Source organism: Oryza sativa, chromosome 2 (assembly GCF_034140825.1).
Source record: "Oryza sativa Japonica Group chromosome 2, ASM3414082v1".
NCBI classification, from domain to species: domain Eukaryota; kingdom Viridiplantae; phylum Streptophyta; class Magnoliopsida; order Poales; family Poaceae; genus Oryza; species Oryza sativa.
In genome coordinates this window covers 9,499,355-9,560,302 of record NC_089036.1, presented here as the reverse complement: position 1 = coordinate 9,560,302, position 60,948 = coordinate 9,499,355, and the positions used below count along the sequence as shown (strand labels likewise).

At 41.0% G+C, this 60,948-nt stretch overlaps 9 protein-coding genes across 11 annotated transcripts in view; 3 read left to right on the top strand and 6 right to left on the bottom strand.

The window, feature by feature from the left end:
* Positions 1-991: 991 nt before the first annotated feature.
* Positions 992-9,475, bottom strand: LOC9269607 (uncharacterized). Of its 3 annotated transcripts, none has more exons than XM_015770036.3 (12): positions 9,220-9,475; positions 8,929-9,141; positions 8,629-8,713; positions 7,736-7,811; positions 7,034-7,210; positions 6,568-6,673; positions 5,718-5,827; positions 5,527-5,616; positions 5,352-5,432; positions 2,907-3,716; positions 1,813-1,979; positions 992-1,709 (listed from the first exon to the last, which is right to left on the bottom strand). In XM_015770036.3, the coding sequence occupies exons 1-11, from the start codon at positions 9,431-9,433 to the stop codon at positions 1,887-1,889; spliced, it is 2,055 nt and encodes a 684-aa protein (XP_015625522.1). In that variant the 5' UTR covers positions 9,434-9,475; the 3' UTR covers positions 992-1,709; positions 1,813-1,886. The 3 variants fall into 3 exon arrangements, with proteins under 3 accessions (XP_015625522.1, XP_015625523.1, XP_015625524.1); XM_015770037.3 differs by having other exon boundaries at positions 1,827-1,979; XM_015770038.3 differs by lacking the exons at positions 5,352-5,432; positions 5,527-5,616.
* A 5,367-nt stretch (positions 9,476-14,842) lies between these two features.
* On the top strand, positions 14,843-18,768 carry LOC4328960 (uncharacterized). Its single transcript, XM_015771495.3, has 7 exons — positions 14,843-15,070; positions 16,058-16,168; positions 16,274-16,372; positions 16,463-16,573; positions 16,667-16,967; positions 17,261-17,400; positions 17,891-18,768. Exons 1-7 carry the CDS (start codon positions 14,927-14,929, stop codon positions 18,440-18,442), a joined length of 1,458 nt encoding a protein of 485 aa, XP_015626981.1. The 5' UTR covers positions 14,843-14,926; the 3' UTR covers positions 18,443-18,768.
* Positions 18,769-19,035: 267 nt separating this feature from the next.
* LOC4328959 (pentatricopeptide repeat-containing protein At3g16010) lies at positions 19,036-23,057 on the bottom strand. Its single transcript, XM_015771494.3, has 3 exons — positions 22,891-23,057; positions 20,258-22,279; positions 19,036-19,811 (listed from the first exon to the last, which is right to left on the bottom strand). The coding sequence occupies exons 1-2, from the start codon at positions 22,970-22,972 to the stop codon at positions 20,463-20,465; spliced, it is 1,899 nt and encodes a 632-aa protein (XP_015626980.1). The 5' UTR covers positions 22,973-23,057; the 3' UTR covers positions 19,036-19,811; positions 20,258-20,462.
* A 150-nt stretch (positions 23,058-23,207) lies between these two features.
* Positions 23,208-27,214, top strand: LOC4328958 (U1 small nuclear ribonucleoprotein C-1). The gene is made up of 5 exons (XM_015767319.3): positions 23,208-23,331; positions 23,726-23,768; positions 24,494-24,535; positions 24,652-24,922; positions 26,532-27,214. Exons 1-5 carry the CDS (start codon positions 23,324-23,326, stop codon positions 26,852-26,854), a joined length of 687 nt encoding a protein of 228 aa, XP_015622805.1. The 5' UTR covers positions 23,208-23,323; the 3' UTR covers positions 26,855-27,214.
* Positions 27,215-27,774: 560 nt separating this feature from the next.
* LOC4328957 (N-(5'-phosphoribosyl)anthranilate isomerase 1, chloroplastic) lies at positions 27,775-30,647 on the bottom strand. Its single transcript, XM_015767760.3, has 5 exons — positions 30,207-30,647; positions 29,927-29,995; positions 28,927-29,282; positions 28,670-28,830; positions 27,775-28,312 (listed from the first exon to the last, which is right to left on the bottom strand). Exons 1-5 carry the CDS (start codon positions 30,223-30,225, stop codon positions 28,081-28,083), a joined length of 837 nt encoding a protein of 278 aa, XP_015623246.1. The 5' UTR covers positions 30,226-30,647; the 3' UTR covers positions 27,775-28,080.
* Positions 30,648-32,760: 2,113 nt separating this feature from the next.
* On the bottom strand, positions 32,761-35,364 carry LOC4328956 (reticulon-like protein B2). Its single transcript, XM_015767340.3, has 5 exons — positions 35,170-35,364; positions 33,750-33,930; positions 33,532-33,673; positions 33,366-33,435; positions 32,761-33,272 (listed from the first exon to the last, which is right to left on the bottom strand). The coding sequence occupies exons 1-5, from the start codon at positions 35,297-35,299 to the stop codon at positions 33,103-33,105; spliced, it is 693 nt and encodes a 230-aa protein (XP_015622826.1). The 5' UTR covers positions 35,300-35,364; the 3' UTR covers positions 32,761-33,102.
* Positions 35,365-37,214: 1,850 nt separating this feature from the next.
* LOC107276106 (late embryogenesis abundant protein At1g64065) lies at positions 37,215-38,240 on the bottom strand. The gene has a single exon (XM_015769615.3). It carries the CDS (start codon positions 37,985-37,987, stop codon positions 37,382-37,384), a length of 606 nt encoding a protein of 201 aa, XP_015625101.1. The 5' UTR covers positions 37,988-38,240; the 3' UTR covers positions 37,215-37,381.
* Positions 38,241-38,846: 606 nt separating this feature from the next.
* Positions 38,847-46,885, bottom strand: LOC4328955 (uncharacterized). The gene is made up of 6 exons (XM_015770912.3): positions 46,424-46,885; positions 43,609-43,938; positions 42,697-42,849; positions 40,741-41,033; positions 40,087-40,654; positions 38,847-39,689 (listed from the first exon to the last, which is right to left on the bottom strand). The coding sequence occupies exons 1-6, from the start codon at positions 46,584-46,586 to the stop codon at positions 39,181-39,183; spliced, it is 2,016 nt and encodes a 671-aa protein (XP_015626398.1). The 5' UTR covers positions 46,587-46,885; the 3' UTR covers positions 38,847-39,180.
* Positions 46,886-60,562: 13,677 nt separating this feature from the next.
* Positions 60,563-60,948, top strand: part of LOC9267140 (early light-induced protein 1, chloroplastic) — a 1,387-nt gene continuing 1,001 nt past the window's right edge. The window contains exon 1 of the mRNA XM_026023029.2: positions 60,563-60,948. This exon is cut by the window's right edge and continues 211 nt beyond it. The gene's annotated coding sequence lies outside the window, so the exon portion shown is untranslated.

Below are 60,948 nucleotides of genomic sequence, written 5' to 3'. Positions count from 1 at the left end.
AGCAGGAAAAGAAAACTTTGAGCTTGACTTTAAACCGACTTCATAAGATGATTTGAGAGGTGTAGAATAAGTGGAAGCCCTCGCTCACAAGTGAAATATCATTACTTTTAACGTTATTAACTGTTCTTTTCTAATTAAGATTTACATTTCACCTCGGTTTCTGCTAGTATGATTTTCAAACTACTAATGATGTGTTTCGTGTAAAAATTTTCTATATCAAGTTTGCTTTAAAATATTAAATATATATTTATTTCTTAAATTTGTAATAATTAAAACTTAATTAATCATATATTAATATCTTTCTCGTTTTACATGTGTCAACTTAATCTTCATAGTTTTACCGGAAGTAGCTTGTAGTAGCACGGTCCATATATAATTGACTGCAATTTCATGTCTTCAAATTTCATTTACTGCTACTGATCAGCTCCTGCCTCCTGCTACCTTTCAAGTAGAAGACTGTTTCAACCTCTACCAATTTTTTGCTACTACAGTAACTTTTTCATAGTGACTAGTAGTATATTTTTTTCTCGCACAATTTTAGTCTACAAACGAACGTTATTTCATGTTTTAGAGGAATTTTATTCGAATTGCCTGGTAAGAGGGAACCCTGAATTCTAAGCATGGGAAGATGAGAAATCATTTTTCTGGTTAACAGCCTAACAGGAGTTTCTACGTTGTCAACTTGGGATGTTTCAGCACATGGAGATTCCAGCAATGGACATACATGGACAGTAGTTATTAATGTGTTATGTGCTGCATCAAAACTGCATCTAATGATGGGGCACAATGTTCAGATGTTTAGCTGTTCTTGCTCACTACTCTGTTCATATGCTGTGATCAGCTGCAGCAGCAAGTCCCACATCAGCTACCAATCTGAATATGAACCAAACTCTGGAAGGCACAAGTGGTTCGGATTCTGACAGCGAATCGCTGTTGGATATGGAGGGTGGTATGTCCTGTCCGTGCGAACAAAGCACGAACCCATTGGATGTGAAGAGAATGAGAAGGCATACATACCAAGACATGAACAATCATTTACAGTGTTTTGTCTGTCACTGCTTGAACACTGTTATCGTATTCGTAAGTAGAGTTAAGCATTGCTTTTCTAGTAAGAATGTCTGACGAATAATTCACATGAAACGATTCTTGGCTTCAAATTACAGGCTGATGTCCAACCGGGAGTCTGCTAGGCGATGCATTCTTGGGGAGGTAAATCTCACTTGAGCCACCTCCAGCGCTCAGGTACTTGATATATTTATCTATCCTCCTATTTAAAATTCTTAACGATTAGGCACTTGAGCCACCTCCAGCGCTGACAAAATTGCTCTCACAGTGATCTAGTGGTACCTTCATTTCCACTTGCCTAGTGCCAAAAGTTGCTATTGCCTCAGCGACACCTGGTTGGCACTGCAAAGCGAAGCTACGAGATTTCAGCCATGATCACCCTGATGTCCAACGACAGGTGTTGAGATGGAAACCAGTGCAGAATCGGGCCTGTTCTGGCATATAACTGTTGTAGTGATTTATCCCTGCAAACTGGCAAATCCGCAAATGTCGTGTAAAAATCCCGTTCTTGTCAAGCTTGTCAAATCATCATATGTATGAACCAGGGATCACGAAACATCAGTTAACTGCACAACGACGTTGGCAAGCTAAGGCTGTTTCGCATTTGGCAATGATTGGACGGTTTGTTGCAAGCGATTCAGCACCTGAAATAGTTATACGGGACAAACATGATACTAGTATATATCATTAGCAGCTCGCATATAATGATTGACTGAGGGAGAAGATTGATCAGATGTTTTGTATTACCAGCGGCTGCTTACATCTCAACAGCAGTTATACACTTGATGTTTCATGTTTTGTCATCAATAGATATCAACCACTTACAAATATGAAGTGTATCCTCCACCAAGTGGTACTCTTGGACTGAATACTGCTTCAATTAATAGGCTTGGGCAACATCGGAAGCCAATACTCTTAACAAGAAGGGAAAAAAGAGAGAATATTAGCACAATAGGAGTAAAGCCTTTCTCTGAAGGAATAAATGCATTCACTGTCTACATGCCTTCAAATATCTGATAAACGATGCTAGGAGTATGTCAAACCAAAATATGCAAGTTCCAGAAAGACTACATATAATATCTCCCAGAACTTCATATCTGTAAATTTTCTTTGCCACCTGAATCATGAAGCCTTTGATCTTATAGAAAACTGTGCATTCAGTAACTACATGTAGTAATAGAATGACAGTATGGTTTTGGACAGAAAAGAAATCAACATGAAAATTCTCTGGTCAATTTTCAAGATAACCAGATGGTTTATAGACTTCTACCTAGGACTTCTACTCCATGTTATGAACAACTTCAGTTTGTCACTGTTCCAAGCCAAGTCACTGGCTGCACGATATTCCTATTTCCTAGTCACCTGCTGTTTCAGTTGGTACTGAACCCGTTAAAAATTGTGACAGACTGAAGCAATTGGCTAATCACTAGGAAGTCAGACCTCCTAATCAGTTGCCAGGTCCAAAAACAGGTTTTACTATTTTCAATATTTGAGAATTGAGAACTATGCCACGCATGGCCAGTACTGCTCTTGGAGTTTCGCATACTCACCATATTATAGTAAATCGATATCAAAGTGCCAACTTTGATATTCAGCTGTTTTCCATAGTTAGCTAACAAATAAAAGGCATGCATGCAAGGGCAGCTAGGTCATGTGTGCTTCATGCTGTGCTAACCTCATGCAATTAGAAGGTTTGGAGTAGTTCACCACTACCTAGCTTTCGGTAGCTCACGTTTGATTTAAAAAAACAATGCATCGGATTAATGAAGTACTTAAAAAAATAGAACATATTAAAATTACAAAATGAAAACAAAATAATGTCTTTTGAGTGGAATCCTTACCGGTATACTCAATACAGCACCTTGCGAGTTGGTCAACACTGGTAGCATTCGTCTTGCAGGTGCTGGAATAGATCTCAGGATTTGAAGAGATTTCATTGCTGACAATTGCAAATATCTAGAGTGCTGCACGAGTTTAGCATCCTCCAACTTGTCACAGAGAGCATTTGAATAATTCTTATTCTCTTCCAAAGAATGGATCTTACAAACTTCAGCAAGGAACAACCAATCGGTATCGAACATATGCCTAATAGCAAGACTTCCATCCTGATTTACCATACAATACTGGCAAGTATGCTTTTGACTGTCATGCAAGCACATTCCATTCACAACAACCTCCGAGGTTCTCCATGTAATCAAGAACCTGCCCATAAAGTGGCATGTTTCACCAGGCCAGAGATTTAGAACTTCTAAATAAGGAAAGCTTGTTTTCTCCAAGTACTGTTCTTGTCCATGCTCTTTTGTTGTAATGAATTTTTGGTGTTCATCTGTTTGCAAATAATTGAGCTTTTCTAATGTACAATCACCTATTAGCTTGAGATCCTTTGCCTTATTCAGCACATCAGTTGAAAATTTAGAGCTCGGAAAAGGTGTGTTTGGGCAGTTCTGTCGAAATTGATCAGAGTATATGCGTGCTTCAGTGACTATCTGGTTGATCTCGGATACTGGTGGTGGTTGCTTTACATAGGAACACTTATAGGACATATGAACAGAAGATGACTCCATCAGATCAACAGAACAACAGACAAGTACTTTTGTACCTTTGGACCTTGGAACTGCACAAAGGTAACAACCAGCTACACTCAGGGCAGCCTGCATGAGATTCAAGCAGAACTGAATGAACCATGAAGGATCTTATTTTGCTAAAGTACAGAATTACCCAATAGTACTTTTCCTATAGAGAGATCATGATGAGTATTAACATAGCATGTGCTGTAGAAGAACATGATGAGTATCTTATGCAAAAAAAGATATATTGTTGGAGGTCTTGGGTTATATCTTTTGCACAAGTGTACAGCAGCTTTTGAATGCGAACTTATGTAGTACCAAGAGATGCTATGGATAATCAATATTGAAATTGGAGAAAATACTGTCATAAGCTTAAAATGTTTGTGAATGAAAACTATTGTTGAAGTATTCGGAGATGAGTACTTGAGATCTCCAAATGATAATGGCATAGATAGATTACTTCCAATTGGAGAGTAGAGAGGTTTTCCAGGAATGCTAGGGAGCATTGATTGTATCAATGATTCATTTATTCTATCTCCCCCTATCCTCCAATTATTAATATGTGATACAATCAATGCACCAAAGCATTCCGAGAAAACCCCCTTGCTCTGCAATGGCAAGTAATCTAGCTGTGTCATTATTCTTTGGAGATCTCAGGTACCCATCTCCAAATACTTCAACAATATTTTCACAAACCTTCTTAATATATAACAGTATTTTCTATGGTTCTAATATAATAATAATAATAAAAAGATGAGAAAGAACTCGGCCCCAAAGGGAAAGACCTCCCTAATGTATTATACTCCCTCCATTCCCTTTTGATCAGCGCCTAACCAAATTTCAAATATTCCAAATTGATCAGCGTATAAACTAGGTACTAGCGTTTTCTCAGGTTGTAGTAAATGCCTCGCATGCTATGCATGTACATGCAGAGTCTTTTGAAGTCTCATGCGTTGAGATGCATGCAGAATAAATCCGTTGAGCTGCATGCTAATTAGGGAGAATTAGCTATAAATGATGTGCATGCAGAGTTGATTTGGTTTCTTGGTCTCGGTGCAGCAACGTTATACGCTGATCAACAGGGGCCGAGAAAGGTCACAATAGACGGTCCCCCCTACACAAGGAGTCGCCCCCTACAGATCAGGCCTTAACCCGTGATTTGAGGCCCCTAGGGCCCACCCTCCATAGGTCGATTCTTAACCCATGTTTTGGGGGAACCAATGAGTAATCTTTATTTGGTGCTAGACCAGGATTTGGTAATCCATAAGTTAGCACATGAAATGCTATCGTACAGTTCAGCAAATGAGATAACCCAACACGTACAAGAAAATCTTTTTCTGCACAAAATAATAGTAAACTCAGATTGCAATTGTGCCTATGTGCTACGTAAGAATTACTAGTTCGCTATCGTCATCATCAGATGGCTATGTCGATGAATCTAAGAGAGATCAATGACTTATTTCAAGCATAGAAAAATATATGTATGTATATGTAAGCATCTTTGATCTGGAAAGGAAGTATAAAATGTCCATATTAATTTTCAATTCAGACTTTGGACCAGACTTGGGTGAACTTTGAACAGGTCCTTAGGGCTTGTTTTCATTTCAAGTTGATTGGGCTTCCAATCAACAACAGTAATATTTACCAAAAAAATTACACACAAGAGAAATAAAAACTTAAGGATGTAAGCAGTACACATGCACATCAACTAGAAGGAACCTTGCAGGGGATGGTACGGATGTAGTCTATGAGCAATTGAGCAGATCTACCACGGAGTGGCCTATGCCTTTGTGAAACAAACTACAATGGAGAAAAAAATGAATCAATGTCCCGTGGCAATAAGGTGTCTAAGATCTTCAAACTTCAGAATATTTTTTTCTCCCAAAAGACGTACCTGTAATACATATGCTAAATATCGTGAAAGAAAAAGATCATCAACGTTATGTGGGTCAAGTTTTTCCAGGTCAATGACAGCATATCCATGCTGCAGAATGATAAATGAATTTTACGGGGGAAAAGAGTTAGTATATAAATTTTAGTAATGGCATGATATAGGAGACATCGAATTACAGAAAAAGGGTATACCTCCATTATTGTTAAAGACTTCTTTAAAACCATACTGCAGGCATTATCTATAAATGCTCGTGTCAACCGGCACGCATAGATCAGTTTGTGAAGCTCTGACTGAAAGGTACCTGTAGATAAGCAAAATTTGTCAGCTGAATGTGCATTCGTTCATCGCTCATCATAAGGTGATAGCGTTTGCAAATTTACAACTGCAGACAAGCTGGCCAGAGCTGATGTAGCTTCACACATACCAATTGGAGCTAGGACTTGCCACAAATAACTTCGGCCACGAATTGGCAACATGTGAAACAGTGAAAATGTTGTCATTTGCTACAAATTCTGTGACCTACTTCCACAAGTGAATTTAACTAAATACAATCTCTTGAGCTAGATACCCATGAATTCTGGGCCACTGATAGTCTGACACACTTTTTATTTACTATAAAATAAATAGACCTTGTGTACAGACCAACCTAGACAAGAAACATGAAAAATCACAATTTGGTGCACACAAGCAAACATTTATGCTGATTCCAGAAGATGGTGTATCTACAGTCAATAGTCAGTTATTATTCAACAGAATTACCCAATTGCGGATGGTCAATAGAACAAGTTGTTCCTGTGACCAAACATGGCATTTGATAATTAATAGTGATGGAAAATTCATTGAAATTTATAATGAGTAAAACGTACGCATGCTCAATCAAGCTTTATACATTTGTCAAATGTTTATGGACATCACCTTTCATCAATCATCATCTGTGAATGATCTATATTATGATATAAATGAGGTAAAGTTGAAGACAAAGGATTCAACATGATGATTCTAAAATCACTCAAAAGCAACAGCTTAAGTGCAATTGTGAACCTTCTATGGATAAACTTCTCAAAGATGCCCGGATTCGATTCCTAACGTACAGCAAACTATTATTAGTTGGATCTTCAACCCACAAATGATTACTTCCTTGACATATCTGTGGAGAACCAAGTATGACAGATCAATCAGTAACAGCTACACAAATATGATCATTTTTTTTAAAAAAAAATGACAGCTCAAAGCAAAGTCATCAAAGTCTCCTACAAGAAAAGGCTATGTTGCTTTTTCAGAGAAAGGCTAGTCAGCAGGAGAAATTAGGAATATTGGTGAGGAATTTCTAGAAACATACATAAGCTGAACTCATTAAATACAGCATGTTAAATGAATTTTGGGAAATCAAAATTCAAATTAAGTGTCTAATGATGAAATATTGACTATATTTGAAAGATAAAAGTAAGATAAGGCTCCTCAAGTAAAATGCAAGGCTGATTCTAAATATCATGAGATCATGATTTACCTTATACATGTCATCTTTTGAAAATTCAAGCATGGGACGGACAAGAATAACACCATAACGACTGAAGTTATCTCCATCATATTTTAGATTAGGCGCAAACAACTGAGATACAAAGGCTGTACCAGCAAGCCCCAAAACACCACTGTTGCGAGATAGTCTCAGAACAAAGAGTTCGGCCTGCATTTATAAGCCTAAATTCACTCAGAGAAAACATATAATCTGCATCTGCAGTAACTATAATGGCATAAAATCATAACATAGAATGGTAGAAAGATGTCAGTATACATTAGATTCAGTAATCTTTAATTCAATACCACATTGGATACTACGACAATTAGAAGGTAACCATGTCTAAATTCAAGGATCAGTGCAAGGTCCACTAAATCCGATATCAGATATTCATGTGACAATGTATGTTAGCCTAGAGAGTAAATGCACAAACAAAGATACAGTAATACATGAAGGCACAATAGTATCATATCTAATAATAGTTCCCTATATGCAAGTTGTCAAGTCCACAAAAACTTAAAATATAAGAGAAAAAAATTAGCACCGCTTATTTGACGATGATAACAGGTGTCATTTGGCTCAATGCTTTTACATAACAAGGATTTTATGTGTTAACTCACAATTCCATAAGTGGGGCAACACTCATTCAAAACCAAGGGAAAAAGGAAAAATACATCTCTCAATTTAACAGACCTGGTCATCAGAGTGGTGTGCGATAAGCAAGACTGCTATTCGTTGCTTTATACAAATGTCCAACAGTTTTTGGTACCTGAATTTATTAAAATGTGAAGTCTTGTTAAAATGCACTAAGGTATTTCTGTGTTTGTGAATAAATTGGTATGGAACTGGCAGAGCATATATCAGGTAGATATATACAGTCATGAAGAACATAGCATTCATTTTCACAATGCCATAGCATACTAAATTTCCATATATTTTAGTAGTCAGTGTGAACCATGTCACTCTTTACTTTTGAAGTGGCAAGTTTACAGCTTCTCAACACTGGAAATTGAAAAAAAAAATGCACATTGTGCAGGAGGTAATGTCCATGAAGAATCCTAAAGAACATTCCTGATACCCTCAGCGCCAATATATTGTGAGAATAATGCACTAATACCAACATGTAAGGTTCAGAGTTTTAACTAAACAAAACAAAATATTCATTATTTTTCTTCTTGAACATGCCGGAGAGCTATGTATCATTTCATATAAGAGAAGTGGCAAATAAAGCCATACAACACACGCCTACACAACCCACAGTTCAAAATACTAACATATGTGCCCTCTTAAGTATAACAAACAACTAAATCTAATGCCTTAAGTGCCGGTAAAGAGAAGGGAAAGCCCCTTAACTCCTAACACTTTGTGCAAGTAAATGGTCTACACAAATTTCATACAAAGTTGTTAGTAGGTGAGGTACATTTTTTTTCAGATATCCATACAGCATGCATGTAAGTTTTGGAAATCGATGAGACATAAAAAAAATTGGCCATATCAACCACAAATACTAAGTTTGCAGAAAATCAAATTGTTCAGATAGCATTATCCTTGACAAGTAGTGAACCATGGCAGAGGGAGACGCACACCTCATTTCACGGGCAGCTTCTTGAATATGCCCCAGCTTTGGTCGCCCATTCGGCCATTCACATGTAGCAATCTCACAAACAACACCTACAACAAAATTGTGGCACCTCAAAATGTCTATTTTGTGGATCAAGTCGCATTAAAAAAAACAGTTCAAAAGAAAAGGTCCCATTCAAATGCAACTCAAGGAGCAGACCTAACGGAAGCCAATCATCATTGCAATTTTCTATGTGCGCAGGTGCAGAGTAAATTTGTGTTAAAATAAAGAAATTATACAGTGTTAATCCATAAGTAAGATTTACCCATGCCGCGCACCCGATCACGGACTAGCTGCGCCTCGTCGGCGCTCTCAGGGCGCAGGCCATGGTCGACGACGACCCCCAGGAGCCCGTCCACGAATCCCGAGACGCCGCCCTCTCCCTCATCCTCCTGCTCCCTCCCCTCCCCGGCCTTCTTCCACGCCGCCGCGAGCACGCAGAGCGCCATGGAGTCCGGCCCGCCGGAGACCCCCACCGCTGCAAACCAGCCAACCAACCATACCTCAGAGCCACTCGTTCAGCAAGAAAACCAATAAAGCGACGCCGCATTCGTACCGACGCGGTGGTGCGGGTGGACGCCGGCGAGGGCCATGCGGCGGGCGAAGGCGCGGTGGTACGGGGCGAGGACTGAGGAGGCGGGGACGGGGCACGCGGATGACGAGGCCGAGGCGGCGGCGGCGGGGGAGGAGGAGGAGGAGCAGCGGCATAGGAGGAGGCGCCGGAGAGGGGCGGAGCGGACGGGGAGGAGGAGGAGGAGGAGCGGCATCATCGCCGGAGTCGCCGGAGAATCGAGGGGATTGGGATAACGGACGCGTAGGGTTTTAGACTTTAGGGCCTTTTTCTTAGAGCGAATGGGCCTGAGGTGGCATGCACCGATGCACGGGCCGACCCATGAAATGGGCCGATATTAGGCCCATTAATAGGAGGCGTAAGCCAACGGAGAGAGGAAAAATGGAGGCCCAACCGCCCAAGCATGGAGAAAATGGGGAAAACTATTGAAAACTCTCGGAGAGGATGTGCCCCTAGGCCCTTTAGGCCTTTACCATGCGAGGATGCGGTAAGTTACTTCGTATTGCCAGCTCGGATATTCACTTATGTGTCGACTAAATGCGCGCCTCTGTTGAGCCTCTTTCCCCCACACAGAGAGACACGTTCTTTGCCCTTTGTGAGTCCACTCACGGCTGAGAAAACACATCGCGCCTGCGCTGTGGAGGGCATGGCTCCGAGTCGTTTTCCCCTCACGCCACACCGAAGATGGAATCCCTAAAATCGCTCTCACGTGCCCACCGATTCATGCCATTAAATCAAGAGCACAACTTCGTATGATTCATATCCAAAGGACACCCAAATTTACAAAAACCTAGGATTGAGATCCATTACCTGAGTTGACTTGGTTGTTGGAGGAGTTCAAGAAGCCTCTGCTACAGGTGGAGCTGAAGCCAGCACCGCATCCGCCATCACATCCTGTTCCACAGTTAACGGGGTTGGAAGTGGACGAGCTAGAACATCAATGTCAGCCACATCCTAGACCCTAGGTTCGGTCCACATCTCAATTGACAAGTCTGATCTCTCAGTGCAAGGATTTGACGACTACCATCACCTTCTTGCCCCTCTTTTTCATGCCCTCACTCTTGTCGGCCTAGATGGGGTATATCCAATTAGAAGCAGCACCAGTTCGCTCCAGAGCTCCATCGCCGTGAACTCTTCGCGGCGGAATATGGTGGTCAGCGATGCGCCGTGGTGGATTGGGAGGCGTGTAGTGGACCTGGAGGCGACAGGTTGAGGGATGCGATGCGTCCAAGAGAGACTCGTCGAGATTAGTTGGGGGAATTAATTCCGTGGGCTACTTTCCTTGCTTTGGTCACCAGTATTGTGGGCTTTGTGGCTTCGATAGTACCTCACCCCAATTAAGGCCACACAAAAGAGGTAACATGCTTTGCATGGGCAAGAGACACGCATAGCGTAGCTTGCATTGTTACTGCGCCTTATGATTTGCACTTGCATATCATTTAAATAAGTTATGAAAAAATCAAAAAAATCAACGAGATAAGATTAATATGTGATTGATCACTTCGTAAATATGCAAGGTCAAATTTAACTTATACATATTACAACGGAATAAACATTTTTAACTATAAATATATGTTAACTAGTTAGTATAATTTAATTTGGTTTTAATCCCGTAGAAATTGAATTTTAACTTATGTAAATCCATCGTCTCATTTCCTTTAGAAAATATAATATTCGAGTGATATGAAAATATCCATCGTCTCTTTTTTTATTTTTTTTATTATTTAAATGACATGTAAATCTATACTAATAATTGAACAGTGTAAAATCACTCTCTCTGAACACGTAAGACGTAACACCGCTGGCATTCGATGCGATGCGGCGGCGGGGAGCTGGCACTGGCAGTGAGCGAGCGAGATGCGGAACAGCTGATGCGTCACGCACTCACGCGTGCGAGCCGACGCGGGCGCGGGGGAGCCGGCTTCCCACGTGCTGGCCGACAGACAGCCTGCTGCCTGCATCACTTGGGGACTGGGGTCCGTACGGGGGCGGGTCCAGATGAGTCAGGCTCTATTTATTTCCCTATTTATTTAAGCTTAGGATTATTATAATTTAGATTATTAGTAGTAAGCTGAAAATGTCCTATTTATTTAAGCTTGGGATTATTATAATTTAGATTATTAGTAGTAAGCTAAAAAATAACAGACAACTTATTGAAGTAGCTTATTGGCTTTTTTCAGATTATTGGGTAAAAATTACCCACCATGCCACCCCACTCCCATTGTAGACTTGCAAATCCAATAATCTAGGATCTAATAATCTAGAAAAGAAACAACTAACCGCTTATTCTACTATAGATTATAACAATCTAGCTTATAGCTTATAGTAATCTGACTCAATAATTTAGATTATAATAATCCTAAACTGAAAGAAACATTGCCTCAATGTAGCTATGCTAGCCCAAAATTAATCCAATCTTATGCGTAGATCTACGCTATCCTCAAGCTAAATTATGCTGGCTGTACAATTACATTATTGTGCTGGTCTTGTTTGGTACTAGTACTAGAGGTTTTGATATGTGATTTTGTCCTTGAAAAACTGATTACTTTTAAGGGCACGTTCAGATTTATGATATTTTAAACCATACCATTATTTGATAAAATTAACAAATGCATGATAATATTTAGTTTATTATCAAATATTTGTCATACTTAGAGAATTGACAATAATATATTTAACCTATCCTACCAAAACTTAGTAATGTTGCTAACTTGCTAAGATTTTGGCAATACCAAATTTTGGAAAGATTGAAAATGGCTATAAAATGAACAAGCCCTAAATCAGACTCGGAAGAATAACAAATTGCATTGTATTATTGCGTTTACAAAATACAAATAATTGGGAGAAGCTATAGATGTCTCGAGTACAGACACGCAAAACGAAATATTCATTAGCACATAATTAATTAAGTTTTAATTATTTCAAACTTCGAAAATAGATTTAATATTAACTTGTACGGAAGAATGTTTTCGCACGAAACACACCAATTGACAACTTAAAAAAACGAAATTTGTATCTTAATCAGACTCAAAATAGAAATACTATTAGTAACATACAGGTGTTTAGTTTCATGTAAGTTTTTCCTCACGCCTTCAATATTTAGCTTTTAGTTCAACTATACCAAATTTGGTAGTTAGATAAGTTATTTGAATAAGTTTTTACACTAACAATATTTTTATATGGCATAACTACAAAATGATCCTATGTTACCAACATAATATAATTTTCTTTTAGCATATCGACGTAAACGTGTGAGGTGCTCTGTAACAATGGTTCTTTTGCTAAGAAATCAAATGCTTGGCTTCTTCAAATCATAGATGCAAAGTAAGATCGATTAGTCCTCTTCTTGATGCAAGTATGTCACACAAATCATGTCGTCCATCTCTGGAATAAGAGTCTGTCAGCAAGCTAGGTTGATGGCCTCAAATATATTGTTATCAAATAAAACACATTGGATATAACCCATTTACAATAAACAAATTCTTAATTATATCGGATAAAAGTTAAAACTATATTTTTGTACAAGTAATTCTAAATTAGGACTACTAAAAAACTATTGTAAGTATTTAGGTGGAAAACTTTTAAATGTAGCTACACTATTAACTTCTATCAAAAGTCTTTTCGATAGCTTCCGAAGACTTCCATCCGGAAAACTTTCATATGAAAATTTTCATTCGAAAATCTTTGTTACGAAAACATTCATCCAAAAAACAAAAGGAATTTTTATAATTAATTTTCTTTTTTTTCTCCTTTTCCCTTTCCTTTTTGTTTGGTTTGTTGCCCTTTTGTGGCACATTTACTCGTCTCTTACTTAGTCCTTTTGTGTGCTCTTGATAAATGGTTGAATTTGATAAAATTGGAAGGACTGCACTATTAACTTCTATCAAAAGTCTTTTCGATAACTTCTGAAGACTTTCATCAGGAAAACTTTCATATGAAAATTTTCATTCGAAAATCTTTGTTACAAAAACATTCATCCAAAAAATATGTTGGGTAAGCAGATGCGCTAAAAAACAATTTTTATAATTAATTTTCTATGTTTTTCTCCTTTCCCCTTTCCTTTTTGTTTGGTTTGTTGCCCTTTTGTGGCACATTTACTCGTTCATGTAATGCTACATAGTCTTTTTGTGCACTCTTGATAAATGATTGAATTCGATAAAACTGGAAGGATGATACTATTTTAGTACATCAAATAAAAAAATTGGAGTGTTTAAGAATCACTTGATTATTTTTCCCCTTATGAACAAAGAAAAGTAAATTATGATTTAAATCATATGGATAAAATGAATATCAAGTCCTTTTGAAACAAATGATTAGCTCATGAAAGATACCTGAAAGCATACGGAACAATCTATTCCATAGGAATTTTGTGGAAATCAAAACGTGTTTTTTCATTTTTCCTATTTCTTCATATTCACTTTTTTTTTCAACGTGCCATTTAAAACATCATTTTCTTCATGTTCCATGATTTTCTGTATTTTCGTTATATTCTTGTGCTTTCAAGGTCCCGTTCTTTTCTCCAACAAGAGTTGGATGAAGATTAAGATTTTCGTGGCACGCTTTTCAAACTGCTAAATGGTGACTTTTGTGCAAAAACTTTCTATATGAAAGTTGCTCTAAAATATCATATTAATCTATTTTTCAAGTTTGCAATAGTTAAAAATAATCAATCATACGTTAATACAACATCGTTTTACGTAAAAAAACTTAATCTTCATCTTCATCGGGAGAAACGCCACCTAAAATGTTACTCCCTCCATCCCCTAATATAAGAGATTTTGATATTTTGCTTACACTATTTGACCATTCGTCTTATTTAAAATTTTTTGGAATTATTATCTATTTTTTTGACTTACTTTACTATCCAAAGTACTTTAAGCATAACTTTTCGTTTTTTATATTCGCATAAATTTTTTGAATAAGACAAGTGGTCAAACAGTGAAAGCAAAATGTCAAAATCCTTGATATTAGGGGGCGGAGGAAGTACAAAGGATCAACAATACTCTCTGCACTACGACCGTAGTCCTCGTCGTTTCCATGTAGAACTCTATTCATTCTTCCTCATACGGAACTTCTCCTATATCTGAAGGTTGTTTCCGTATAAGACATGGTATGTGGTGGGTCCTGCCAAGATTTAGTCAACTAATATTAGTTATGTGGTATCCATAATCCTGAAAGTAAATTTTTTTGACGTATATAGACACACATTTGAAGTATTAAACGTAGACTAATAACAAAACAAATTACAGATTCCATCTGTAAACTGCGAGACGAATCTATTAAACCTAATTAATCCATCATTAACAAATGTTTACTATAGCACCACATTACCAAATCATGGTGTAATTAGTGTCAATCATTGGTTTTTGCATGCGATAAGCAGGGAAAGAAAACGAGAAAAAATGTTCATTTTTTTTTCACAACGAACAAAGCCAGAAAACCCCGGGATAGATGCCAAAAATAAAGCTCCAAAGAAACAAACTAAAATTAAACCAAAACAAGAACAAATCCAGAAACAAAAAAAAAAATCCAATTTTTAAAGCGCACAGCACAGCAGGAGGGATTTGGTACCCGTCGGCTCGCCCCCCGTCGCCTCCCTTTCTTCCTCGTCTCCTCCTCCTTTTCACACGCGCAAGCTGCTCGAGCGAGCGCGCACACACTATCACAGGGAGGGGAGCAGGAGAGGGAGGAGATGCCGGTGCCGGGGAGCCAGAACGGGCGGCCGAGGCCGGCGAAGGCGGAGACCATCCACGGCCTCGCCCGCGCCGGCGACCTCGCCGGCGTCCAGAGGAAGCTGCAGGAGAATCCCGCCCTCATCAACGACCGGAACCCCGTCGTGCGTGCCCGCGCCTTGCTCCCCCCCCCCCTTTTGCTTCTTGTTCATTTAATTTAGTTTTTTTTAAAGAAATTCCGATCTTTTGCTTGCTTCTTGCGCGGTTTCGTTTGACACTCCTTGCAGTGTGGAGTGGACTGGAGTGAGCATTCGAGATTCGCAAGAGATGGGGTCTCTTTCGTTGTGAAGAAAAAATGTTGGTTTGATCGGATTTTGTGCTTGCTTCTTGGTTTCCATGAGCTTTGGTTCTTGGATTTTTATTGGTTCTTGGATTTTTATCCCCATGTTGGCGGTTTCCCCCATTTCGTTCCTTATTTAGGATGCTGAGGTGGTGCTTTCTTTGGGGGAATATTTTTTCTCCCCATCCTCCTGCTTGCTCTGATGTTTCTTTCTCGGTTTGTGATATGGATGCAAGTTTCTTTTCTCGCCAAGAGTTTTCAAAATTTCCTCTAGATTCGTTTAATTCCGACGTCGGTTCTTCTTTAGGTGGAATTTCAGACTATTGCAGCAATGGTTTTCAAACTGTCAATTTTTCTTTCGGTGGAATTTAGTTTTATGCAATTGTAGGTTTCTCTAATTCCTCTTTGAAATGGTTTGCGACTTCTCTCAGATTGGTCGCTTTCTTATACACTTTGTAACTCTGCATTTCGAGATGATTTAGACGTTTATGTTTGGTGAACTGATAAGATTTGGATATCTTGTAATGTTGCTGCCACTGCAATCTTGATTTGCGCACAATTTGCAAATAGATCAGTAAAAGGATATTGCGTATATCTCAGTTCACAACACACCAAATTCCTGCCAGAGATAACATGAAGGCTAGACCTGAATTGCACGATGATGAATTTGATTAGTTTCTAAACAACTGAGGCCTTAATTTTTTTTTGTTTTCTGACTAGAATTTTGTAGTGCATAATTGCTATGCATAATATTGTGAAGTACTGCATAATATTGTGTTCCTTACCTTCTCTTTGACAATGTACCATGCAGATGTCCCAAACACCGCTTCATGTCGCAGCTGGCTACAATAACACTGGCATAGTCAAATTCTTGCTTGATTTCCAAGGCACGGATAAAGTTGAGCTGGAAGCAAAGAACATGGTAATTGAAGTATCTGGCATTTGTTGCAGCCTTATTGGCACCTCTGCGACACTAATTGTATGCTCTGAGCTTAAGATATAAATTACTGCTTCTGTTGTTCTGCAGTATGGAGAGACACCCCTGCACATGGCTGTGAAAAACAGTTCTTGTGAATCAGCAAAATTGCTACTTGAACGTGGTGCACATATAGAAGCCAAAGCAAATGTAGGATCTGTCTATCTAGTATTACTTTTCTTTCTATCCCGTATTATTTGTGGGTATTCATATTTAATCTGTTTTAACTCATTGTTGCAGAATGGCATGGCACCATTGCATTTAGCTGTCTGGCATGCACTTCAATCTGGAGATTGTAGCACCGTAAGCGTGTTGCTAAGCTACAATGCGGATTGCTATGCAAAAGACGATGTATAGACACTTGATTCTTATTGTGGTAAATTGCTTTCTTTACAACAACTTTAGTGTACTGAATCTTGTTCTCATCACACATTGCCCCACCAGGAAGGCAAAATCCCTTCGAATCATATTCCTGGAGGAGCTGGTAATGAGAAGCTGCAGAAACTCCTCACTCGCCATATGGAAGAGCAAAGAAAACGGAAAGCCCTCATGTCATGCCGTGAAGGAAAAGCAATGGCGGAGTTTGAAGAAGCAATATCACAAATTGTAGGATTACAGGACCTCAAAATGCAATTGCGTAGATGGGCCAGGGGAATGCTTTTTGATGAGAAACGACGAGCTATGGGCTTAGGGATTGCTAGCAGAAGGGCTCCCCATATGGCATTTCTTGGCAATCCAGGAACAGGTACCACAATTATGTTCAGTTTGATAATCAAAAGCATGATTTATCATCATGGTATTACGGTCATAATTACTATTTTGTGCACCGATGAATTTTATTGGAACAGTACAATTAAGAAATATGTATGCTTGGTGAACTTCTTGCATGTGATTCTTGCTTTGATGCATGCTGAAAGCATTTCTCCCAAAGCTTGGGTAAACAAGTTTTAAAACAATAAACAAGGCCATACAAATCATTCAAGTGTTTGTAGTTTAGGTGCTAAAGCCAGCTATATAATATTGCAACCTCTAATGTAGGTAAAACAATGGTTGCTCGGATTCTTGGAAAGCTTCTTCATATGGTTGGGGTTCTCCCTACCGACAAAGTTACTGAAGTACAGCGAACTGATCTTGTTGGAGAATTTGTGGGGCACACTGGACCAAAAACTAGGCGAAAGGTAGCTATGTTCTCTGTTCAATTGAGTTCTGAATTTTGTTCCCGTGTGACTATACAAACTCTATCCTTAAAAATGGAAATCGGAGTATTAAAGCTCCAACTATTTATCTGTTATTACTAGTTATGCAAACTATTACTTATTTCTTACACTGGTCCTTAGTATTTGGATTCTTATGTTTTGCAAATACTTGCTTTTGTCAGAAGACTTGGTTTCTCAATTATCAATTTGAGATAAAGTGGAAAAGAAAAAAAATTGTTAAATCTGGAAATAAATACTCCCTCCATCCCAAAATATAGTAACTTTGTCCAGATTCGTAGTACTAGATTGTGTCTAATCCGGTCCTAGGTTGCTATATTTTGGGACGGAGGGAGTAGGTTTTAGGGACATTGGATAAATACATGGGTAGATTTGACTTTGGAGTTATTATGATTAAATTTGTCATTGCTCTACTTAATTAACTTATACATCATAATGTGTATACATTCTACAGATACAGGATGCTGAGGGTGGAATTCTGTTTGTGGATGAAGCTTACAGGTTGATACCGATGCAAAAATCTGATGATAAGGATTACGGTGTGGAGGCCTTGGAGGAGATAATGTCTGTAATGGACAATGGCAAGATAGTTGTGATATTTGCTGGATACTGTGAGCCAATGAAGCGCGTCATCGCCTCCAACGACGGCTTCTGTAGGAGGGTCACAAAGTTCTTTTATTTTGACGATTTCACCACAACAGAATTAGCAGAGATCTTACATCTGAAGATGAATAACCCAACTGAGAGCAGTTTGCTGTATGGGTTCAAGCTGGACCCAAGCTGCAGCATCGAGGTCGTTGGAGAGCTGATTGCCAGGGAGACAACTGAACAGCGGCGTAAACAGATGAATGGTGGCCTTGTAGACACGCTGCTCATCAATGCCCGTGAGAATCTAGATCTACGTCTTGATTTCAACTGCGACGATGCGAATACTATGATCACAATCACATTGGAAGACCTGGAAGCTGGCCTTAAGCAGATCTCCAAACAGCGGCAGTTGCAGTGACACCAACCAATTTGGAGACAAATTTTTGGTTATAATTGGAAGCTCATCGACATCAGACAAAGTTTCAGTCAGGTTCAAGGATTTTGATGGAATCAAATAGTGTGATTTGGTCCAATTTTTTTGCTGGCTATTCTTTCTGTTGTATCTATTCACATTGGTAGGTAAGATTTATGCCCTTCTACAATAGCACTAATACGCATGTAGTTCTTTATTATTCCCATTGAGGTATATAAGCCTTTGTAAATACATTTCTTGCATTACGAAGCATCTTTTAGAGGTGATGAAAGTCTTGTCCTTGTCCAGGTAATACACGCAAGTTATCCTAATGTCTTCCTATCAAGTGGTGATTCATTTCCCATTCAGCGAAGAGAAGCTGACACAGCAACTTTTACATCAGAAAAATGAAAATATATAGTAACATGATTCAGATTAATACTGTAAATATGGATTGAACGTCAACAGATATAAATTACATGAGAAACCAACCGAAAGCTGTGTGATACCAAAGATAAAAGACGGACTTAAATACCCTTGACAAGAACAATATCAGGGGAATAAAATCACATACAAATGACGAGAAGAATCACATTTACTTCCTCAGGAAGTCTATCACGTTACTTTCATATTCAAATAGCTGATCCAGCTAGTATCATGTTTTGAGAAAGATACATAAACATTTGCATGTGATGACATTCAGTTCACCTTTTATAAAAAAGATCATAGTTTACACATGATGCCCTTATCATGTACAGTTGAGCTATAGGTGCAACAGCGACAGCATTCACAAGAATGATATCTTTCTATAGAATGACAAAAGAGCACAGACAGGGGGCCAGCGAGAAACAGATCATACAACATGACAAGAACCTTAACTCTTGAGGATCTCAGATCTCCACTATACATAATTTTTATTACCTCTATCCAAAATATAAGGGATTTTGAAGAAGTATCTGGTTCTCTTATATTTCGAGACCAAGGTAGAACAACATATATGGAGCACATGTCCACCACATCTGGATTCTTGACTTTGGTCCTCAGAAAAACAAGCTTCGATGCTGTTATAATGTTTGAACTTCCAAAATTATATGACAGTTTTATAAGCGAGAAGTACTTTGCCATGAAGCACAGGGTGGATCCAAGGCTGTGCGAGGCTCACCACCGGTGGATAGCTCCACTGTAGATTGCTTTCGCATGCTTCTGCACAAGCTCTAGAAAATTCCTAGGTCCGTCATTGTGAAGCAATGGCCATCCATATGTAAAGCCCCATCTGGACACTTGGACTGAGAATGTTCCGCACAGTTGCTCTTGGATTGGTAGTGCCAGATTGCCGATTTGGTAAGCTTACTACTGTCCAAAATTGAGTAAGTTCCTATAAAAGATAAGAATGTGTTAATAAGGTCAGAACTACTATTAAAAGGTTGTCAACCTACCAGATCTATAATAAACAGTATATTGGGGATCCTATAAGCTCGCTAAACCGGGGTGTACATAAATGATAACGGCGCAACTACTCATCCTTTGGTTCTGAATCCTTATATTTTGCATTGTGTTACAGCTTAAAAATACCCAGAATGTCCAAAAGAAACGACCATAACTTGGTAAATGATACACATCGATGTTCCAACAGTGGTTGCTGAAGAAACAACTCTCAATATACACTAGTTAACCTTACACCTAAATGTTTGGAACTTTCAGCGAAAACTCTAATATTCTTTGCACCATTACACAATAATGGAATCATTCACATTATAAATGAGTAAACAAGCTGACTATAGGAAATCAAGGGCAAGATACTCAAAATAATGAAATACACACCTTCTAAGTCTGTCTTCTAAGATTTCTCCAATAATGGTTTGCCAGATTTGCACTCAAGGAGACAAGGAGGCATAACTTTTGATGTATATCAGCCAGAAGAAATTCTAGAGTAAAACTTGTGATGCAAAAGAAGCCTTGGATCAAGATTTTTTCTTGTGAACATGAACAAAAGCAAAGAATCCAGTTCTTCAGTGAATTTTTCAGTTTATTCTTGATCAACCTTTCCAATTGCCTCAAGTATAGATGAATATGTAATAAGATCATACTCAAATCCCAATGCATTCATCTCTTTCATCAGCTCAGCTGCCTCCTCAAACATGCCAGCATGGCTCAACGCACTAAGAACAGTATTATATGATACAGCATCTGGTTTTATTGTAGAATTTTTCATGTTAGTAAGCATCTCCATTGCACGATGAGGCCCCCCGGTTTTGGCCAGTCCATTCAAGATGATATTGTATGAGTTAATATCAGGAAGACATCCATGCTCTTGCATTTTTCTCATTGTAGTAAGAGCTTCATCGAGCATGCATGCTCTCGCTAATCCAGACATGAGAGCATTGTATGCATAAACATTAGGAGTGCAACCAAGTTTGCTCATCTCATCAAAAAGATTTATAGCATCATCCAGACGGCCAGCCTTCCCCAAGTGTTTTATCATCACTGCATACACTCGAGCACTTGAGGAACCACAATTTTCTTTTAGTTCCTGGAAAAGCTCACATGCAAGATCGTAACGTTTAGCCTTTCCAAGAGCATCAATCAAACTGCAATATGCTGCTGGACATGGAGGGAAGCCCTTCTCATCCATCTCCTCTAGTAGCATCATGGCCTTTTCTATCCGGTTGGTTTTGCAGAATCCATCAATCAGAATGGAGTACGTGAATGGACTAGGGGAGATCCCACTTCCCTTCATTCTCTCAAACCATGAGAAAACCTCGGAAACACGGGATTTTGATTCAAAAAGTGCTTTTATTATAGTATTGTACGTCACCACATTTGGAATACAGTGTGACACTCCCATCTCCTCAAATAACTTCAAACCATCATCCAAACGACCAGCCTTGCCTAAGAAATTTATCATATTATTCATGACAACTGTGTCTGGCTTGCAGTCTTCTCGTTGCATTTCATGGTAGAAGTGATATGCTTCATCAATTCTCCCAGCTTTACCAAGGCCCCTGATTAACTCGGTGTAAGTAAACACATCAGGTCGGCAGTACATGTACCTCATCTCTTCGAACAAACTCAATGCTCCATGAACATTGTCCAGTTTGAAGAACAAAGATATTATCATGGTATATATCTTAGCAGTTGGCTGCATTCCATTCTCCTTCATCTCATTCAACAGACGAATTGCTGAATCCTGGCGACCGAGTTTGCAGAAAGCAGAAATGAGTGCACTATAAGTCACAGTGTCTGGGTGGCAATGGCCTTCATTGCTCATCTCGTTGTAAAGTTCATGCACTTTCTCATATTGCCCCTCATGAATTAACATGATTATCATGCTATTATATGCCTGAGCAGTTGGTTGACACTTCCGTGCCTTGATTTGGTAAAAGATTGTAATTGCCTTGCCAATCATCTTGGCATTCCCCAGCATCCGAATTACCTGTGAAAGCTCCATTGGGGTGACAACACAAATAGGACTCCGTACCATTTCTTGGATCATCTTCCACATTTCACCATACTGCTCCACTAGCTCTAAACAATGTATCAAGGCCATGTAAGTGGATGTGTCATGTTGATAATTCCTTTTCTTTGCAGCCCATCTAAAAAACTGCATCTTCACATTGACCCCAACATCTGTTTTCATAACCTCTCGTACCAACCAGTGATCAACTCTCAGCATGAGTACCTCCAATGCCCTCTCAGCATCGGGGCCCCACTTGAATATTTTCAGGATCCTAATGAATCTCTCATCCAACACACGAACGGAATTTGTGTACCTTGGCGAAAGAGCTGCTACCGCATCCTCGTTCCGAGGAGATGGGGTTCGGAACATTTGAACAATCTCATTTTCTGCATTCCAACAAGTCAAAATTGTTTAAACAAAAGAAGAAGAACGCAATTAGCTTGAGCATGGCGTTTCAGATAGTGTTACATACAGGATCAAAAACAGTGCGGGGCACAATTCACTTCAGAACAAATTTTGAAGGAACTCATGTATTCTGGTACTGGTACTACTGCTAGAAAATGAAATTGACTTAACCATTCAAATAATCAAGCATTCCCATTTCATGATTAAACAACATCAGTGAAGAATTCTTTTTCACTCAACAGACCATCCAAAGCTGATTTGAACCTCTAGGTTCTTCGCAGTTAACAGATAGCAATCCCGGAATCCAAAATAAGTTGCATCCAAAACAAAAGAAGCTCACAATACGATCTCGCTAGTATAATTCACACGCTCTTCACCATTACCACTAACCGAACCACATCCAAATCAACCCATCCCCTTAATACACCATTCAAAATCTAAATCAACCACCAGGAGCTACATACTCACATCGACAGGTTACCACCGCGCTCACAACGTAATCTTAGGAGAGAGACGGCATCATTCTTGAATTTGAAAGAGAACAAAAAAAATAATAATGATAAGAAAAAATTCACCCCACCCCACGCATCACCTGTTTGCTTTAACCTCCGGGCGAGGTGAGGCGACGAGGCGATGCCCCGAGCAGCGAGGAGGCACGGCGCGCGGCTCGCCATCCCCGGCCACCGGCGGCGGCGGCGGCGGCGGACGGCGACGACGAGGACGAAAGGGGAGTGAAGCGTCGAAGGGCTTCACACTGACGGTGGGCCCAACTCGGACTCCTCCTATGACTCTCCTCTCGGGCCGCGTGGGCCTAAAATGGACAGGGCTCACAATGTCAGTGACCGGCCCGGCCCACGAAATGCTCTGGAATTCGCGAGGGTTTTAGGGCGAATCGAGCTAGAGCGAATCGCGAAATTCCCCCCCACCATTGCCGCGGTCGTCTGCTCCGATTCCGCTCGCGGCAGGGATCCCTACCGCTCTCGTCGCCGTCGCCGTCGCCGTCGCCGACGAGATCATCCGCCGCGATGCCTCGGTGAGTATCCGTGTCTCTGTCCCTCCTCCTGTTGGGGGCGCAGCGGAAGGTAACATGGGGGGTGGGGGGCGGTGGGTGGGAAGGCTGTTGTTTCGAACCCTAGATAGTATACGTAGCTCGATGTTTGAGCCTTCGGGTTCGAGACCCTAGCTTAGAACGCCGTGAATCTTGTGGTTAGGTCGTACATCGCGTTGGTGGATTGCGTATTGTGTATGGTTGGGTTTGGGGATTTGCGGTAGAGAAGTCGAGGAGAGAGCTGCCGTTTTTTGCCCACTGCGGGGAGCCTTTGCGCTGCTGCTACTTGTTGCTGCCATCCTCGGCGCTCCGTTTCAACGTGTTTATTCTTGTTTTAATTGTTCTATCTCTTACTCGTTTTAACTTTTTCTTTTTGCAGGTACTATTGCGACTACTGCGACACCTACCTGACCCATGACTCTGTGAGTTTCTCCTCCTCCCCCTCCCCCTCCACTTTGCACTGCTATAGATAGCCAGTTCTTTAATTTGATTTTAGGTTTCTATAGTATTATGCCCAGTAAAATAATCATAGCATGATTGGCGTTACCAAGTATAATGCTGTTGCTGAAGTGGTTAAAGATCAGTTCCCTGTCAACAGTACATGTTCTTTTTTACTGGGAGGATGTTACAGTATATTCATGCCTGTTTCTGAAGATATTCCTGTGCCACTGAATACCATCATGGCCATTCAATCAATTTTGTGCCAAGTACATGTGAATAGCTGTAACTAATGTTGTCTTCATATAATTAATGTGTAACTGGATATTAGTTTACCCTGGATTGCTTAGCCTAAATAAACACACAATTAAGCACTCGGTGGCCACTTATTTACGTATATGCAATGTGCAGTGAGATATATGCAAACTACATAACATCATTTTTAAGATAAAAATGCTTCAATGCAGTGAAATATTTACGAACTTTCAACTTATTGCTTCTGTAAATTTCAATAGATCATTTTGTTGCTTTTGAGACTGTCAAATACCATGAATTGTATGTGATTAGTGTTGAAAGCTCTATAAATCCCATGACGATTATCCAATTCTTTTGTAATTATATGTGCCTCTGTGGTGCATTCTGTTCTAGATATATAGTTTTTTTGTATAGTTGATATGTCTGTTAACTTATTCTAAAAAAAATGCTGCAGCCATCTGTCCGTAAACAGCACAATGCTGGGTACAAACATAAGGTATCTATCTTAATTCTCTTCATCTTAATAATTCCAGTTTGTAATTGGTGTCTATTTTTTTCTCATTCATCTGCGTAGATGTTATGACCTTTTTCTTTTCATGTGAACATTTCTAGGCAAATGTTCGAACCTACTATCAACAATTTGAGGAGCAGCAAACTCAAAGCTTGATTGATCAAAGAATTAAAGAACATCTTGGACAAGCTGCAGCTTTCCAAGTTGGTGCTCCTTTCAATCAACATCTTCTCTCATTTCCAGGAGGTGTGCCTCGTCCTCGTCTTCCAATTCTGCCAACACCTGGCATGCCACTTGGTGTTCCTCAAGTACCTGGTGCACCTTTGATGCCAGGCGTTAGGCCTCCTATTTTGCCAGCTCCTGGTATTCCAGGTAACAGAACTCATTTTCGTTGTTGCTCATAATTACAGTATCATTAACCAAGTTCTCATTCAAATTATATGGCATATAATTTCTGTGGTGTGACCCGGCGAATTTTTTTTTTCTGTGGTGTGTACTTTCCTGATCTTGATAGCTTATATAGTTCATTCCTTCCATTGGAGCTAAAAAACTACCAATTGGATTTCAACAAGGAATGCGATACATATTTAAGTGGAGCAATAATGATAACAAACTCTTCCATAGCTTCATTCTGGGTGCTCAGTATGTTCAGGCTATGTTCACTACATTATTTGGGTTAATGTATCACATGGACAAGAATGAAGCATACATGTCTTAATAGGCTGTTGTTCAATACGAAAGAATGTGACTTCAATTTTGCAATGAAGACACCCATCACAATCTTATTGGAAAGATCACTTGACAGTATTTACCATTAACATGTATACCACATATATTTGACAGTTCAAGTCATCTTGTAACTTTTCTGTATTAAATTTGTATTTTTGAAGGCCAAATACAAAAACAACAATGTGTGAAAGGTCTATTGTGTACTATTGAAGAACTTCATAGTGTGATTTGTAACATCTGTAGTGTAGGGGAAATGACGTGGGAATTCGATCACCTGCAGCAGCATTGCCTTCTTTAAAAGGAGTATAGATTAAGAACAAAACCATATGCCTTCCACATGTTAGACCATAATTATATGACTTGATGATTTTGACCATAGTAAAACTGACTTGGATACTCTCAAGGAATACTTTCTTAATCAAAATAAAATTTCTGATCCTCCAAGTTACACTAAGGGAGCTCTTATTGAGTTTTAACCGCCAATCATAGTTTATAGATAAATGCAAACCTTTCTGTACTCATTTTTTAAGGTCTTGAAATATAGACAGTTTATCCAAAAAAAAGTATTTTTTCTTAGTCTAAGCATTTGATCATCTGATATTTAGTATTGTTTTAGCTATTTAGATTGGGTCATGGGGTACCATGTGTAGATTTGTCTCAAAAAGTACTTCCATAGCATATCGTGTTTGATAAAAAAAAATCAGAATAGCAATAAGTGGCCAAAGTTGCAGTTTTGAAACACATTAGTTAACAAAAATAAAGCCGACCTTCAACTTTTAAATATGTGCAACTATTATTAAAGTAGAGGCCTTGAGTATAAAAACCACTTTCACTGATCTGGTGACATGGTTTGGAAAATATGGGCATCATTTTTATCTTACAACTTAACTAAACTATGAGCTTCTTCTTATTTAATTTATTTCTTTAGAATAGCTTAATTGACTCACTGTAGCTTAGTAAATTATATTTCATCATGGAATTGTATAAACCAGATAGTGGATGATGGATGGTGAGATGAGCTCTACATCCAGTGCTATCATGGTACTTCAATTCATTCCGCAGTGCCACAGAAGATGAGCTACCACTTACCAAAGGAACGCTACTGCTAATGTTATCATTTTGCCATTGCATACACTTACAGAAAATGCACGCTAATCATGGACTGATGTTCTTTCCACTTATTAATCCATTTCACTTGATCAAACCAAATAACGAGTATATTATTTATGTGACTTCTCTGTACGCTCCTCAGGTTATCCTGGTGCTCCAAATGTTCCAACCATGCCACAAACAGGCGCCCCACCTGGTTCCATGCCGCCTGGCTCTATGCCACCTGGTTCTATGCCTATGCAGATGGCACCTCTCCCAAGGCCTCCGACACTACCACCTCCAACATCTGGAGCCCCAGGGGCCCCCATCCCCAACAGTGGGGCACCTCCAGCCATGTATCAAACAAATCCACCGCAACCTGCAGGCCCAACTTCTGGTGCTCCACCTCCGGTTTCTGCTCCACCTCCAGCAGCACCTCCACAGGCTCCTTTCTCCTATGCACAACCTCCTGAGGGCAACCACTGATTGTGTTCTTTGGGCTTTTATTTAAGAAGCATATGAAGTATGCCCAGTCTGATCCATTGGAATATGATGCTGCTATCGTTTAAATGAGATCAACTGTCACTTAATTTGAGGGATTGTTGAAGAAGGCTTCTTGTAACTGTATCTGTGCATCTGGTGATGGTATTTTAGATATGTAACGTTAATTTTGTAATCTGCTGAAGTTAGTATTGATTTCAGAACACATTTACCAAAGCTGGTAACGGGATCGTTCCTCAAATATTTGGCATGGCTCTGTAGTACTAGTTTCTGTGATGATTTGTTCTTCGGTTTGGTGAACATTACCCCGTGTAATTTGTATGAAAAAAAAAAGATTTTGGTTAATATCACACCGTGTAATTTGTCTGAAAACGTTATCGAACTTCCAGATTATTGGATCCTCAAGATGACACTGTTACTACTATGAAACATATGACATGAATCGCCAACTTCCATCCGATATTAATCAGATACCATTGAATACACAGAATGTCAACCAATGAAGCAATCCTTTCGGATAACCCTTTCTTTCAGAGGATACACATGCTCCTGACTAAGTGTGAGAGCTTGAAGAAAGTTTTTCCTGCATTTTCTCTTCAGTTTTGCGAACCACATCTACATGGCGGTTTTTGCTGCTCATGGTTATGCTTTGTTGGCTGGTCTAGGAACTTGATTATAGTTTGATGAATTGAAAATATAACGGATTCTGTTGCTATCCAAATTTCCAGTAGCATGAAAAACTAGAGAAATAATTCAAATAATGCAAAGTCTGTTATTGTAATTGCGTGTACTTGCATACGCGTTGTATATTTTTTTTTTTGCCGGGCCGGCAAAAGGATGCCGGCCAGAGTATATTAAGAAACATACGCGTTGTATTCTACATAGGCAACTAACGAAAAGCCCAATGGAAAAGGTGAAAATTACTCTAGCCTTATTGCATTGATCAAAACATACAATTGATAGTACATCAAACTCTAACTATGGCAACTCTGCAATTTATTTTGCCTTCGACTTGAGACACAGAGAGTGCACTTATTAGTTACTGCATCACTAGCAAAATCCTCAGAAATTTGGTCACTATTTCGACTTTAACCCCAATGGCATTTACCACTACCATGCTGAATAAATGAACAGCTTGCTTCAGAAGAGACTCTGCTTCATTCTCCACATTAAGCAAACAAAATGAGGTTAACCTCCAAACACCAGAATAATCATTGTGATCTGCCCAAGGATTTAACATTTCTCATGAAAGAAGAAATCCTCGTGGGATCTTTTCTGATACCATCAGGAGCACATATTCCACTGCTAACATCCACTCCATTTGGTTTCAGGGCATAAAAGGCATCACAAACATTATCAGCGTGAAGGCCTCCAGCTAAAAGCCACCCATTCTTGCTTCGAACAGACGGCATCTGAAACTTCTGCCAGTTGAATCCCTTGCCACTATAAACATATAGAGCAAGATGTAGATGTCAGCCATATATTTGTTCTAGCAGGGAAATATGCAAGTAAATTAGCATGTACTCCAAGAACTTTTAGTAAGTATGCATTATGCAAGATAAAGAACTGAAGTAGAATATTGAACTCAAGAACTACTAGCATATACATGATAGTGCTACAAGGTGCTGATGTTTAAGTTGGTATATCACAAACATGTAAGAGGTTATTTGAGTCAACTTTTACTCTTTTGAGCATTCATTACAAATCCCATGATCTCATATTAAGGAATAAACAGAGAATTTCAGCACTTGAGCAATTTTTCTACTTCCCATAGAAGAAGCAATAAGAGCAAAATCTGACCTTCCACCTTTGGCACTATCCACCAAGAACCAATCAAGCTCATATTTTTCATCAGGAAGAGCGTTGATAAGCTTTCCGTCGTCATTGGCATTTAGAACATAAATGATGCGATTGTTCTTCGATAGCACATGAAGTAATGAACGAGATTCATCTCCATGAAGCTGCATAGGGGAAATAATGCAAGTAATAAGCACAGCGCAAAAAAAAAAAAAACTGAAGTAGTGCATGACAACAGAAATAACATAGTTTAATCAAACCTGCACTAGATTAAGGTCACATGAATCAGACACTCGTAAGATGGTCTCTTCATCATCATCCACAAAGACACCAACTGATTCAGCCCCATAAGACTGTGCTACTCTTGATATTTCTTTTGCTTCTGCTAACGCAACAGAACGCTTGGAGTTTGGCCAGAGTATCATGCCAATAAGTTTAGCTCCGGCCTCCAAAGCCGTTTCTGCATCTTTAGCTGATGTGATGCCACACATTTTGACTACAGGCTGGATGAGTTTAGCAGCTCCATCATTTGGTTGTGAAGACACAGCAGTATTGGATACAAGGCCATGGCTCATTGCCAAGCATGATGTTTTAAATAGAGGAAATTTCGAATTCCCTGATTAAGAAAACCAAGTCTGTCAGCATCTTAAATAATGTGAATGAAAAGTACTGACCTTACAGAATTTTATAGCAGTTGATACTTGATATACAAATTAGTTAAATAAGTACAACTTATATAATCTCTGCATACGAGGAAGGTGAGAATGTAGCTGAGAGATTGTTAGTTAATTAAGAAAAAAACAAGGGGCACAGTGATGGCACAAGATTTTGTCCACGATATACAGTACAGTTGATGGGTACAACTTATATAATTTTCGATACGAGCCAAGAATGTAGTCGAGAGACTGTTAGTTACTTAAAAGGGAAATAACAAGGGGCTTCTGTTTTTTGTGCACAATAAACAGTATGCGCACAAATTTTTTTTTCCCCAGAACACATGTATGGTACAGTTTACTTGAAATTCGACAAGGTAGTTTGTTACTGTAGCATTACAAGATACAACCTTTGCCCATTGCTTATCATAGATATCATGCAAATATACAGTGTAACCCTGGGCTTAACATCTCAAATGTGTTGTTCATTTCCCCCTTTTCAAGTACTATCAATTTTGGGGAAGAACAAAACTGCACAACCCACCCATTTCTAGCACTTACAACATGCACAAAAGGAGGAGGAGAAGCACCGATTCGCGATTCTTACCACTAGTACTCGGTGCAGGGAATCGCTGAGGTTGCCTGGCTACTGACGAGATTGATGGCGCCACCGTCGCTGCAGAGAGAGAGAGAGAGAGAGAGAGAGAGAGAGAGAGAGAGAGAGAGAGAGAGAGAGAGAGAGAGAGAGAGAGAGAGAGAGAGAGAGTTCAGATTATAGGAACTAAAAGAAACAGAAAGAAATGGCGCCCCGTAAAAATCGGGGTCAGTCAGAAGGACGGGCAATGCCTCAATCCGCGCTCGCCTGAGACACCGGGAAATACGAGTACCTTGAGCCGCGGCCGCCATTGCCGGGGAAGACGGGGAAGCAGGCGAGGAGGTGGGTGTGGGGCAATGGCAAGTGGTTGTTGATACGTGCTTGGCTTTGTATCCAAATTCCGAGTATCTGATTGACCCGTAAACTCCGTGGAGGGGACGGCGGCGAGGCCGAGGCGACGCCGGTCGGGGGTGGGAGGAGGAGGAAGACCAATGACCAATATCGGGTCGGGTCGCCTTCTTTGGTCGCGGTTGGTGGGGTGGGGAGGAGTTAGCGGGTACGGGTGCGGATCGAGCGGCGGCCGAGGCGGATCCCCTCCCCTCGCCGGAATAGCGAGAGAGGGAGTAGGAAGAAGGTGAGGCAGGGACGGGGGCGGCGGCGGCGGCGAGCTTCAATTCGTCCGGCGACAAGGGGAGAACCCCAAATCCTTTTGATGTATCTTCAATGAATATCCATCGTTGGAACTGAATAGTACCTCGTATCTATCTTGTCCACAAAGGGGATTATTCTTTTTCCTTTTTTCTCTCTCTCTCTCTTTCAGTCTTTCTGGACCATAACTGTGCTTATTAGAAGTAGATGTTACGAATTTGTGTTCTTGTTTATAATGAGATGGTCTTTTTTTTTACTTTGTTTGTCCCAAAATATAACACTAACATTTTAGAATTTATCTTAAAGTGTAATAATTTCCTCACCAATATTTTTTCTCTAACCAATTACAACGCTCCACCATTCAATTTCCTCATTTACCTATACTTCTCATCCAATTATAACATTTCCTCATTTAATTATACATATTTTCTTAATAACCGTGTTCCACTCTAAAGTTCATTATATTCTAGAACGGATGTAGTAATTTATATGTGTTAAATTAAACTGGTGACTAAAATTCAAGCAAACATCTTACTCCTTCTGTTCTAAAATATAAGTATTTTTAGAGTTGGACATAGTTATTAAGAAAGTTGGTAGAATTAAATGGGAGGAGTGTTGCGATTGGAGTAGAGGTGAGGGTAGGTAGAAAAATTGAATGGTGGAGGGTTATGATTGGTTAAGAAAAGACTGCTGGTGAAGAAGTTATTATATTTTGAGACAAATTATAAAGGCTAGAAGTTATTATATTTTGGGATGGAGAGAGTACTACTTAGTTCTATGTCCAAAAATATAGTTGTTCATTGGTATAAGTTTGTTAATACCTCCTTTGTTTTAGAACAAAAGAAATAGTATGCCTTGTACTTTTATACATAAGCCGTTATATGATATAACACGTGATGTCAAATATGGGCCGTTTCACAAGAAGAAAATCAGACTTGGTTTCCCTTTTTTTTTTCAGCATCCGTTGCAACCGTATTCTCTCTTCCGCTGTAAAAAATGAAGTATATATATATATATATATATATATATATATATATATATATATATATATATATATTCACTTTTCTCTTTTACCATTCCTCCGTTAGTATGCATTTTTGTTTCACCACCGTTGTTTGCTCAATATTATTAGTTCACCGTTAAGGTTGCTTCTAAAGCACCATTATGCGGTAGTAAATGTTTCAAAAGAAAATAACACTAGAATTTTAACAGATACCACAAAACATTAATTAAACTATTTTTTTCACTTTAAAGATACTAAAATTTCACAAAATAATTTACAGTGAATAACTATACACATGGATATTTCAATTTCTTTTGAGTATTGGGAGTAGCAAACTGTTTTCCATTTCAATTTCATTTAAGCTGCATGTAGAAACATTCCAAGCTAACTAAAAAAATTTATGCCATATTTTTTTATGCAACCTTCACAAACGCATTTCTATAATTTCTTATAATTTTTAGTAACATAAGGGCATGATGGTATTTTGGTGGGCAAATATGGTGGTCAACTAATGTTGACCGATGGTAATAGCAAAGGAGAATTTAGTAGAGACGAAACAGTGGTAAAGCAGATAAGTGAAATTTTGATAGCAATGAAAGAATTCAGTTTGAAGAAGTAAAAAACATTTATTTATATTGCATTGGGAAATACGGATCACTTTATTTGTGAGAAATATATCATTTATTTATCAAGGGCAAAAAAAAAGTAGTTGAGAAATTGTCTAGAAGTCATAAAACAACTTAAAAAGTTTATAAAGTTTATAAGGCTAAAACGATTTATATTTGGGATCAGAGGAAGTCTTCATGTGCTACGTTTTCTTTTTGTTTTTTTTGACGGCATACATCTGAAATAGATGCTTCCCGTTATCTAAAATAAATCTAGAATACAAAACAAATCGAATTCGAAGTTGAGATTTAATTTTAAAAAATGTATCACCTCTGTCTAATTTTTGAAGGTTATTTTCTTGTTGGTAAATTTTGAAAGGAAAAAAGGTCTCAAATTAATTTTGCAACTGTGAGGGGTCGAGCTAATTGAGAGGGGACGTCAGCAAAAGATTAGCAGCTGATAAGATTTGAGCAAATTTAGCAGCCAGTCAATTGACATGCTAAAATTAAGTAGAGGGCCTAGAATTTGAGAACCGGAAACAATTAACCAAACTAAAAGTAACAAGAACTGAGAATTACTTGGAGCGATATAAGAAAGAACCACAGCACTTTACAATTACTTGAGCACGATCTACATTACAACCACACTAACGTAAATTATAGGTATGGAGTCCTTGTACGTATATCATATATGGTTGCAGGCTTGCAGCAAGATCTTGTATATTAACATTGCAGAGTTGCACACCAACCACATCATATCGACAGTTTACTACACAAGACACTCCCAACACACAAATCTACAGACAGGTCATATATGTACCAAGCACCAACAAGGGCCAAACCAAGTCAAGGACTCAAGATTCATGCATATGTTGTGATGTGAGATGCCAACACTCCCAAGTCAGGTTCCAGCGTGATATGGTGTTTCATTTCTAGTTCTGCTTCTTATCTTTTGCTGGACCCCTAGGTATCTTGCTGAGAACCTTTGCGTCGAGAACAGAGTACTGCCTGCTGAGTTCCACATGCGCCTTCCCAGCAAAATGATCAACCTTGTCCTGATACTTGTGATACAAGATCGGCACTGTATGGAGCATCAAGACAGCTGTTTGGAAAAAAAAAACTTTTGTTTAGTAAACTACATTGGAAGTTTAAAGAATTAAGTCAAGAGAGTTTAAGGAGCTGAAAGAATCATTACCAACGTAAAACAGGGTCAGGAAATCACAGAGGCTTCCAATTTCAGAAAGAATCCAGAGAGCAACGATCACCTGAAATGTTAGTAATGTAAGCTTAGACAAGCTGAATGAGGTAGTAACCTGTCAGTGTGGATCAAATCAAATTTGATTCTGTAAATAGGGATATACGCCTAAAAACTTCATCAGGTCATGCCCTAGAGAAATCTCCCGAAGCAAGTGAAGTGCTTGGTTGATGTCAGTGCGCAGTGCTAGTGCAACATTCACAGCAAGATCTTCAGATATCTTCACTTCTGGAATATTAGGTGGACTCCTGGAAGTAGAATACTTTGTCATCAATAAACCAGAGCAGTATTAATCACATAAGAATCTTAATATTTGTTCCTCACTTCTTGATGAAGATGGTTGCCTTGGACCATAAGAACAAGATGGCCAGTACACCGATCAGGACATGAGATATCAGAGTGAGGAAATGGTAATCAACAACTTCAAAGAGAACCCACAACACAGTTGCGCCACCTATCACTGCAGCAGAGATCTTCTTGTCTTTCCACAAAAGTACATCAGCAGCTGCACAGAGGAATATAGAGACAAGATGAATTTATATAATGAAAGGAACCATGATAACCTACGCAATGCAACTGAGTTACTAGAAGACATTTGGTTAGTTGAATACTACTCTGAACAACTTTACATATGAAAGATCATCTATGCCTTTATGGGATGCACATTAGACGATTCTTTTGTCAAAGCAGCCTCCATCTATCATGACATGGTAGGGTCTATCTCTTGCAGGGAGCAATGGTATGGTCTATCCCTTCTCTTCTTTTTTTTTTCTTTTTTCTTTTCTTTTTTTCAAGAGAGTCATGATATGCTCTCTAACCTTTCCTACAATTCACAATTGTCATCCTATCCTCCATCATGAAACACATCTAACAGGACAATGAATTTCTCCCCTTTGAACTCTTTGCTCAAAAATTCCAAATTGCTAAAACCATTTTCATTTGTATTTTCTAGTGATTCATGATTTGGTTTATGAAAGTAACAGAACTTCTGGAGTTTGGAAGGAGCTAACGATTGGTAACTTAACATTCTTATGTTTATGAACACAAGACAAATTGTCCGTATGACGCCGATTAAATATTCATACACTTATGGTTTCCCTAATTTATTATGGTTTGCCTAATTTTAATGTTTTCTAGAAGCTTTCAGATGGTTATTGGTATAACTCTGTACCGGATAACCAAGCCACAAAATATACTCCCTCTCCGATGATTTTGTGAACAAATACTGTCTGCAGGCGAGGAAAATCCCGCCGTTTGATTAAAACACCATAACTAGCTCCGTTTCAACCAGCAGTATATGATTGATCAGGTACATGGAATTAAATAACAACATAAACAAAACGAAGATTAATTTCCACCAACACAGAAGAAAAGTTTGAGGAGTTCACATGGCCCTTGTGCTTTTCAAGAAGAACAAACAACTATAACCATTAATTCTAGGATGGGAAAGAAGCTAATTCAGCTTAGAATTCTTCAGAATCAAAGCCAATTTTGCTTCTTAGATAATCATCCAAATCAATTTGGTTAATCAGGCCTAAACGCCAACAACTCAACTGAAGTATACCTACCTACCCGCTACTCAAGAGCTCGATAATCAAAGGCAAAGCCACGCAATTATTATATCCACCTCAAGAACCCTACTGATTAACACAGAGAGGAACAGCACACAATCCGGACACAATTCCTGCCCTAAACGAGCAATCTACACCCCGAGACAAAGAAAACGCACGAATTTCACACTTACCTTTACCACCGCCGAGAGCCTGGTGCACGGACTTGTCCCCCCCAAGAAGCCTAAACCCCCTCGGCCTCGCCGCCGCCTCCTCCGAGACGCCGTCCGCCTGCGGGGCCGCCTCCCCAGCGGGCTCAGCCATGGCCGCCGATCCGAGCAAGCAACGCCCTCCCGAAAAAAGATCGATCAGCGGGAACTAGCGGGAGCAAAGCTGGTGGTGTGTGTGCTTGGCTTTCTCTTCTCTTCTCTTCCTTAGCTGCTACGGCTTGTGTTTTTTTTTTCCTGTGAGGCCACACTGCCCACGTGGCGAGTTGGGGTTGGACAGAGAGACAGAGAGGGGTGATTAGAGGAGTAGTTAAGTGTTAGGGTTACCCAGCTAAGCTAACACACGTTTGGCACCTGGCAGGGCACAAAAGTGTTTCTTTTTGTAGCTAAAGATTGTTAGGTGATTAATGGCATATCTTGCTAGAGGATATGGTTTTGTGTCCACTCATTAAGTTCATGGTCCCTTTGAGACCGCTTCCTGATTATATAGAAGACATGTCCATTCGTCGGTGCACGTTTAATGTATGTTTAGAGGGATTGGAGAACAGTGTTAAATTTCTAACCTTTGAAAAGCATCGAAGGTGTGACGATAGAGCCGTGGATTCCACCTATCATAGTTTGCATTCTTGTGTCCATTAAAATTAGCAAGTGTAGAAATTGTAAAGTGAGCGTAACTCACATGGTTAGATTTCTCGTGATGGAACCAACCTTAAGTTCTAGACTAGACACATGTGCTTGCAGTTATGATTAGTTATTCTTTTGGTGGTAGGCAAGTATTCACGATGACTTTGTTAATACTCCATCATGATATGCCATCCCGGTTTTTTATACTATGTTTCTAAAAAGAGTCTATGGATAGTCAAGGAATTAGACGATTGTCTTCGTTATTTTAGTATGTGTTTGGGAGCATACTCATGGATACATGCATATGTAATAGAATAATTACATTTTTAGGGAATTAAAGACAAATTAACAACAAACACAATTTACCGCTATAACCCAATTCAATGAATACACTGCATGCACATATTCCATACATACACTTAATTAAAAGGAATATTGAGACAATAAGCCCACTTAATTACCATTTTAATCTTGATTAAAAGGAAGGTTCCGTGCCACCTTAGCAAAAAATACAATTTTTTAGACAAAATTTGAACTATAAAAATACATTCATTTTGAGAGGGAGGTAGTAGTTCGTTTTTTTAGCGTGTGTTAAGAGCATATTTGTGGATATGTGCGTGTGTAATAGTGTGTATGTGCATTCTATGTAATCGGATTATTGGAAAAAACTCACTTGACCATGCTAAAACCCAAATAGTTTAAGCTACGACCGATTAGCTGTGAAAAATTAAACAAAAAATTAAGATAATTATACCTTTGGCATTTGCGGTTTAAAACAAATGCTAGAATAACTCTAAAATTAAGTTATAAAAAATGAATTTTGGTTCAGAAAACCAATGGAATTTTGTGAAAACCGATCGGATTTTTAAAACCGCTAGGTCTCGGTTTATGAAAACCGGCGACCGGTTTTCGTACGGCGTTGACCGAAAGTCGTTGGTTTTTACCGGTTTTCGGTCAGATTGCGGTAAACCGGTGAGAAACGGTTTTTTACTTTGAAATCGCTGATAAGCTAACAATTAGACGATCAAAGTTGAGACGCTTAATTTATGTGAAAAGTGCATTTATGTTCACAAAACCCTATAAAAATTTACCAAGTACGACGATGAAACACATCACTTGTCTGTGTGTTTACTTTGTGTGCCAATTTTTTTTAAGTATACTGACACACATTTGAAGTGTTAAATATAGACTAATAACAAAACAAATTACAGATTCCGCCTGTAAACTGTGAGATGAATCTATTAATCCTAATTAATCCGTCATTAGTAAATATTTACTGTAACACCACATTGTCAAATCATGGCATAATTAAGCTCAAAAGATTTATCTCGCGATTTATATGCAAACCGTGCAATTGTTTTTTTCATCCACATTTAATACTACATGCATGTGTCAAAACATTTGATGTGACGAAAAAATTATAAGTTTGAAGAAAAAAGTTTAAATCTAAACAAGGTCTTATTACCGCGACGTACGAATTCATCAAACAATCGGCCGGTGGAGTTCATGCCAATGTGGCTATCACGTACGGAGTACTATCAACTAGTGCACGGCATCACAACCACACTCTCTGCAGGCAGCTCTGGTTGCGGATGGACATGTCGGCGACGGCGACGGTCGCCGTGCAGTTCATCTCCAGCACCACGCGCCGGCGCACCACGCCGCCGAGCACCGCCACGCGCCCGCGCACCGTCGTGGCCGTGGTCACCGCGACGGCGCCCGCCGCGACGTCGCCGAGGAACCCCGGGTCCCCCAGGAGCGCCCCGACGGCGACGCTAACCGTCACGTTCAGCCGCACCGTGCGCCTGGCGCGCGCCGTTCCTGGAGGGCCCGACGCGCCGCCCACCCTCGCCGCGCGGTAGTACACCGCCGTCTTGCTCCCCGCGTACCGCAGCGACGCCGCGTTCGGGTTCCTCACCGACACGTCCGCCACCACGGTCATCCACAGCGGCGACGACCCTCCTCCTCCTCCCGGCGCCGCGCCGCCGAAGCCCTTGACGGAGATGGCGTTCATCGTCATGACGGGCTCGCGGACGCGGAAGACGGTGAGCGTCACGGCGAGCAGGACGGCGGCGGCGACGGCGGCGGACGCAATGCCGCAGGCGAGGAGCGCGACGCGGAGGCGCGGCGAGGGAGACTTCGCGGCGTCGTCGGTGTCCATGTGGTGGAGCGCATGAAATGCAAGAGAGGTTGGAGAAGAGGTAGGAGAGCGAGGCAAAGTGAAACATAGCGTAGATGGGATAGGACAAGCGGATTAAGGTGTGGTAAGTAGCAAGTGGTTTGGTCATGTAAGTGAATAGTATGAGAATAAATAATTTGCTATTAAGAAATCAAGGCAGTGGCTTGTTGGTAGCACCCCTTCAGTGTCTCTGTACATGCTTGTAATGTAAACAAAGTGAAACCACACAAATTCCCAGTTCTTAAACAGAATAACTATGAAGTGAAACTACACAAATTCTGTCCTTATAATCAGAAAAATTATGAAGTTCATCAGAATGTACATGGTCACCTTCACCTCCCAAACACTCATTTCAGATTGTAAGCATGAGAGCGGTATGAATACAGTACAATGGGCATGCACAAGGAACATGGATAAACAACATCAGGTACAGAAAGGGAGGAAAACGGTCAGAAACAATATCATTTCTTCCGGAACGATTATCCGTCAGTTGGAAATTTCCATATTTAACTATTTAGTGGGGCAAAAGAAATAAGAAAAAAAAACATTTTACATCCCTAATTCAGATAAGCGCATAACCAAACATGCAGAACATGCCTGCAGATGAGTCCCAAATAATAAATCCACAACTCAGACAGATCTTTCTACTTGGATAAACAGATCCCTTTTGTGCAGATAAAGGGATAAGCCTTGAACAGAGAATGTGAATAGATCTTGATGATTCACATATTTCTACTCAAGATTCACCACAGCAACTGCCAACAACTTCAAATAACTACAGCATTGAGGTGATCAAGATTTGACCGATAATTTCCATGAAAGCCAATGCATATGAAACATATAAACTTGAATTAGACAATATATTGCATGAATATTTCCCTCAATGGAATTAACCACCCGTGCTATTATTACTTTGGCTGAAAGTAGATCGAGACATACTAATACACAATGAAGATGGTGAGACAGGGAGAGACCTCCGGTAAGATGGCAAATAAAAAGAACTACAATTGTTACAACAATTGTACCAACAAATGCCCCGATAAATACATCATGCGCCACCTAAATTATCGCATCTCCCAATGTTCTGTTACCTCTTATGTAACAGTTGTCTGGCTAGGCTGCCCCCAGACAATATATATCGCAGACTATGGTTTCCAACGGGAATAATGTACAATTCACATTCTCTTGTTCCTGTCCCTATTCCAATCTCCTGCAGATCCTAGAGATGAGGTCAATGTTGCTTTCCTCAGCTTCTGCTGGTTCTCATACTCCTTTGCCTGCGATGACACCTGATTCGGATGCCTTGCAGCATTGACATGGTTTTGCCTCATATCAAGCACAAGCCCTCTCTCAGACTTGACAGGAGATGCGCCATCTTCAATAGGAACAGGCCACCTAATAGATCCTTTCCCAGGGTTATTCATGCGTACAGAATCATTCTTCCTATCAACTATTTTCTTGGTGGAGTGATTATTTCCGGCACGAGCTGCATCACTATTCCGAGATCCAGATGAGCTCTCGGCTGTACCAAATGGGGATGAAGGCTTGCGGGCCTTCATAACCTTCTCAGAAGGTGACTTTGGCCACTTGATTGTCCCATTGCTGAATACCTGCGGACTCCAAACATCCATGCTGCTTCTCATGTCACATAGGATCTCAGCAGCCTGCAATACCTTTGGTGATGCTGCTCATAAAAAGCTCCACATCAGCAATTTATCATCAAATTGTAACAATTAAACTAAGTATATCAAGCATGCAATTACTAGTAATTAAGGTTGATAGTAAAACCTACATGCAACTAGCTCCAGTGTCAAAAAGAAAAAAAAAAGGAATAAAAAAATCCCACATTCTTAGGTTTTGCTAGAGTGATGTATGACAGAGAAGCACCACTCCAGTAAAGCTTTTATGCTTCTCCAATATAACATGTCAACAGCAAGCTCATAGCAAGAACTTAATACAATTGACAAGCTCATAGCAAGAACTCATGGAGATTAATACAATTGAAATTGATCAGAAGGGCTTGAGTTTATCAAAAGGAAATTGGTATGGTTAAAAGCTTTTTTCCTTCATGAACTGCATACCTTGAGGTGTTCTTAGAAGAAAAGATTCGTTATCATTCTTCTGGAAGCTATCTGACGAATCTACATTGTCCATGGAGAATAGTTGCTGTGGATTATGCCCATTCAACTTTTTTCTTGATTGAATAATTTGTCCAAGGGAACCAGAAGTTGATTCCGTGCAGCATAAACTAGATTGTTTGCCATACGAATCCATTATAGATGTTTTTGCCGTATCCATTTCTTGAAGAAGATCATCAATTTTATGCACAGACGGATCTTCACTATCTAGAGCAGTGAGATTGCTTCCAACTCTCACCCACTGCCATTGGGTGTTACTCCTACTCGACCCATGTTTACCACAGTCAGCACCTGGTCGATACCCTCCCGCTTGTGAGTGCGACCAAGGAAATGGTGGCAAACTAGCTCCATGAGTTGTCACGGAAGGTAAAGAAGGCTTAACTGCAGCAGAACTCTCACATCCAGGTGATAAAAGAGAGTCTAGATCCTGTCCTTGGGGAAGTGTTAAACGGTTTAGGATATCTTTTGGACAATGAATTGTGGAATCACAGACCTCCATTTGTGAAGGGCCCTGAGTAGTTACACTCAGTTAAAGTCAAAGACGAGAACATGATAAATTACTACTATTCAAATCAAAACATTAATCATTTCAGTTACCTTCATTGGTTTGTCAGTACATTGGTCTTTGCCATCACAGCTGGACGTGCTTGCTGTAGGAAGTTTAGGGCTCAGGAGGAAGTTAGGATCCTTACTATAACTGTCCCTGCCAGATAGCATGGAAAAAGCTTTTCTGACAGAGACTAGAAGTTCATCTTTTGTGCGCAAAACTTTCTTTCCTTTTTCTCTTCCTAAGCTGGAATATTTGTAAGTTCCATTGAGAAGTTCACTCAATGAGAGGTTCTCAATGTGATTTGTGATGTCACGGATATCGGATCTAAGACCATGAGTCCCTGAAATAAGAGGTCAGACACCGTTATGTGCCAGGCAAGAAAATGGATCAACAAAAACAGACATGGATTTCATATTGTTGATGACCCAGAAAAGTACTAAGAGGAACAGTTTTCTCCATTACATTATGATATTTCTCCCTCTGAAGGTTGTTCATTTGAGACGAAATTGGAAGAGATACTGTTGTGGTGTTACAACGCAAATGGCACTGACATGCCATGTGATGTGATGATGTGAAATATTGCACACTAAAATAAAAATACGTGCGGAATTAACATTGTAAAATACATTATCAATCATTCTTAAGGTTACTTAATCAGATGAAACTGAGAGATGTCCTATAATGCAAAAGTCACAGCCAGGCCATCAATCTACAACTTTAAACAAAATTGTTAAATATGGAAGCGGTGTATTATTATATTAGTATGTGCAGCTAAAGAGATGCAAAAGAAATACAAAGGGGGCGTAGATCACCAAAATGAATATCAGACATAGAAGAAAACAAAGTTGACAACATGGTAAGTTGATACGTAATAAAAATGGAAATCAAGAGTAAGGAGAGAGAGAGAACAAAGAGAATTCGGTGGTACACAAACTTGAGAGGTGGGTGTAATCTAGTATATGAACATGTAAAACGTCTGTTCCGGTGTACGAACTTGCGTAGTGCGTGCAAACAAAGGCCAAAACGGTACAACATGGGTAATCTTGCTGAGGTGGGTGCTGATTAGGATGCTGCGCGCACACTGACAAGGGCATTAGACATGTTATATTTTTAAATAACTATATGTATTGGATTTCTCTTTTATCTTTTTTTATATTTCTTTTTATAAACATATTTCTGGCTTGGATATTGATTAGGATGCTACGTTGATGCATGCTTGTTCAGCCATCCATAAAGTACTTTTACTGTGCATAGAAATATGTCTATAAAATAAAAAAATGTAGGAATAGAAGTGTAGAATAGATAAAACATAAATCCAATACAGTTATTTTCAAATATAGCGTGCCCAATGCCCTGTGAGCGTACGTGTGGCGTCCTACTCAGTGCTGTACCATTTTGGCCTTTGTTTGCACGCACTACGTAAGTTCGTACACTAGAATGGGTGTTTTACAAGTTCATGCACTAGATTGCACCCATCTCTCAAGTTAATGTACCATCAGTGCAATTTACTCGAGAACAAAATTAGAAACAATGGTCTGTGAAAGATTGAGTGTCAGAAGTTTGACAGCACAAACAATGACTTCAGATAAAAGGAAGCACAGCAGGAAGGAAAATATGCACCGTTTTTTAGAAAAAGTTCAAGGGTAGATGAAACAAAAAAAAGGGGGGAATTGCTTCAAGGGAAAATGAACTCCATTTCACCTGAGAAGACCATAAGCAAATATTCAAGTTGAAGTCCTGATGTTTCTTCGAATCATTTTTTGAAATTTCATATGTGTGTAAACATATTAGAAGAATAACTGTCTCAGATCAGGAATATCTGATTCTATATTTAACTAATTGATGTTTGACAGGTTTTAATTGATAAGAGCTCTAATGAATCAATAGACTCTGGTTGCCGTGAGAGAGTGCAGCATAGCAAATATAGACAATAAAGGAATAATAACAGGTAGAATGAATAAATAAACAAAATTACAGTGTAGCTACAACCAGTTACCACATACCAAGCGTGTTGTTTCCCAAGCAAGGATCAAAATTTCCTAAACTGGCCCTTGATGTGAAACAATCATATTTAGACCTGGCACCAGACCTAAAATTCTTCTTATCAATTCTCTTTGGATCATAAATGCGCTTCTGCTTCAGCAGACGAGATTTTTCTGTACAATTAGGATAAGAGCAAAAGCATTTGTTGTCAGAATATCAAAGAAGTTAACAGAAGCACTGGAACTATAGTAACTAAACAAATGACCACACAGACAAAAGTAGAATTACATCAAACATGGATTATGAAAGCCAAGTCAGGAAAATGGTAAAAAGAATGTTGTGATCCAAAATGGGCCATCAAATGGAGCTATATATAACATAACATTCACGAATCCCCCTCATGGTGCGTACATACAATTAATATATCAAAAGCTTTGCACTTGACCAGAACCAATAAGGGTCGGTCATATAACAAAACATGGTTTCTAGGACATTTTAATCACTTGAATACTATAGCAACAAGAATATTAGTAGTAGACTAGATCTAGCCAGATGCATATACTAAACTGGATTTAGATCAGTAGTGCGTGCATTAACATAAATAAGATTTGGTTTATTCAGAGCATGGTAAGTTGTCTATCGCATTAGAATATGGGAACGGAAACATTGGCCAGGATGATGAACATTTAGAAAGGAACTATAAAGGATGAAAATGGATAAGAGCCCCATGAATATGCTATTTGGATAGGACAGTGCTAGAGATTTGTAAGCATTGTTGCAAATCTGCTAGTCAGAATATAACTCAATGTCTCCTAAGAAGACCAACCCCACTAAGATGAACTTAAGAAGCTACTTGAATTGCCTGGGTGAAGGAGAAGGGAATACCACTCCAAACTATTGACAGAGAATTTCAATGGAACATGATAACTTACCGGATGGTGTGCATTGCATCAATTCAGGCACATTTTTCTGCAACAAGAAATCATGGCTCTTTGATTCAGTCTCTCTAGTGATTTGTACTGGCTCTAGCTTTGGCCTTTTCGAACATGGTGGAGCATCCAACTTTATGGTCTTTTTCGTCAGTACTTTGCTATCTTGCTTATGCAAGGCTTGACCAGTTTCAGTTCCAATATAATCCCGCTTACCATTGTTTTCAGACTTGATGCCAAGGGCAAGAGATTTCTGCATAGGGACTTCTGAAGAAGTCCCTTTAATTCTGTAGGATGAAATGCTATCTACATTCTGATTGTGCTGCTTCACATCTGCCAATACATGCGTTTGAGGATTAGTAAATCAGTTGTCAAAAATAAAGAAATAATGTACATAACAAAAACCAGTTGACAGATAAAGCGTGGCAAAAAAAGAATATAGGATCTTATGAACCTTCCAGGGAACAAACAAATTGTTTTTATTACTTTGAAGGTAACATGAATGTTTAAAGTCTACAGGATATCAGTTAATTTTGACACGGAAAAGGAAACAATGTTGCAATGTCCAAGCTCTGAAGAGATGAATAGTTAATAGCTGCATACACCTGGGAAGATTAAGCATGCATGCAGTGGGTTTGCATGCTTAACAGCACCAATGCAATGCTTCTTATAAATCAAAAATCCACATAAACACAAGGTAAATTCACTTCTCTTTTGCAACTCCCCCAACTAGCAGAAGAACAAAGGTTCATATTTCTAGAAAGATTTATCTGCAATTCTGTATTGTAGGTTCAACTCTCTTTCTTAGGCCAAACAGCAAAGTCGTATCAAATTTTTAGGTAACATGGTCAAGGCGTTCAAATAATTTAAACTCACAAGGTAAGTATGTCAAACTTCAGTAACAAGAAGTTTTAATGATTCATAGGGTAAAGAAATAATAAACAAAAGATTTCCCAGACACAACAACAAAGCAGCTTTCACGCAACTGCTGCAACTCAAATACCCAATGTGTGGTCTACAGATACAATGATAGTTGTTCGAACAATGTGGGTCACTACATCAGTTCAAAGCGATAAGTAGGAACTATCCATTTTCATGGATAACAAAACACGCTGGTCTTTAGCCACAGTACTATCTAGGGATGGAAATGGGGCACAATGCCCTCTTCCATGCAAGGGAATTCCTCATTTCAGGATGGGGATCGAAATTTCTTTCCACATGTAATCAATTGACCGATGAAAGTACTGCTCATCGGGTGGGGCATTGTCCCATATATACTGCTCTTGAGCACTCTCAGATACCTGGTATGTTCATGTCATCATGTAAATGGCCTTGGCCCATTTAATTAAATATAAGACAGATGAAACTGCTATGTACCAGACCCTTTTGTTAAGCCATGGCCCATTTATTAGTCATATGACATACAGGGAGATGCCTACAGAACCAATTCATAGTTTCACATCCAAAGTTACAAGCCATGTGCCCATGACTGCCTCGAATTGTTCACATCACAATCCCAAACTGAACATATTTCTTGTATCCCTACTCAAATAATCAAACATACAAACATAATAATGATTATACAGGTGACAGTAGATGTTCGCGTGGCCAAGTTTCCCATCACAAGCAGTGTTACCGGGAGTCGGACACGAGTCAGTGTCCGAGTCGGACTTCGGCAAACTCTTAAAAATAGGATTCGGGGACTCGATATATTATACACTAATAACAAAATAAAATATAACCTAATAGTAGTAAATCGCATATGTTCTGCTTGGTTACACCACTGACCACTGAATAATACTCAGAGGAAAACAAGAGAATATGCATATTCATCGAGTAGCTAAGTCATCACAGCTACCAAATCATCTCTAACAAAGGAAAAAGGCACAAGATCAGAACAATGATAATCATTTCACAAATCAATACGTAGGTCAATATATCGGTATGAGTTGACAGGAACAGGAGCACTACACAGAGCCGCATGCAAAATAGTAAGACAAGGAACACCCCACATTAACCATTACAGACAATTACGTATCACCAATGGCTGGGAACATCAAATAACACATCAAGGAACAAATTGTCGACAACCCTAACACCAAAATCATTGCAATCCTCATCGAGAGACATCCACTTAGCTTCTCGAATCACAATTCAATACCCTGCTAGAATGTTCTAGCTACCACTTAGTTTCTCAGATAACAATTCAATAACCTGCTAACAAGAAACCCTGCGCCTTGAAACAGAAGGTGAGCACCCATGCACCAACACTCAAGCTATTGAAACATTACAGAAAATTCTTCCTAATCGTTCCACAGCAAACACATCATCACACATTTTTGTGGCACTCTCTGAACCACGACAAGGGAAAGCATGTCGAAGCAGCACGCAATCAGCGAACCGGCGGGGGGATCAACACACGACCAAAAGACTTTTTGCACAAAACCAAGCCACGCATCGCCACCGAGCATAAACGACAAAATCTTGTAACGCCTAACCAGCAAAACCACCTCTCCAAAAGGAAAATGGAAATTGTTCCCTAGTGCAATAAATTGTCATAGCATATCCCCACTAAAATCCACAAATCGAGCTTGGGGAGAATTCACTCGTCATAGCATATCCCTACTAAACTCCACAAATCGAGCCAAATCGAGCGTGGGGAGAATTCACTCGATTTATCACCCCAAGGACAAGTCAAAGCTGGCTCCCCCCATAAACATTTTCAAATCACACCCAATTCTTCCAGCTTCCACCATCCAGTCCACCACACCACATGGCAAAACCGAGCAAAACATAAGCATCAAAGAAGAGATTATACCACCGTGCCGTCGATCCGCATCTGCGCAGCGCCTCAAAACATCCCCACCCCCGCCGCCGCCGCCTCCTCCTCCTCCCCCTCCCTCGAGCCCCTCCACCGCAGCGGGAGTCAAAATCTTCCCGAAATCCACCTTGGCCGGAAGAGGCAGCTCGACGGCATCCATCCACCGCCGGGGGTTTCCCCCTCTCACCTAGACGGCCAGGTCCCTCCCCCTCACAACAGCTCACCAAAATCCCCCCAAATCGGCGCCGATTCGGGGCGCGCGACCGGCGAATCGGGCGTCGGGGGAGGCCAGGGAGGGCGGCTGGCGCGAGATCTGGGGGGATCGGCGGCGCGGGGGCAGGGCGGAGGCGGAGGCGGCGGCGCGGGGCGTGGAGGAGGGCGACGCGGAGGGGGTGGGGGACATCTAGGGCTTGGGAGGGGGAGGGGAGGGGTGGGGGTGGGGGTGGGTGGGTGTGGGGGGAGGAAAGGGAAAGGCGGAGGGGAGGGAGCGGGGAGGTATATATAGTTTTCGGGAAAATACAAGGCGGGCGTGGGGCCCACTGGCCCGTCTCATGCACTCTCACTGCCCAGGCGGGTAGACCACACAGTGGCGGTGGCAGCACAGCACAGCGCAGCAAGCCTGGTTTTTAGGTGTTTTTTTTTAGTTTCCTTTTTATTATCCGGTTTCATTTAAATTTCTTTTGGGGTTTATATGGATTATGTTTTTCTCTTCTTTTTTTCCCTTGATGAAAATTCTGGAAGGATGGATCCGGGCGGGGGGGGGGGGGAATATCTCCTGTGATGGCGATTCTGTTGCTGTTTTAACTCTTTGTTATTTTAATTACCGCTAGAACTGTTATCCTTGTGGCATTCTTGTACTGTGGTGGTGGCAACACAGCACATCAGCTTGGTTTTGAGGGGTTTCTTAGTTTCTTTTTTATTATTATTATCGGGTTTCGTTTTCTTTTTTTTTTGTGAGGTGTGGATTATTTTTTCTCTCTTTTTTTTCTTGAAAGTTCTGGAAGGATTGGATCCGGGGATATCTTCTATGATGGTGATTTTGTGGCTGTGTGTTACACTGGTAGAGAAACCGTTTGTAGTCCCGGTTGGTAACCCCCTTTAGTCCCAGTTGTCCAACCGGGACTACGAATCCGGGACTAAAGATAGCTATCTTTAGTCCCGGGTGAAATAACCGGGACTAAAGATCGGTGCACCATTTTTTTTATTTGCATGGCCCTGTTTGCTGCATGGTTGATTATATATATATATATATATATATATATATATATATATATATATATATATATATATGTTACCAAAATATATATTAACACAAAAGTAAATGTGTACATATATAAATATATATATATATATACATGTATATATAGTACAATTCATTTGCTCGGTAGCTATAGCTACGACTTCGACGCCGGCATTATGTCCGAAGAGGAAGGACCGACGTTATGAATTGTCGATCCGTCGTAGTAGAATTCACCGTCGGGATTAAGGACTTCTTCGTTGATGAATCCCATCAGTTGTTCTTGAACAGTCGTGATAAAATCCTTGTGTAGGAGATTATCCCTCATGTGAATACGCTATCGTTCGAAAAATAATGATGTATCAATATATGAAATTAATAAACAACTTAACAAATCGATACGCAATGAAATTTTGAATGGTTTATGTATACGTACATCGAGCTCTCGTGTTGTGCATATTTGGTTTGATAGGCAGTGGGCACACTCGCATACGTAGTAGCCGCATAAGTTAGTTCTCTGGTCCTACTTTGCACACTACATGAGAAACGGTGAGAGATTTAATATACTCTTTATATTAACTGTAATTAGAGATTCAATTCAATATAATTTTGGATCATGCATGTACTCACTGGAAAAATGAAACCTCCGTCCAAGTTTTTCTTTCCAAGTCCCGCGGACCAATTGACGGAACCGATCCCAAGCCCTACATATGCAGTTGTAAGCTATGATTAATTAATTATTACCTGAGATCAACATAATAGCAATAGATTCCCCGCGACTTTGGAATAGATGGCATTATATTACTTGTCTATCAGTTTGAAGACCTTGTCAAAAATCTTCTCCTCTTTATTCATTGAGTCGTACACAGTGACTCTGCATGCGTCCAAGTCGAAGAATAACAAGACCCAGTGGAATCTGGAATATGCGTGAGATGAGATATATATGATCGAAAATGTACATGCTATATGTATGGGAACGAAATTTGTTCGAACGACAATAAAAACTCACTCTGTGTTGTACGGTAGTAGTATGTACGTCTTGAAATGCTGCTACGTTAGGAGATGGGTGAGATTGTCCTTTGTGTCTTTCTCGTACTTGTCGATCATTTCGGTGTTGATTTTCGGAGGGTCGATGAACCCAGTATCGTAGACCCTCCGCCGTCAGGCCCTTTGAATCTCCATTCTACAACGATGAAAGGAAAGTATTATTGCATACATATATGCCAGGAGCTAATTATTCAACGAAACAAATTGAACTCAAAGATACTCACAAAATCCATGTGCTCAGAAGAGAGACGTCGAGGGCATCCAACTAGTACAGATCGAAGAGATCCTTGAAATGGATCCAGAGAACATCTTCTCCTTGCAAGAAGTCGGGGTTTCTGATCCTCGCTCCGAACATCTCTCTACCCTCGGCGCTCATTTCCATGTACCGTTCATGGAATTTGTACATCTGTGTCGGTAGGGACTGCAGTTGTTCAGGTTTGACAAGCGGTTTACTGAGTTCAAACTTGTATGCCACTTCCGCCTGCGAGATTGGTGCGCCTCCAACCAACTGATCCACAGTTAGACCGGTGTCTGAAATGAATTCCGTTATGCCAAAATCTTCGCCGGTCATCAACGGCTCGACCTCTTGGTTTGGTTGTTCTCCAAGCCGAGCGACTGGTTTGGACTTCTTGTGATAGGCTCTCTGAAGTGTTCGGTCATAGTCCAATATCTGTAACGCCTCCTTGTTTGTTGTGGACATTCCCTTGAAGAAGTTCTTCACGCTCGGGTCAATAGGTATCTTCTTTTCAGGACTCCGAGGCTTGAGTTGCCTCTTCACCTCTCCTGCCACATAAGCATCAAGCTCCTCTTGACTGCAATCGTATGGTGGCTCCTTGTTTTTGGTGGCGTCAACTTTCGCCTTCTTCGTTGCCCTTGTACGGGCAGGCGGTGGAGCTTGGCGAGACCTTGTCTTGGGAGGTGCAGGCGGAGGCGGAGGAGCCGGAGGAGCCGGAGGAGATGGTGCAGCAGGAGGTGGCAGAGGAGCCGGAGGAGATGGTGCAGGAGGACGTGGCGGAGGAACCGGAGGAGGTGGTGCAGCAGGAGGTGGCGGAGGAGCCGGAGGAGATGGTGCACGAGACGCCGCTTGTCGCCTAGGAAGGATGATATACCGCTTGCGCCATACTATGATGGCATGGCTTGTGTCTCGTAGATGCGTCTCACCGTCTCCTCCTGGGTAGTCCAACTCGAGGTCGTCGTACGCGGCTTTCACCAGCTCAACTTCGACCCTCGAGTATCCTGCTGGAATCGGCCTGTAGTGGTAAGTCCTGGAAGGGTTCGTTGGGATGGCCATTCCCGACGCCACCTTCACGTGATGAGAGGTTATCTATTAGTAATCAACCTAAGCAGCAACTTGCGGAATGTACAAGTCAAAAATCATCAAACTACGAGTATACCTTGATTGATAAGTTCTTGAAGGGAATATGCAGCTCACAAGGTGTCTGCTGTGTGATCTCATCAACGGGGCAGGTGGTTTCGTCCTGGGTTTGCATGGCGTCCATGCTCTGTGATCCGACCTACCCCATTGAGGCGCAGCTGCTATGATTGCCTGATGGGGTGACCATTGCAGGATGAATGTACGGATGGGGATCCTGGGACCGATGTGCGGCCATACGTTCATCCACCTTCCTTGCCACCTCTTCTTGCATGCTAAGCTCGTAGCTCGACACCCTGTACTCAAGATCTGCAATCTTCACCTCGGTATCTCTCTTGCTCCTCATCCGACTCCTGTACGTGTGGATGTCCTCCTTAAATCCAATCTTCCAAGGAATCACGCCTTTCCCTCGTGTTCGTCCTGGATGCTTGGGAGTCTGTAGGGCGAGTGACAGCTCATCCTTTTCTCTGTCGGGTCGGAATGTGCCCTAAGAAGAGGCTACCACTGCGTCCGTTAGTCGACTGGCAACCTCGCGTATTTGATCGCTAAAGACAAGGGAGCCATCAACTAGGTTAAGCGTTCCACCGTGAGCATAGTACCAAAACTTCGATCGATCCGGCCATTTAGCGGTGGCCGGTTCGATACCCCTCTCAATCAAACTTGCCTCCATCTCCTCCCACTTCGGCATTGCGATGCTATATCCGCCTGACCCCAAGTGGTGATGGTACTTCTTCTTGGCGGCATTGTCTTTGTTTCTGGCCATCATCGCTTGCCCTTGTTGCCCTGTCTTGTAAGCAACGAACTCGTCCCAATGATCCCTTAGCTTTGGGAATACGTCGAAGTTCGGTGTTAGTCCCTTCAGGATATATTTCTTGTAGAGATCTCCCCTGAAGCTCTGGAACTGTTCTGCCATTTTCTTCAGAGTCCACTGTTTCACTATGTTCTCCGTACCCACGGGTAGCGTGAACGTCTCGAGCATTGTGGTCCACAGCATCTCTTTCTCTGAGTCCGAGACAAAGCTGTCATTATCCCCACGTGCCCTTGTTCTGTGCCAGTACACCGTGCTGACAGGCACGTTGTCCCTCACAACCCAACCGCTGTGGCGTACAAAATTCTTGGCTGCTTCTGCCGGGGCACTAGGTCGGCCATCTTCGTCCACCTCAGTTATGATGTGCCGACCCTCTATCTTCTTCGGGGCACCTCGTTGTCCGCGTGCCCTCTTCTGTCCAGCGGAGAGATGACTTCCATTAGCCTCCTCCTCATCGTTCCCCTCCTCGTTCCCCTCCGCATCCCTCTCCACGTTCCCCTCCTCGTTCAAGTACTAGTTTGGATCGTCGTTCCCCTCTTCTTCGTTCTAGTACTGGCTGCTTCCCTCTGCGATTGTATATCTGTTCCTCATCGCGATCAGCCATCTGTGCATACAAAAAATATTTGTTAGGTATATAGGATGTATTTGCTAACCGTAATATTAAAACTCTGCTAATCTTATATTAAATATCTAATAATCTTATATTAAATGGCTTCTAATCTCATATTAAAATTGTAATAATCATATATATATGCTAAATCTAACAATCTTATATTAAATCTCTAACAATCTTATATTAAATCTCTAATAATCTTATATTAAAATTGTAATAATCATATATGCTAAGTCTAACAATCTTATATTAAATCGCTACTAATCTCATATTAAAATTGTAATAATCATATATGTATGCTAAGTATAACAATCTTATATTAAATCGCTACTAATATTATATTAAATCTCTACTAATCTCATATTAAATCGCTACTAATCTTATATTAAAATTGTAATAATCATATATATATATATATGCTAAGTCTAACAATCTTATATTAAATCGCTAACAATCATATATGCTAAGTCTAACAAACTTATATTAAATCGATAACAATCTTATATTAAAATTGTAATAATCATATATGCTAAGTCTAACAATCTTATATTAAATATCTAACAATCACTTCTTTACATCACTTGCCTGCGCGAATTCCTTCGATGGCTAGCTACCAATTCGGCTTGAGGGACGACGACGACGTCTTCTCTGCAACATTACCAGGAAAATGTATTAGTCTAAACGGGCCAAGTTACATATATAATCATATATGTATTACCAGTAAAATGTATTAGTATAAACGCGTTCGTTCTCACACTTTTAGTACAAGTGCATTCACGTTCATAAGCGTTTCGTGCACGTTCGTTCGCGTTTCGTAATCGTTTCGTTCACGCTCGTTCGCATTCGTAAGCGTTTCATTCATGTTCATAAGTGTTTCGTTCACGCTCGTTCGTGTTCATTACCGTTTCATTCACGTTCGTTCGCGTTCGTTAATGTTTCGTGCACGTTCGTTCGCGTTCGTTAACGTTTCGTTACGTTTGTTCACGTTCATGCACGTTTCGTTCACGTTCGTTCAGCGTTCGTTCAAAGGTCGTTGTCACACCCTGAAGTTCTCCTCTCAAGCCTAAAATTTAATTTATAAATGACCCTAAGAAAATGCCGGTGCAAATCAAGAGAAAACCCTAAGAAAGTAATACAAATAATAATCGAATCTGACATGTGGAATTTTTCTTCAGTTCTACATGTCGAAATTCACTAACAGGATTTTTAGTGGAATTTTCAGAGCCCTAGAAATAATTTTAATCAATTAAAATTGAGCACAGGCAATATTTAAATCCCTGGAAATTCCTTTCTTCCTTTTTCTTTTTTCTTTTTCCTTTTCCCTTAGTGGGCCGCCGGCCCATTTCCCCTCCTCTCTCCCCACGCCTTGCTGGGCCGGCCGGAGCCCACGCCCCAGCTCAGCCCGCGCCCCCCCTCTCTCCCGGGGTCACCGACAGGTGGGGCCCACCTGTCGGGTCCTCCCCCAACCTCCAGCCGCTCGCCGCCGCGCCCGCAACCGCCGCCGTGCCTCGCGTCCGCGCCTCCCGGGCCACGCCGTCCACGTCGCCCTCGCACCCGCGCCTCCCGCGCCCACTTCCCCCTCTCTCCCGCTCGCCCGCGCTCCCGAGACGGCCGGGATTCGATTTTCGAATCCCGCCTCTCCCTCCTCTCCCACTTCTCCCACGTTGGCCGGCGATTCCCGCCTCTCCCGGCCACGTCTGGCCCTTTCTCTCCCTATTTAAGCTCCGTCGCCACCCCCTCTCACTTTTTCCCCATTTCGCCGAACTCTCCCAAGCTCTCCATCGCTCCCGCACCGTGCATCCACCCGCCGCCGCCTTTCCCGCCACTTCGGCCGCCGCTAGCCGCCGCTAGGCTCGCCGCCGCACCGCACCGTCGCCGCCGTCGAGTTCACGTGACCGAGATCCACCCCGTCCACCCCTCCTCCGTCGAGGTTCGCCGCCGGAGCGCCATTCCCACCGTGCGACGGTGAGAGCCGCCATGTCCGCCGCCTTCGGCCGGCGTTCCCGCCTTCTATGGCCCCTCTCTTCCTCTCTAATCTTTTCCTTTTCGTTCTTTAGGTCGTCCCGGTCCCCGTCCGCCGCTTGTCGACCTCCCTCCGTCGCTCCTCGTCGCCGGTCGTCGCCGTCCCCTCCGGTGAGGACTCCCTCCCCTTTCCCTTTCCTTCCCCGATTCCCCGTGCGCCGCCGCCACCCGCGCTCGCCGTCGTCTTCGGTCGCCGTCGCCGCCGGGGCGCCGTCCGCTGCCGCCGCCCGCGCCGCCGCTTGCCGTCACCGGTGGACGCGCGCGTGCCGCCGCCCTTGCCATGGCCGGCCGGCCGGCTTTGTGCCGAGCCGAGCCGAGCCAGGTCGCCGCCGCACCGTCCGATCGGCCCCGGGCCGTTCTGGGCCGTCGATCCCGTGGACCGGTGGTGGACCACCCGCGTGGTCCCGGTCCATGGTAGACCGACCACCCGTGCGCCGCTGCCATGTGGTGCCCGCTTGTCGGCGCCGCCCCCTCTCTCTCCGGGATTTATTTATTGCACAATAAATGATTTAAGGACTTTTTGTTATAGTAATAAACACAGTGAATCTTCTAAAATTCATAACTAATTCATCCGAGCTCCGTTTAAGCCCATTCAAGTCTCAGTAAATCAAGAAAATGTGTAGAATCCATTAAAAATGGTTTTGTTCTCTGTTTCAGTAGTCTTATAGCCTGTTTGTATTGTTTGCTTTGTATGTCGCTTAGATTCCGGTTCTTCCGACGCTCCGGTGTACTTCGAGATAGTCGCCGAGGTTCCTCCAGCTGCAGAGCAAGGCAAGTCATGCTTGCCACTTGAACATGTTGATCCTATATTGCAAATGCTCTATTGTTTTTCTTCAAATACTGCATCGTTTTATAATGTTACTATGGCATGTTAAAAATTCTAATTAACATATATAAATAGCACATGCGTGATTTAAAATTAATACAAAATCTAATAATCATATATAATTAGCATATCATGATATTAAATTGTTGAAAATTCTAATTAACATATGTATATAACACATGCATGATTTTAATAAAAAAATCTAATAATCATATATAACTAGCATATCATGATATTAAATTGTTGAAAATTCTAATTAACATATGTAAATACCACGTGCATGATTTAAAACCTTTAAAAATTCTAATAATCATATATAACTAGCATATGGATGATTTCAATTTGATTAAAATTCTAATAATCATACATAATTAATAAAAAATCTAATAATCATATATAACTAGCATATGGATGATTTCAATTTGATAAAAATTCTAATAATCATACATAATTAACATATGCCATACAACAATTGATTTGTATGGATATTCAGTACATCCAACATAGTTTACATCGTGTACAGAACAATTACGGCAATACATCGGCGGTGACGGTTGACCGCACGTACTTTCTCCTTACTATTGTTCCTTCCTTGTGATCGTTACGTGAGTAAGGGGTGTCTTCATTTGATAGGAGGATGCTAGGGTCAATCGTCACCGTGAAAGGGGGTTGCCCATCAAACTGATCGTAATCCTCGTCAGTCTTGTCCTCCACTCCGATGATTTTTCTTTTTTCCTGGGAGAACCACGTGGCGCTTCGGCTCGTCAGGCCCTTTGCCCTTTTTTCCTTTACTAGACATGTCCTTGACGTAAAAAACTTGGGTTACATCATTGGCAAGGACAAAAGGTTCATCCGAGTATCCAACCTTGTTAAGGTCAACCGTTGTCATCCTACTGTCATCAATCGTTACGCCTCCACCACTCAACCTAGCCCATTGGCACCGGAATAGAGGGACCTTGAGAGGTCCATGGTCAAGTTCCCATATGTCCTCGATGGCACCGTAATACGTGCCAGTTGTACCATCGTGTCCCATGGCATCGATACGAACAACACTGTTCTAGTCCGTGCTCTTCATGTCTTGGGCCCTCGTGTAGAATGTGGACCCATTGATTTCATATCCCTGGAAAGTAGCGATCGAGCCAGATGGTCCCGTCGCCAGGAAGGCCAGTTGTTGGTTAATCGTCTCGTTACCCATGAGATGTTGTCGCAGCCACGTGGAGAAAGTATCAATGTGATGCCTTGTAATCCATGCATCAGACTTACCGATGTTTCTGGCGCGAACTAGAGCCAAGTACTCCTCGATGTAGGGAGCCACCAATGAAGATTGTTGCAGAACCGTGAAATGGGCTTTACGGAATAAATTGTTGTCTACCGTCATTATTGTTTTCCTTCCGAGAGTCCCCTTTCCCCGTAGTCTCCCTTCATGGCGTGATTCAAGTACCCCAATTGGGCGAAGGTCTTCGATAAATTCTACGCGGAATTCAATGACCTCCTCTGTTCCATACCCCTTGGCGATGCTTGCCTCTGGACGAGCACGGTTACGAACATACTTCTTTAGAACGCCCATGTACCTCTCGAAAGGAAACATGTTGTGTAGGTACACAGGACCGAGAATACCGATCTCTTTGACAAGGTGACAAAGCAGATGCGTCATTATATTGAAAAATGAAGGTGGAAATATCAACTCAAAGCTGACAAGACATTGCACCACATCATTCTGCAGGGCTTCTAATCTATCAGGATCGATGACCTTCTGCGAAATTGCGTTCATGAAAGCACATAGCTTTGTTATTGTTGCCTGGACATTGTCTGGGAGGATACCCCTTATTACAACTGGTAGCAGCTGTGTCATCAACACGTGACAGTCATAAGACTTTAGATTTGTGAACTTCTTCTCCTTCGTGCTTATTATTCGCTTTATATTCGTGGAGTATCCAGACGGTATCTTGATGCTCTCCAAGCATTCAAACATACTTTCCTTCTCTGCCTTGCTAATAGTGTAGCTGGCTGGACTCAAGTAATGGCTTCCTTTCTCCTTTGGTTCCGGGTGAAGGTCACCGCGTTGTTCCATATGCTTCAGATCATTACGTGCTTCCAGTGTATCTTTCGACTTTCCATATACACTTAGGAAGCCAAGAAGGTTTACGAAAAGATTCTTAGTGAGGTGCATCACGTCGATTGCGTGGCGGACGTCCAAGAATTCCCAATAGGGTAACTCCTAAAATATAGAGTTCTTTTTCCACATCGCCGCGTGACCATCTTCGCTCTCTATAGGCTGGCTGCCAGGCCCCTTTCCAAACACTACTTTAAGATCTTTAACCATAGCAATCACTGTTTTCCCGCTGCGATGTTTAGGCTTCGTACGGTGGTCTGCCTTATGTTCAAAGTGCTTGCCTTTCTTCCGTACCGGGTGGTTTGCTACAAGGAATCGACGATGACCCATGTACACAACCTTCCTACAGTGCTTAAGATATGTACTTTCTGTTTCATCCATACAGTGAGTGCAAGCCTTATACCCCTTGTTGGACTGCCCGGATAGGTTGCTAAGTGCAGGCCAATCATTGATGGTTATGAACAGCAGCGCTCGTAGGTTAAACTCCTCCTGTTTGTCCTCATCCCACACGGGGACACCTTCCTTCTTCCACAACAGTTTAAGATCATCGACAATGGTCTTAGGTACACATCGATGTCGTTACTAGGTTGCTTGGGGCCTTGAATTATAATCGGCATCATTATGTACTTCCTCTTCGTGCATAGCCACGGGGGTAGGTTGTAGATACACATTGTAACGGGCCAAGTGCTATGGCCGCTGCTCATCTCTCCAAAAGGATTCATGCCATCCGTACTTAAACCAAACCGTATGTTTCGTGCGTCCTTTCCAAAGTCTTTAAATTTTCTGTCGATGTTTCGCCACTGCGAACCATCGGCGGGGTGTCTCAGCATCCCGTCCTGTTGACGCTCTTCAGCGTGCCATCGCATCATTCTAGCATTCCACTTGTTCCTGAACAAACGCCTTAGCCGTGGTATTATAGGGAAATACCACATCACCTTAGCAGGAATTCTCTTCTTCGTTAGCTGCCCGTCATCTTCTCCTGGATCATCTCGTCTAATCTTGTATCGTAGTGCTTTGCAAACAGGGCATGCTTCTAGGTTCTCGTACTCCTCACCGCGATATAGGATACAATCATTCGGACATGCGTGAATCTTCTGAACTTCTAGTCCTATAGGGCAGACTATCTTCTTAGCCTCGTACGTTGTCTCGGGCAATTTGTTTCCCTCCGGAAGAATGTTCTTGACGAGTTTCAATAAATCGCCAAATGCCTTGTCACTAACACCATTTTTTTGCCTTCCATTGCAAGAACTCCAGAGTGGTATCCAACTTTTTGTGCGCCTGCTCGCAACCTGGGTACAACGACGTTCTGTGGTCCTCTAACATCTTGTCCAATTTATGGGCCCTCTTTTCACTTTCGCAATCCTCCTTGGCGTCCTGCAACATCTGACCAAGATCATCCGCAACGTTGTTACCATCAGCATCCCTTTCCTCCTCGCCCGTTTGATTTCCTTCAAATCCAGCGTACTGAGCAAAGTCTAGAATATTGTCGTCTTCCACTTCATCTTCTTCCATTTCAACACCTTGCTCTCCGTGGGATGTTCAACAATTATAGCTTGGCATGAACCCCGACTCAAACAAGTGGAAATGAATAATCCTGGATGCAGAATACTCCTTCTGATTCTTACACTTATTGCATGGACAACAAATAAAACCCTTTTGCCTGTTAGCTTCGGTCACTCTCAAAAAATAATGCACGCCGTCAATAAACTCTTTGGACCGCTGGTCAGCGTACATCTATCTACATGACATGAAAAAAAATCGTACACACATAATTATTCGTACAATAATGAAAGTCATACAATAATTATAAAATAATTATAAACTCTTTCAACAGTCACACAAATAATGACATATCATTATTCATACACAAATTATGAAATATTACACCAAATAATTATATATTTACTATTTATAAAGTTTAAAACTAATATTAATGTGTTGTACTTATTTTAATTTTTCGTTTTAGTTTGTTTTCTATTATTGAAGATTAACTTTCACTATATTTTCCTTCTCAACTATTTTATAAAACCTTCTTTAGCAAATAAACTAAATTTCTATATATTCTTTCTTCCCCCACACAAATTTTCTCTCTCATCAACTAACAACAAAATTTTAGAGACAAAAAAGTGTGCAAAACATAGCTCCAAATGTAATATGAAAAAAAAAACATTGGAGGATGAAGTTGCTAACCTTTTATGCACCTTCGATTTGTATATAATCACCAAAATAAATTCACTAGAAATTTTGGCATGACCTCCCCTCTTTTTTTGAAGAAATTTTGAAGCTTGCTCGGGCTAGAGAAGGAAGAAGACATATATATAGGGGTGGGACTTTAGGAGTGGGACTTTAGTCCTGGTTGGTGTTATGAACCGGGGCTAAAGATCGCCGGGATCTTTAGTCCCGGTTGGTAAGTTACGATCTTTACCAACCGGGACTAAAGATCTGGGGGGGCCTGCCAAGACCTGACAGCATTTGAACCGGGACAAAAGATGATCTTTAGTCCCGGTTGTTGCAACCGGGACTATTGTGGAATTAGTCCGACCAACGAAAGATGGTTTCTCCACCAGTGTTAACTCTTGATTATTATTTCAATTATGATGGCATGTGCAGGTGAAATTGAATTGTTTCTCTATCTGCTATTGACCTTTTCGTTAGGATGCTCAATGATGGTCTGGACGGAAGACGCAAGAACTGGATTGTGATGATTGAAGATATTAATGCGGAAGAACAAGATATTAATGCGGAAGAACAGTGAGTGAAAGGGTTAATCAACAAATAAAAAGATGCTACATCTGTTCCATAATAGTAGTAATATATTTTTATCCCACTGTTTTTTAGTCATCATTATATTATATCGAAATTTATAAAAGTAGAGGGTAAATGCATTGAAAGTAGATAAAGAAAAATAACTGCATTGGAGTTTGATAAAGTATAGATATTATATATTTTTTATTTTATATTGGTATGTGGGATGAATGAAAAAAATGAACGTATTTGGGAAGTAAAACTTTGTATATGTTGATCAACGGTTTGCATGTTTAGTATATAAAAAAATCAATTTGAATCACATCTCAAAGTGCTACCATATCATGTCAGTTTCATCACTATTAAGCATATATTTTATGATAAATAAATTGTGGTTTAGATTTTTTTGGCAATTTCTTAATTGACTCGAAGCCCCAAAAAATATGCAAAGTGAAATAAATAGTCGTAGTTATATTGAAAATAGTAGTTAAGATGATTGAAATATACATTTCATTATGAAAATGGATAAAAGGAGAAAAAATAACCTTTTTCTCGGATTTGGCCTTTTAAATCATAAAAGTGCATATGGACATTACAAGTTATTGCAGATATCTAGCTAGAACAAAAGACATGCATGACATCGGTAATATGGAGCACCAACTAACGTGTGGGACGCTAAAACTAGTGACGAATGCCTGCAGGTTGGGGGTATAGTGGCCTTGTAGTGAGCTATTTGGCCATTCTTGTGAGTCGATATCGCACGTCATTGTAAAGTTGTTCATTGATGCTTCTCATCTACGAAGAAAATAAGAGAAAAGAAAAATAAAGTGCTAGTTGTGCAGCCTCATTGGAAAAAGGATAGATAAAGTGATGGAAGTCTATCTATTATGTTATCCACTGCTTGTCTACTTGGCTCGATGACATGGGCAAGAATTATATACAGCTAATTTATATATTTTTCATGTGCCCTTATTTAGCCCTAACAATGTATCTCACTGAAGCTAGCTCAAGCTAAAGCTAGTGGATTACCAATTGCCTAAGCTCTCGTCCTGGAATTGTTTAAAGATTCATCCATTTCTAACTTTGGAAAAAGTACGAATTACCCCCGGAACTATCGCGGTTATCCGAGTTACCCCCTGAACCCAAAAACTAGACATTATTCACCCTCAACTTTCAACACCGGATAAATTACCCCCCTCAACCCAATCCAGACCGGTTTTGTCCTACGTGGCGTACACGTGGTAGTCCAGTCAGCATTTTATTTATTAAAAATATGGGACCCACCTGTCATACTCCCCTCCCTCTCTCTCTCTCCTCTCTCTCCTCTCACACTCTTCCTCTCGCTTTCTCGCCGGTCGGCGCGACTCGGCGGCAGGCTGGGGACGCAGCGACGACGGCGGGGGACGAGGAGGCGGCGGCGGCCACGGCCACGACGAGCAGCCGCCCCTCGGTGCGGGGATGGATGGAGGCGGGTGTGGGCGGCGGCTCGGGACGCGGAGACGGAGGCGGCGGCGGCCACGACGAGCAGCCACCCCCTCGGCGCGGAACCCCTCGTCTTCCACGTCGCCGCCTCCTCCTCCCTCGCCGACGTGGCCGCCGCCGCTGCCACCACCACCACCACTCCCCACCTCGCCGCGTGCCCTCGTGACCTCCTCCTTGATCCCCCGCCTATTTATACTCGTCTCGTCACCCGCCTCATCATCAACAGCAGCAGCATCAAAAGAAGAAAAAGAAAAAAG

Excerpts from the sequence above, each read along its gene's own strand:
- LOC9269607 (XM_015770036.3), bottom strand. The coding sequence starts at position 9,433 with ATGATGCCGCTCCTCCTCCTCCTCCTCCCCGTCCGCTCCGCCCCTCTC. Across the intron at positions 5,828-6,567 it reads GAGAAGTTTATCCATAGAAG|GTACCTTTCAGTCAGAGCTT; the intron begins GTTCACAATTGC and ends GCTTATCTACAG. Across the intron at positions 1,980-2,906 it reads GTGCTGTATTGAGTATACCG|AGTATTGGCTTCCGATGTTG; the intron begins GTAAGGATTCCA and ends CTTCTTGTTAAG.
- LOC4328960 (XM_015771495.3), top strand. The coding sequence starts at position 14,927 with ATGCCGGTGCCGGGGAGCCAGAACGGGCGGCCGAGGCCGGCGAAGGCG. Across the intron at positions 16,574-16,666 it reads ATTGCTATGCAAAAGACGAT|GAAGGCAAAATCCCTTCGAA; the intron begins GTATAGACACTT and ends TTGCCCCACCAG. Across the intron at positions 16,968-17,260 it reads TCTTGGCAATCCAGGAACAG|GTAAAACAATGGTTGCTCGG; the intron begins GTACCACAATTA and ends CCTCTAATGTAG.
- LOC4328959 (XM_015771494.3), bottom strand. The coding sequence starts at position 22,972 with ATGGCGAGCCGCGCGCCGTGCCTCCTCGCTGCTCGGGGCATCGCCTCG. Across the intron at positions 22,280-22,890 it reads CCGGAGGTTAAAGCAAACAG|AAAATGAGATTGTTCAAATG; the intron begins GTGATGCGTGGG and ends GTTGGAATGCAG.
- LOC4328958 (XM_015767319.3), top strand. Across the intron at positions 23,769-24,493 it reads CCTACCTGACCCATGACTCT|CCATCTGTCCGTAAACAGCA; the intron begins GTGAGTTTCTCC and ends AAAATGCTGCAG. Across the intron at positions 24,536-24,651 it reads ATGCTGGGTACAAACATAAG|GCAAATGTTCGAACCTACTA; the intron begins GTATCTATCTTA and ends GAACATTTCTAG.
- LOC4328957 (XM_015767760.3), bottom strand. Across the intron at positions 29,283-29,926 it reads CCCTGCACCGAGTACTAGTG|GGAATTCGAAATTTCCTCTA; the intron begins GTAAGAATCGCG and ends TTTCTTAATCAG. Across the intron at positions 28,831-28,926 it reads GTGACCTTAATCTAGTGCAG|CTTCATGGAGATGAATCTCG; the intron begins GTTTGATTAAAC and ends TCCCCTATGCAG.
- LOC4328956 (XM_015767340.3), bottom strand. The coding sequence starts at position 35,299 with ATGGCTGAGCCCGCTGGGGAGGCGGCCCCGCAGGCGGACGGCGTCTCG. Across the intron at positions 33,674-33,749 it reads GCAACCATCTTCATCAAGAA|GAGTCCACCTAATATTCCAG; the intron begins GTGAGGAACAAA and ends TTCTACTTCCAG. Across the intron at positions 33,436-33,531 it reads ACCTGATGAAGTTTTTAGGC|GTGATCGTTGCTCTCTGGAT; the intron begins GTATATCCCTAT and ends CTAACATTTCAG.
- LOC107276106 (XM_015769615.3), bottom strand. The coding sequence starts at position 37,987 with ATGGACACCGACGACGCCGCGAAGTCTCCCTCGCCGCGCCTCCGCGTC.
- LOC4328955 (XM_015770912.3), bottom strand. The coding sequence starts at position 46,586 with ATGGATGCCGTCGAGCTGCCTCTTCCGGCCAAGGTGGATTTCGGGAAG. Across the intron at positions 43,939-46,423 it reads TGCGGATCGACGGCACGGTG|ATGTGAAGCAGCACAATCAG; the intron begins GTATAATCTCTT and ends ATGTATTGGCAG. Across the intron at positions 42,850-43,608 it reads GATGCAATGCACACCATCCG|AAAAATCTCGTCTGCTGAAG; the intron begins GTAAGTTATCAT and ends CTAATTGTACAG.